Genomic DNA, 72089 nt, shown 5'->3' on the forward strand with positions numbered 1-72089 from the left:
CATCTTATAGAGCGGCCCTCTACCCCGCACGTCTGATCCTCGTGGACGACGTAGGGAAGGGCTGTGCGCAAACGGTCTGCTAAAACCTTTGCAAGAATCTTGTAATCTACGCACAGCATGTTCAATGGCCGCCAGTTGCCAAGGTCAGTTGCTTCCCCCTTCTTATAAAGAAGTGACAGCACACCAACAGCCATTGATCTTCCCCGGGACCCCCGTCTCAAGGATGGCCTTCAAGACTTCGAGAACCACTGGTCCAAGTATACCCCAAAACTTGAGGTAAAACTCAGCCGGCAGCCCATCCATTCCAGGCACCTTCCCTTTTCCCATCCTCCTAAGAGCGCTCTCAACCTCTTCTAGTGAGATCTGGGCCTCCATCACGTCTCTAATGTCCTCTGGCAACCGCCGGGACAAGTGTTCTAAAAACACGTTTCCCTGCTCTACATCTATTTCCCTTTCCTTAAATAAACCTTGGAAATGATCAGTTGTCACCCTGACCATTTCCTCTGGTTTACTTACTATACTACCATTTTCTTCCCTAACTCCCTTCATTACCTTCCTACTCTGTCTGGCCCTAACCGACTTAAAGAACATAGCAGAACAAGTCTCATTATGTTCTAGAAAGCCACTATGCGCACGCTCCAGGAAAGCTCGAGCCTTCTGCTCCTGCAGCTCCCTGAGCTGCGCCTTTAGGGCTGCGAATCTCTCCCAGTCAATCGACCCGCCGAGGTTGCCTGCCTCGTACTCGAGTTCAATTAACCTTTGGATACGATCCACCTCCCTCCTTTCCTCCCTTTTTTTCCTTCTACAATATCCTATTATAAAAGCCCTTATCCTCCCCTTGACTAAATCCCACCACACTAACACCCACTCGCACATGGACCGGAGGCCGTCAAGCCTCCGAAAGAAACAAAAAAATGCGTCAACGAAAGCCTGCTCCTCCAGTATATCCCGATCTAACTTCCAGTACCCCCTACCGAAGAGGCAGACTGGCGACCCCACCTGCAGGAACACCCCGTCGTGATCCGTGAAGAAAACAGGCAACAGCCGCCCAGACAACTGACCCAAAGACCTGGATACAAAAATGTAGTCGAGCCTCCGCGCAACCCCCCTGTAGTTACGCCATGTAGGACCGACCATTGCCGGAGTAGTGTGCAGGCCACCATCAACCAGACCATGGCAAGCCATTAGCCCAGAGATGGCACCTGCACTGCTATCACCGCCTACCCCTAAATCTATATTAAAGTCTCCTCCTGTCACCAAGTGCCTGTTTGTAACACACAGGGGCGCCAGACAGTCCACCATCTCCCTCCTGTCTGCCGCTGCCTGTGGCCCATACACCCCAATTAACCTATATCTAGCTTCTCTAAACTTAACATCTATCCCCAAAACTCTACCCTGCATTATTACAAAAGTGTTATATCTATTTTAACCTCTCTATGCCCACACAAAATCCCTACTCCTGTTGAGTGCACCCCTCCTATGCCCCAAAAAGATTCCCCCTTATCCCACTCCCTCTTAAATCTACACACATCCCCACCATCCCTCAGGTGAGCCTCCTGTAAAAAAACAGAAATCAAACCCCACACCCTCTAAATAACAAAAAACCGCCCTCCTTTTAACATTATCCCTTAACCCCCTAACATTTAGACTAAAAAAAGAAACAGAACTATTCATTTAATTATTTACAACAAATAAAAACCCCAAAACCCAAAGAAAAACCAGGAGACTCACCCGATGCTCCCCTGGTCCATCTCCACCGGCGGGGACGTCCTCTCCTCTCCAGACGCCCCCCCGTTCTCCATCCCAACCCATGATCCAGGCAGTGTGTTTGGTCCTCCCTCCCCACCCACCATCCCCCCCTCCCTGTTTGCCTCGGGGCTGCATATAGGGGACCCCATCTCCCCAAACAGGAGTTGGGATCCCTCTAGCAAACAACCCACCGACCCCTCACTGGAGTCATCCACTAAAATGCAAGGGGCTGAGGCAAACCGGGAGGACAAATTACCCTCCCCTACCCCCCCTGCCACTCTCTTAACCCCCCCCTCCACACCCCCCTCGCTCTCACTTCCTGCCAAGCTCCCCCTCTTTATCCCTTTCTTCTTTGGTGAAGGAGGTAGCGGGGAGACACAACGTCCCATCCCCGCTAACCCCTCCACCAAATCCCTCATTTCGACCTCGAGGAAGCCTGGCAGGCTGTCTCCCCACTCCTTCCCCCCATCTCCCCCCCTCCCCTCCCACCTCCACTCCTCTCTCCTTCTCCGTCACTGTCCCCGTTCCCTCTTCCACTCCTTCTCGTACCACTGTCCCCTTCTCCCTCTTCTCAGCTCCTCCACCTTCTTCCGTCCCCTTTTTCTTCTCTCCTTCTGTTCCATTCTTTTCTTCTCCTCGCCTCTTTCTTCCCACCTCATCCTTCTTCCCATTTTCTTCCTGCGCCGTCTTTTCCCCTGTGCCATCCATGCAATCCGCACGCGTCCTTTCTTTCCTCCCCCCATCCCTCGCTCCCCCCCCAGCTGCAGACGCGTATGACCTGTGACGAGCCGGGCAATCACGCCACAGGTGTACTTTCGAGCCACACCCGTGGCAAGCCTTGGGCTCGTCGCACTCCTTGGCCTCGTGCTCTTCCGACCCACAAAAACGACATTTCTTGGCGCTGCACGAGGCCAGGATATGGCCGTAGGCCATACAACGCCTGCAGAACGGGGGCTGACGTGCATAGTAGAGTGTTCCCCTGTCAGCCCCCAGGGAAAACATCGCCGGAGGATGGAGGTAGCCATCCACACTCTTCGGGGACTCCCTGAGTAACGCCTGGAAACCTCTCCTCCCGTTCCAGAAACCCAGGGAGTCCCTGAGGTACCTCGCTGAGGAGACATTGTCCATGTATCTCCCCAGAAAGGCCCTCACTTCTTCATCCTTCACGTGCGGATTGTACATGTTTACGGTGACCACCCTGAAGTTGTTCTTTGCCAGGCTGGTCACCGCATAATGGCACAGGGGTCCTTTTCTTTCCGCTTCCTTTGCCATCTTCAATACATCATCATGTTTCTCTTGCTTGTGAAACGTCACATCAAAACCTTTTTCATTTGGGTTGCCTTGAAGGCAGAGTACTTCCTTCACCTCTATCCTGAGGCATCCCATCAATATGGTCCTTCCAAAAGTTTCCCTGCCCCAAGGTTCCATCTCCTTTTCAGTCCATGAAAATCTTACGGTATTTGCTATACCAATCCCCGGAACCGACCAGGTTTGCTTGTTTGTATTCATTTTTCTTCAAAAAAAAAAAAAAGCTCTCTTCAGAAAGAAGCTTCAACTTGAAATGAAAACATCTTTAACCAAAAAGGTGGAGCAACTAAAGGTGTTAACTCTCCACATCTATCAAGACAACTGGAACACTGGGCCAGACACTCTTAAATAGAACCTGGACCAGCTCAGGTGAAACACATACTGACTAATGAGGTGGTACCAATCAGTGCACCCTACGTGCTAACTAGCTATACGTGCTAAAGTCCAACCTCAAAACATAAATGGAAAGACTAAAGCCTGTAACACCTTCCCCCTTTAGACAACAAATATATCCTATATTTTTGTTGGACATGGTTGCTCACCCCCAACAGAAAACGTCCATTTCACATAATCAACTACAATGCTTCTACAATATAAACATGGTGTCTACTGGCTGTCAACAATTAAAAACAAGAAAAAATACGTATTTCTAAATAATAATATACAATCGTATTATTATTTTAAAAAAATCATTTTTCTTTCAATAGAATCCTAAAACTCACTCAAAGACAGGAATTTGATCACCTCAAAGACATTCATACCTAAACTGCACATTAATTTGCCAAGGTAGAGTACATGATCAGTGAATATATTAAATGTACAGGCTACAATGTGGGGATCTCATGCATAGTAATAACTACATGTATATACGACTTGCATCCTTGGTACAACATGATCATATATTCTTCTCAATCCATAGGCTTCATTAATGTCATTCAGGCTGTTTTGAAGTTGATACAACTAGCTATGATAGCTGAGGTTCATAGCTAGGTTCTGAACTAATATGTATACCAAACATTTGGGTCCATACACAGATCGGCTAGATAGCTAGCTACACATCCATGGGCATTCAGGGATTTTAATCATCCACTGCATAATAAGCAAGAACAAGAATAACAAGAACATAGCAATCTATGCGATTTCATCTATCTGCATGGCAAATATCAGCAAGTTAAGCTTACAAAATTGCACATTCAATTTGCAGTACATTTTTCAGCTAGCTAGATTCTATACATCCACTGTTTTACAAAATGACAGCCTGGTGTGCTGGCCATCTTTGATCCATTTCTTGTCTGTGTAGGGGTACCCCTCTCTCCTAGTATTTCTGTCTGCCATCTTTGCTGAAGAAAGTCTAACAGTCACTAGTGTAGCAGCAGCCTCCCCCGGTCCTAGTGCCGAACCGGTAGGACTTTTAAAATGCGATGGAACGGTTGACGAAAAAAAGAAATCACAGAAAAAATATATGGACTGATATTGATTTATTTAGTGGGGGCTAATATATATTTTAGTTCTAGCGATGTCCCTGATTCCTACCCTTTAACTTTTTGTCTGATAATAAAATATACATTTTACTCAACTGCGTTACCCACTCCAGTCAGCAGATGGCGGTCTGAGACTTTAAGGTTATGCTGTTGGTGTGACGTATAATCTAGTGGACGGAACGCTTCTTTCAACAGCAGCAGTAAGTTATCCACCTCGGTAGCTTGCTAGACAAAAAAGCCGAACCAGTAAAGCTCTTCAGACGCTTTCGTGTTTATTAGCCACTGTATTTTAAACACACTTCTTTTGTCTAGTTAGTTATCCGATTTAATTTAATATTTACGGCGTTGTTGTTATTAGTCAGCTAGCAGTCTGGTTAAGTTAGCATTAGCATAGCTAACATCCGTGACCATGCGGTCACTAAGCTACTCTCCTTCTGCTAAAGAAGAGGTGGATATCACAGTAAAACAAGAAGTAGAGGCCGTTACTGTGAAAGAAGAAGAAGACGCGTTCAGAGTGAAAAAGGAGGAGGATGTTACAGTAAAACGAGAGGAGGATGCAGTTTATAGAGTGAAAGAGGAGGAGAGAGAGATGACTGTTACATCGAAAAAGGAGGAAGAAGAGGAACCTGGATATCTGGGCCCGGTTTTCCGAATGCATCTTAAGGCATCCAATGGTTCTAATGATGAATTTAGCCAAAATGTGATTTTGAGAAACCGTAACCTGACTAACACTAGTAAGTACTGTCTTAAAAACAGAGGCACAAACTCTGCAGTTGTTGAACTGATGTTTGGTGTTAAAGCAGAAATCTGCAATTGCTACATTCATGTTATGACTTTTAAATAATTTATTTATAGCCATTGATTCTTGAAGAATATAACACATGCTTCATGAGCTTAGTTCAACTGTTGTACCCCATCAGAACCCAGAATAAGCTTTTTTTACTTTAATGTTTAGAAACAATGTAAATAAACACTGTATCGCCTCAAAATGTCAGCTCGGGGATATGAACTTGCAACCGGTTACTAGTCCAACGCTCTAACCACTAGGCTACCCTGCTGCCTCAACATGGTTAAAACTATAATGTTGATATCATTGATGGTCAGGCCTTGCATCCATAGGTCTGTCTGTATTTACATTTCTCCAACCCCATAATCATTTTATTACCAAAACAGTTGTGAAATGACAGATTTGTTATTGTTTGAACTACAGATTGCTGGATTGTGTTTTTTTTTTAAACCACAACAAAATGGCTGCCTAGAGACTTGGTAAACAGCTGAGGGATGGGGGAAGGAGACCCATTGCTAACCACTCTCAAATTCATAGAGAACGATATTGTAGAAACCATAACCCAACACCGAGCGACCTCGTCAAGAAGTTCAGACATCTTGGCGTAACAGTTATAAGGTGTTGACTTGACAGTCGCTGGACCCAGGTTTGAGTTCAGCTCAGTCCCTCCCCCTGAATTCAATACACTATGAATACAAGGACTGGCCATCCATGATGTCATAATGATAATTTAACCAGTTTTCTAGGCTATATAGTATATTCTAGAATTAATCCATGATGTCATAATGATAGTTGCTGACTTTTGCCTTATACCTGCAGCAAATGCCTCTACCCCGTCTTCTGGCTGGGCAGAGGACTTTAGGATTTTAGTTACTGCGGTGTAACAAGGGCCTAGCCGTGCGGCCCTACCAACCTTTCTATTTCTTCGTAATGGCCCTTCGCGTGAGTTGGGTTTGTTCCTTCGTTCACGTTGTCACTCCCTTATTTTCCGGTCTAGTATGAGGCCTTGGATAGATATACTCCCATTTAAATATTCAGAGTGTTATGGATTCTTCCTATAATTCCTTACCTTCAAGTTTCTTTTACCTCTGTATATATCAATACCTAATAACTTCTTCTATTGGTTATTATGCTCGTCAGCTAGTAGTCACTTGGAAACTAGTATTGGTATATATTTTGACACACAATGACAGTTTTTTATTTTACCTTTATTTTACTAGGCAAGTCAGTTAAGAACAAATTCTTATTTTCAATGACGGCCTATGAACAGTGTTCAGGGGCAGAACGACAGATTTGTACCGTGTCAGCTCGGGGATTCGAACTTGCAACCTTTCGGTTATTATTCCAACGCTCTAACCACTCGGCTACCCTGCTGCCCCAAATATTCTTAAATTGGTAATTGGTATTCTCACAGCACTAACGCTAGATTCCAAATTCCAATATCCTAATACACTTCCAACTCTGTGTATGGACTCAATATATTGTAACGGGTACTTGGCTGTTTCCTTGTATTGCTAATCACATCTGTACTTGATGTCTCACTGTTTTACTGCCGCTTTGTCTGTGATCAAGAGGTGTCAAGACCCCTGTGTTTCAAATATGGTTCTCGTCTAACAAAAAGCGTATAGTGCAATAGTAAATTTACCTATGAGGATTCTCCATATGAAGTCTGTCTCATATGTCAGTGAGGATCATGCCTCTCTTATGATCTCTGTTCTCTTTATATACCTTTTTACAGGGGAAGTTCGCAAGTTTCTGGAGCTGTGGCTAAACCACACTTTCACACTGACACTGCCCTGCTGCTTGCACCGGCCGCTTACTCGGGGACTGTAGATTGCTTACACTGAGTGCTTACACTGGGACGGTAGATTGCTTATTACGTCATCTTAGACCTGTGTCTAAATGGAAGCTTCTTATTCTAAATCTAGGTCATGCACTACTAACTCCCATTCTGCTGCTTCCGTGTTACTGTTGGCTGATTCTACTTAATGATACCAGCTGGTTGTTTCTACCACTTGAGGCGGCGTAGGTGGCATGTCAAGCGTCAGCTGGGAGAAGTCTATGATAGGTATCTCCTCTGCTTCCCCCTGTTGTCCAGTTTCTGCAGGTGTGGTCCATGGTTCCATGAGGTCCCGTGAATGCCCTGTGTTGCTGTCCCCATTGCTTGATGGAGTGGGCAGATTCTTTTCATTCATCTTGTCGCACCAGATACACGACATCCATAACTAGTGGTTTCCTCATTAGCATGGAGGAGTTTATGCAATCAAATTGCCCTCGTGCCGCAATTTTCGAAAACACAAAGGGGCCTGTATTGTAGACCAAAAGTCTTCTACCACACTGCTTAGAGTTTCAACAACATGAATAACTTATTTCTAGTCTACAATCTTAGATGTTACTACTAATGTGAAAACAAGACAAAATATGACTTCCTGCTCATTTTAAAACAATAATTTTAACATTCATTACAGACATCAATTGTTGTACAACATCATGGCTATGATGTTGGCATCAACTTTTAGAGTGGATTTCTGCTGTTGTGGGCCTTTAATCATCTGTCTGACTTTGTTGTTCACACAGGAGAGAGACGTGACTATCGTGGATCCTCTGGGGAGCCTCAACAACCTCATGATGCTGAGGAGATAGAGAAGAGTCTCTCCAGATCAGAACACCTCAATAAACACCCGCAGAGACCCACAGGGAAGAGAACTCACTGCTGCTCTGACTGTGGGAAGAGATTCACATCATCAGGCATTAAAATGCATCAGAGAACACACACAGGAGAGAAATCTTATAGCTGTGGTCAATGTTGGAGGAGTTTTACAACATTAATCTCTCTGAAAGTACACCAGAGAACACACACAGGAGAGAAACCTTATAGCTGTGATCAATGTGGGAAGAGATTTACTTTATCTGGCAGTCTGACTCAACACCAGAGAACACACACAGGAGAGAAACCTTATAGCTGTGTTCAATGTGGGAAGAGATTTACTTCATCTGGAGATCTGACAGTGCACAAGAGAATACACACAGGAGAGAAACCTTATAGCTGTGATCAGTGTGGGAAGAGTTTTACGTCATCTGGCAGTCTGACTCTACACCAGAGAACACACATAGGAGAGAAACCTTATAGTTGTGGTCAATGTGGGAGGAGTTTTAGTCGATCTGGAGTTCTGACAGTGCACAAGAGAATACACACAGGAGAGAAACCTTATAGCTGTGGTCAATGTTTGAGGAGTTTTAGTCGATCTGGAGATCTGACAGTGCACAAGAGAATACACACGGGAGAGAAACCTTATAGCTGTGATCAATGTGGGAAGAGTTTTACTAAATCTGGCAGTCTGACTCTACACCAGAGAATACACACAGGAGAGAAACCTTATAGCTGTGATCAATGTGGGAAGAGTTTTGTTCAATCTGGCCATCTGACTCAACACCAGAGAACACAAAGGATTTAAATCTCATAGCTGTGACCAGAGATAATAAAAGATCTGATCGAATATTAGAAAAAACATACATGAAGTAGTTGTTTCATGATTTCAATGAATTAATGTCACAATGTAGAATTTTTTAACATTGTAGTAGGAGTATTGTAATGATTTCACAATGTAGAAGACTAAACGTGTGCCCACTTATGAATTGATATCAACATGTTATGGATATTAGCCTAAAGGGGAAAAATCCAGGCTCTGAAATGGAAGAGTACTATTTATGTTATTTAACAAATATTGACAAACAAAAAAAGAGTTCGGATCAAATCAAATTTATTTATAAAGCCCCTCTTATATCAGCTGATATCTCAAAGTGCTGTACAGAAACCCAGCCTAAAACCCCAAACAGCAAGCAATGCAGGTGTCGAAGCACGGTGGCTCCCTAGAAAGGCCAAAATCAAGGAAGAAACCTAGAGAAGAACCAGGCTATGAGGGGTGGCCAGCCCTTTTCTGGCTGTGCCGGGTGGAGATTGTAACAGAACATGGCCAAGATGTTCATAAATGACCAGCATAGTCAAATAATAATAATCACAGTAGTTGTCGAGGGTGCAACAGATCAACACCTCAGGAGTAAATGTCAGTTGGCTTTTCATAGCCGATCATTAAGAGTATCTCTTCCGTTCCTGCTGTCTCTAGAGAGTCGAAAACAGCAGGTTTGGGACAGGTAGCACATCCGGTGAACAGGTCAGGGTTCCATAGCCGTAGGCAGAACAGTTGAAACTGGAGCAGCAACACGGCCAGGTGGACTGGGGACAGCAAGGAGTCCTCGTGCCAGGTAGTCCTGAGGCCTGGTGCTAGGGCTCAGGTTCTCCGAGAGTGAGAAAGAGAGAATTAGAGAGAGCATACTTAAATTCACACAGGACACCGGATAAGACAGGAGAAGTATCTCAGATATATCAAACTGACCCTAGCCCCCTGACACATAAACTACTGTAGCATAAATACTGGAGGCTGTGACAGGAGGGGTCAGGAGACACTGTGGCCCCATCCAATGATACCCCCGGACAGGGCCAAACAGGAAGGATATAACCCCACCGACTTTGCCAAAGCAGAGCCCCCACACCGCTAGAGGGATATCTTCAACCACCAACTTACCATCCTGAGACAAGGCCGAGTAAAGCCCACAAAGATCTCCGCCATGGCACAACCCAAGGGGGAGCGCCAACCCAGACAGGAAGATCACGTCAGTGACTCAACCCACTCAAGTGACGCACCCCTCCTAGGGACGGCATGAAAGAGCACCAGTTTGCCATTGACTCAGCCCCTGTAATAGGGTTAGAGGCAGAGAATCCCAGTGGAGAGAGGGGAACCGGCCAGGCAGAGACAGCAAGGACGGTTCGTTGCTCCAGAGCCTTTCCGTTTACCTTCGCACTCCTGGGCCAGACTGGGCCAGACTACACTCAATCATATGACCTACTGAAGAGATGAGTCTTCAGTAAAGACTTAAAGGTTGAGACCGAGTCTGCGTCTCTCACATGGATAGGCAGACCATTCCATTCAAATGGAGATCTACAGGTGAAAGCCCTGCCTCCAGCTTAGAAATTCTAGGGACAATTAGGAGTTGTGTTACACTTACCACATTGGTGACCCACTTGAATCAAAATGCAACACTTCAAAATGTGGCGTGCTGTTTTCTACAAATTGTCCTCTAACCAGGGATGTACTCCCAGATTCCGTGTGGTTTTTGAGCTGTTAGTTTTAACAGGACGTGCAACCTCATCTCTCTCCTCTCTCACAATTTTTTGATATCGATGAGTGATGACAAATAAGTGTTGCATTCCCTTGTTTAGCGACCCCTATATTTAATGCATCGCTCCCAAATGTAGCTGACTCTTCTGCAGGTTGTCCTCTAACCAGGGAGGTAAAGTATATCACCCATTTCCATGTGTTTTTTTGTTGTGTCAGTTTCAACAGCACGTACAACCTAATTTCCCCCCTAATCGATATCAGTGATTTATTGCTATTTGTTAAAACAACAGTGTTTCTGGTGCTTGTGCAGTTTATAAGGAGCTTGTTTAAAAAATACAAGTAATATGATTATTGTTGCAGATGTTTGTGTATATAGCACATGTTATGTTTAGGTTTTCAATTTATCCCCAAACTGTTCCTGCATATTGGTTATTGATTTGGACTGTGTTTTGACATAGGGCTATCCCACCAAGCAAAATTATATTGAAAAGACGTTGAAAATATGACTATGCAATCAAATATTTCATATTTACATTTCATGTAACATTTGGTAGTGATATTTATTCATGCAACCAACATGACAATTTTTGGTACAATTATATTGACATTGTTGCCCTGTTTTTAGAATATCAGGGTTATTTCTCACATGTGCCAAACCAAATGTTCTAGAGCCAGATATTGGGGACTGGGCCCAGATCCAACAACATGCCTATCTAGTGAACCCTGAAAAGAGAGAGAAGCTCCGCAGTGAGGTGGAAAGTTATTACGGATATCGCAGGAGTTTCCTCTTGAAATCAGTCCCTGGTAAGGAAAACTTGGTTGCTGATTATCTCTGGGGTGGGCAGTCAAAAATATTTGTGTTTTGCGTTGAGCCAGCATGTTTATTTGGAGTTTTATCTCTTATTCTTTTCCGTATTGAAACTGCACTGTTGGTTAGGGGCTCATGAGGAAGCATTTCACTGTTGTATTCGGTGCATGTGACTAATACAATTTGATCTGAGTTTTGTTTGGGCTCGTTCCAAGAGGACGAGAGTTCTAGAAGCTAGTGAGTTTTAGGAAGATGAGAGTTCTAGAAGCAAGTGAGTTGTAGGATTCTATAGAAAGAAAAAGGAGAAAAAAATAACATGATTGTTTATTATTATTTAGGAATAGGTGTTTTTTCTTGTTTTTAATTGTTGACAGCCAGTAGACACCATGTTTATATTGGTGAAGGTGAAGCATTGTAGTTGATTATAATGTGAAATGGAAGTTGTTTTCTGTTGGTGGTGAGCAAAAGTGTCCAACAAAAAAAGGTGATACAGGCTTTGGTTTTTCCATTTATGTTTTGAGGTTGGACTTTAGCACGTCTATCTAGTTAGCACGTAGGACGCACTGATTGGTGTCACCTCGTTAGTCAGTATGTGTTACACCTGTGCTGGCTTGTCCATCTCGTTAGTGAGAAGGTTTTTCACCTGAGCTGGTCCAGGTTCTATTTAAGAGTGTCTGGCCCAGTGCTCCAGTTGTCTTGATAGATGTGACAAATCAACACCTTTAGTTGCGCTACTGTTTTGGTTTGCTTCCTGTTTTTAAGTTTGTTGTGGGTTTTTATTTTGTTTGCCTCTTCTTGGGCAGATTTAGTGGGTCTCATGGTGGGTGTCTTTTAGGTCCCAGTTGTTGTTGCTAGTCAACTTTCAGTGGACACTGAGAGCAAAACTGCAACATTATGTTATTGTACTTTTATTGTATCAAATGGTTGTTTTATGCAACACAATAGAGGTTTCTTAGAACTATTGTGTCTGTGTTCTACTGAGGATGGGCTTCTGGGAGAAAACACTGACAGGAGATTTACAATGTCTTTTGGGTGATTAAAACCTAAAGAGACAGTATTCCAGATTAAGAGTTAATGTTTCTGTTCTATATGGTACCAGGGAGAGATGACCCCAGGGCCAGACAGCAGAGACTGTCTGCTGAGAATTATAAGTACCTTTCATACAAATCTTAACCTTGTGACCCGTTGTATACATCTGTTGTTGGTCATATAGGTTGGAATGGGTGTATCTTAGCTATAAAAGACCTTTGTACTTTTGTCTCGTGGCTCTCAACTAATCATCTGGGGGTGATTTGTTGACCAGCCAATATTATCGTAGAGCACTCAATTGATTCACTTTATATGTGTGTGTTGTATTGACCTGCTCCCTTATTAAGTGAATAAAGATTTAGTTTAATAAGAATAAATCTGACTTGTGTGATACGTTTGTTTCTCATTTGATATTAAATTAACAACCACATTTTGCAATGTGAATCTTGACTTGGTGACCGCTCCTGACGACCTGGGTAAATCGTCCTCGAGGGATCCGTCAAACTTGGAATCTCATGGAGACCACACTTCGAGAACGGAGCAGATGGACCCACCTTAGACCTGAGAGGCAGCGAGCAGATTCTATACACCTAGTTTTTTTTAAAGTGAGTTTTTAGAAAATCCTCGTAGGCTCTGAGTGTGTATTTCTATGTGAGGGGGCACCTTGGAGGCGTAAACAGGGCAGAGTCAGGATCTGAGTGTGTACTCCTGTGTGGGGGTGTAAACAGGGCCCAGTCAGGAGGCTCGGAGTGTGTATTCCTGTGTGGAGGTGTAAACAGGGCCCAGTCAGGAGGCTCTGAGTATAAATGTATGAGTTGCATTATCCTAGGAACTAACCATAAGCTAGAAATGTGAAAATATTCCTGCAGGTAAAAATATTGTTGAAAAACGAATTGATTAGGTATGTTTGGGAATAGCATTGTGTGACTGATATGAGAGTTGTGTGGATGTGGAAATGAGTCTTAATCTGACGTTTGGATAGTAACATATAGAACAGTTGAGGATCCCATGGTCATTGTCTGGGAAACAAAAGTTTATTTTTTTTATTCTGCTGGGAGTATGTTTGGAGAGTTGCTTCTTAGCTATGGAGAGTCCTTGAAAAAACAAATGGAATGGTTGTCGCAAGTCGCTGAGAATTTCTTACGTTTTATATGGATTCTGTGAATATATGAACATATGGTGAATTGTATGTGTGTTTAATGATTACTAGAGATTTGATAAAGTAAAACTGGGAATATAATTAGATACAATTTAAACAACCCGTATGTAGACAAACGTAGATTTTAAGTTGGTATCTTTAATGGATAATTTGATAAAGACGAGGTTTAAGCATCATTAAACAGTCTACAAAGTCTGGGCAGTTGTCTCAGAAACTGATGGGAGTGTGTCCACGGTGAGTTACCCTAAGGATGAAACTATAAAAACGCTTATAGGATTTTCTCAGTCCGGGTACTACATTTGAAATAAAACTGCCCTTAAGGCCTGTGGGGGTCTTCCCAGTATGAGAGGAGTTGCTAGATTTATTGAATAAACCTTTTTTCCATCAAGTTAGAGTGAACCAAAGTGCCTGACTAACTGTTGATGGCTGTTGATGGCATCACAGTGGCAGAATCACCTGAAAGACACACATCGCCATCTGCTGACTGGAGTTGGTATCGCAGTTGAGAAAATAACTTTCAGACAAAAAGCTAAAAAAGTAATTTGAAGAACCCCTTATCATGGTTCCTCAAGGGACTTTTTGGGGTTCCTTTTTTAACTCCCTGTCCACCCTCCCTCCATTATAAAAACAGATTATAATAATATTGACAATATTGACTTAAATAATTAATTGTTTATTTAGTGGCACCACAAATGTGAATTCATATTTACAAAACAATTTACCAAACAAAACAGATTACAAAATTGCAACATTTCTGCAGACATGTCAGACCATAATAAATAATACATTTACCTCATATAGTGCTTTTCATGACATTTAAAAAATATATACAAATGTGAATTAATATTTACAAAACAATTTAACCAACAATTTTTTTTTAAATGATGATGTACAATAAAAACAACATACATTAAAAATGAATCATAGGTAAACTAACAACATTGTAGACTTGATATTAAATGCAGATTTTTCAGCTTTAGACATTTTTGAGAAATTTAAGGGAACATTTTTTTTTTAAATACAGCCGAAGCAGAGCCCCAAGTCCCATGGTGACGTCCTCGAGGGCGTGGATGTTCTCTCCATCAAAGGCCAGCGGGATTTCACTCTCATGGTGAAATGGATTTCCGCCGATGTCAGGTAAAGGAGTGAAGAGCGGTGAAATCTTTGTCAACAAAAGTAAGAAAAGATTAATACACATACAATTAACAAAGACCATAACAAATGTTCAGCTGTAGTTTTATATAAGCATGCACACCTATGTTTATGAAGAAACAGATGATTGGTGCATAAGCATACCATGTCACGGACATAAAGGCCACTCGGGTCCTCTTTGAAGAGGTAGGGCAAGAGCAGAATCACTGCTGTGGTCTCCAGTCCTAGTAAAGCATTGATCTTACTACACTTGCTAATTTTATTACAAAATACATTAGAGAAAGGGAAGGAATAAGAGCAAATCCCTCTTCTGTATTGTCCTTCAGGGACTGTCAAAATAGCAGGATGATGTCCTCCCCCCTGCCTCGCCTCTCTACCTCTGCTAGTCATTGAATTCTCTTTTTGTCTATATCCATTCCATGGACTTGATTCATTTCTGAGAAGTTCTGAAAAGATAATTAAGATAATTAACGCGGACATGTAACGTTTCCAAAATGGGATAGTATTGTCCATGTAACGTTTCCAAAATGGGATAGTATTGTCCATGTAACGTTTCTAAAATGGGATAGTATTGTCCATGTAACGTTTCCAAAATGGGATAGTATTGTCTATGTAACGTTTCCAAAATGGGATAGTATTGTCCATGTAACGTTTCCAAAATGGGATAGTATTGTACATGTAACGTTTCCAAATGGGATAGTATTGTACATGTAACGTTATGCCCCCTTGTGAGTTAATAGTGTTGCTGGCTGTAGCAGGCTATATAAAGAGAAAGACCTCCATTGACGATTCAGTTCGTTGTACATCTCGTCTGGACAGGTCACCGTCCTTACTTAGTTAGTTAACGTTTGCTAGTTCATTATCACATGTTGGCTTTATGGAAACGATATACAATATATGGGAACAAAAATAGTTGAGGGAAATAATCCAAACCTTGTTGTGCCTAGTTAGGACACAACGTTATCTAGCTAGATAACGGTACTGTACTGTAGCTCATACAACGCCGACGATCAAACCCGGCTTTCTAATATTTACGGTAATTAACTATAGTAACGTTACGGAAGATACTCACAGAAAACCATCATTGTCTTCGTTATTCATTATTAGTATGTTATATTATTATAATTATTATTTCTAGACATATTCAGAGCCAAAAATCAACCCAACTTAACCTTTTTAACTTGTTGTCGCATCCAAACTTGTCACCGTCGTTTTCAGTTGTAATTACGAAGTTCCCGGAAGAAGTCCAGCAACAACGGAGGTTCCTCGATGAACCCACCTTCTAACAAGTTCTTTGAAGAACCTTTTGGGGCTGTTTTTCATTGACCAAGAACCCTACGGTTCTTAGGGGATCTGAGAACAACTCCAGTTGAACCCTTCATTTTTAGAGTTGTAATCGGATCTATTTACTCTCAGATTCAAAACATGATGATTAGCATCAACGAACAAGTCAGCTGCTGCTCCAATACAGTATGAGGTGAGACGGTGAACTGATGTTGAACTGGGCAGTCAGCTGCTGCTGCTCCAATACAGTATGAGGTGAGACGGTGAACTGATGTTGAACTGGGCATTCAGCGGCTGCTGCTCCAATACAGTCTGAGGTGAGACGGTGAACTGATGTTGAACTGGGCAGTCAGCGGCTGCTGCTCCAATACAGTATGAGGTGAGACGGTGTACTGACGTTGAATCATAATAATTAAGTTAATTAAAATTAATTAGTGAAACTGTTAAAAAAATAGTGTATGGCATATTAAATATATTAGGCTATTATCATCATATAGAAACATCATGGAATATTGGACATCATATTAGCATCAACATACATTATTGTTTCATTAGATTTCACATAATAAAGATATTTCATATTTAAAAGTCCAGAAGTCAGAACCCATCACCTGCTATGTAAAAGAGACAGAAGAATGCACAATGGTCAATGCTATCTGGGATCCTTGGGACATCCCTACCCATTTACCCTTGTAAATGTCAACTTCAACGGGCTAGTGACTTCCCAAGGATCTATCTCTACCTGAAAATACATGATCTAAGTGATTAATAGTTGGTATTCAGCAATCATAAAGCCTTATTAACTTTAATGAACTACTAAAATAGTGATTTTGTCAGACAGCAGCTCTACACTTTATTGACTGACTGATCCATTCATCCTTCCATCCCTCCTCAGCCTTCCTCTCCTCTGAAGACCCAGTGAGGGTGGAGCTCAGTCAGAGAGCTGTTGAGGGACTGGTTAGGAAGAACACTTCTACAGCCAGAGAGGTGAGAGGTCACACATGGTTTAGATGGTAAATATTGATGTCCCTTTAGCGGTTCATCACATAAGCAAAAGGGAATATGTTCCATCATCTATGTTCATTTACATTAGTGTAAATTGTCCACTGATATTGGTGTAATTTCTCACCCCTTCTGGCTGTATGAAAGTTAATTTCCCATCAGGCACACATTTGTTCTTTGATATTATGAAGGTCATTTGTGTATAATTTACTTTTCCCCACATCTCTTTACATTGCTTATGCATATTTGGTGGCCTGACTGCGTCGAAGGCCCATCCTGTCAGATCTGAACCTAATGGAGCTTAGTGATCGGATGACAGAAATCACATTTATGTGCCAGGTGTAACTGAGGCCGTAGATGCTCCATAGCCATTAATTTGAGTGTTTTATATAATATGACTAAATATATTATATATTTATTTCTGTGTTGCAGGAGCAGTCAAGAAATGGAACGGCAAAGCTGCAAGGCTGTAGGAGACCACCTCAAGCCCCTGGTAGAGCCGGGGGTGGTGTTTACCACTCCACCACGCCTTCAGCAGTCTGGACAAGTGGGATTGATCCATTTGTTAGTTTCAGTAGTTGAATCCTTTAACATGTGGTTGATTTCAACATTTTTCATCTTCAACAAATGGCCTGGGATTGGTTGAAAAGTGATACAAAACACACATACCATAGTGGAAGATTTACTGAATTTACACTAAGATGGATCTTGCTTTTTCACATATTTGTTCATTGGTTTTGCAAGAGTCTTGATTGGTCAGTCACTGGGTTAATTTGTTTTGCAATATGTTCAAATCAAATCAAGCTTTATTTATACAGCACATTTCAGACACGGATACAAACCAACGGGTTCACAGGAAAAAACAATGAAAATAAACAAATATTTAAAACACAAACATAAGAGGATAAAAAAACAGAATAACTGAAAACTAATGAGCATTCTAAGGAAATGTCATCGATTAAAATATGAACAATTCACTGCAATACGCAACCCAAAATATCCTGTCTTTCTCCATTGTTTGATGTTACGTTCTCCAGCAAGAAAACCAAAAATGTCCCTCAAACAGAAGAGGGAACAAACAACAACCACAACTAAACATGTTTTAGGAGGGGCTCTGATTGATTCTCCCTATATGCTAACAAGCTACACGGGCAAAAGTCCAACCTCAAAACATAAATGGAAAAACAAAAGCCTGTAACACCTTCCCCCTTTAGACAACAAATATATCCTATATTTGTGTTGGACAAGTTTGCTCACCACCAACATAAAACAATTTCCATTTCACAATATAATCAACCACAATGATTCACCTTTACCAATATAAACATGGTGTCAACAATTAAAAATAGGAAAAACAACTTGTTTTCTCACTAGCTTCTAGAAATCTCGTCTTCCTGAAACTCACTAGCTTCTAGAACTCTCGTCTTCCTGAAACTCACTAGATTCTAGAACTCTCGTCTTCCTGAAACTCACTAGATTCTAGAACTCTCGTCTTCCTGAAACTCACTAGATTCTAGAACTCTCGTCTTCCTAAAACTCACTAGCTTCTAGAACTCTCGTCTTCCTAAAACTCACTAGCTTCTAGAACTCTCGTCTTCCTAAAACTCACTAGCTTCTAGAACTCTCATCCCCTTGGAACGAGCCCAAACAGCCCAAGCCCAAACAAAACTCATCCCCAATACAAAGAAAATAAATTGTGATCCATGGTAACGCACTGGCTAAACGCAAAACACAAATATTTTTGACTGCCCACCTTTGAGACAATCAGCATCCAAGTTGTCCTTACAACAGACATGTCTGATTTCAAGAGGAAACTCCTGCAATATCCGTAGTAACTTTCCACCTTCTCTCTCTTTTCAGGGTTCACTAGATAGGCATGTTGTTGGATCGGGGCCCAGTCCCCAATGTCATGCTCTAGTACATTTGAGTTGGCACATCTGAGAATTAACCCTAATATTCTAAAAGTAGGGCAACAATGTCAATATAATTGTACCAAAAATTGTCAGTTGGTTGCATGAATAAATATCACTACCAAATGTTACATGAAATGTAAATATGAAATATTTGATTGCATAGTCTTATTTTCAATGGCTTTTCAATTACATTTTGCTAGGTGTGATAGCCCCAATGTCAAAACACAGTTTTAACGTCTCCAAATCAATAACCAATATGCAGGAACAGTTTGGGATAAATTGAAAGCCTAAACATGTGCTATTTAAACAAACATCTGCCACAATAATCATATTACTTGTAATTTTTTTAAAACAATCACCTTATAAACTGCACAAGCACCAGAAACGCTGTTGTTTTGACAAGTAGAAGAAAAATCACGGATATCAATTAGGGAGGAAATCAGGTTGTATGTGCTGTTGAAACTAACACAACTAAAAACATGGAAATGGGAGATATATTTCACCTCACTGGTTAGAGGACAACCTACAGAAGACAGTCAGCTACATGTTGGAATGATGCATTTAAATGTAGGGTCGCTAAACAAAGGAACACAACACTTATTTGTCATCACTCATCGATATCATGTTGAAATCAATTGTGCCGACAGGAGGGAGATGAGGTTGCACGTCCTGTTAAAACTAACAGCTCAAAAATAACTCCTCCATGTATGTATTTTCTGATGTTTGATCAGAGATCTTTTATCAGAGTACCTCTTGTCACACTGAACACAGCTATAAGGTTTCTCTCCTGTGTGTGTTCTCTGGTGTGATGTCAGCTTGTCAGATCTACCAAAACTCTTCCCACATTGACCACAGCTATAAGGTTTCTCTCCTGTGTGTATTCTCTGGTGCAATGTCAGATGGCCAGATCTAGTAAATCTCTTCCCACATTGACCACAGCTATAAGGTTTCTCTCCTGTGTGTTTTCTCTGGTGTACTGTAAGATTGCTAGATTTAGTAAAACTCCTCCCACATTGAACACAGCTATAAGGTCTCTCTCCTGTGTGTATTCTCTGGTGCAATGTCAGATGGCCAGATGTAGTAAAACTCTTCCCACATTGAATACAGGTAAACGATTTCTCTCCTGTGTGGATTCTCTGATGAATTTTAATGCCTGCTAAGGAGGTGAAACTCTTCCCACAGTCAGAGCAGCAGTGAGTTCTCTTCCCTGTGTGTCTCTGCAGGTGTTTATTGAGGTGTCCTGATCTGGAGAGACTCTTCTCTCCCTCTTCAGCATCATGAGGTTGTTGAGGCTCCCCAGAGGATCCACGATAGTCACGTCTCTCTCCTGTGTGAACAACAAAGTCAGACAGATGATTAAAGGCCCACAACAGCGATAATCCAGGGTAAAGGTTGATGCCAACAGCATAGCCATGATGTTGTACAACAATTGATGTCTGTAATGAATGTTAAAATTGTCTTAAAATGAGCAAGAAGTCATATTTTGTCTTGTTTTCACATTAGTAGTAACATCTAAGATTGTAGACTAGAAATAAGTTATTCATGTTGTTGAAACTCTAAGCAGTGTGGTAGAAGACTTTTGGTCTACAATACAGGCCCCTTTGTGTTTGTGCGGCACGAGGGCAATTTGATTGCATAAACTCCTCCATGCTAATGAGGAAACCACTAGTTATGAATGTCGTATATCTGGTGTGACAAGAGATGAAAAGAATCTGCCCACTCCATCAAGCAATGGGGACAGCAACACAGGGCATTCACGGGACCTCATGGAACCATGGACAACACCTGCAGAAACTGGACAACAAGGGGAAGCAGAGGAGATACCTATCATAGACTTCTCCCAGCTGACGCTTGACATGCCACCTACGCCGCCTCAAGTGGTAGAAACAACCAGCTGGTATCATTAAGTAGAATCAGCCAACAGTAACACGAAAGCAGCAGAATGGGAGTTAGTAGTGCATGACCTAGATTTAGAATAAGAAGCTTCCATTTAGACACAGGTCTAAGATGACATAATAAGCAATCTACCATCCCAGTGTAAGCACTCAGTGTAAGCAATCTATAGTCCCCGAGTAAGCACTCAGTGTAAGCAATCTACAGTCCCCGAGTAAGCACTCAGTGTAAGCAATCTACAGTCCCCGAGTAAGCACTCAGTGTAAGCAATCTACAGTCCCCGAGTAAGCGGCCGGTGCAAGCAGCAGGGCAGTGTCAGTGTGAAAGTGTGGTTTAGCCACAGCTCCAGAAACTTGCGAACTTACCCTGTAAAAAGGTATATAAAGAGAACAGAGATCATAAGAGAGGCATGATCCTCACTGACATATGAGACAGACTTCATATGGAGAATCCTCATAGGTAAATTTACTATTGCACTATACGCTTTTTGTTAGACGAGAACCATATTTGAAACACAGGGGTCTTGACACCTCTTGATCACAGACAAAGCGGCAGTAAAACAGTGAGACATCAAGTACAGATGTGATTAGCAATACAAGGAAACAGCCAAGTACCAGTTACAATATATTGAGTCCATACACAGAGTTGGAAGTGTATTAGGATATTGGAATTCGGAATCTAGCGTTAGTGCTGTGAGAATACCAATTACCAATTAAAGAATATTTGGGGCAGCAGGGTAGCCGAGTGGTTGGAGCGTTGGACTAGTAACCGAAAGGTTGCAAGTTCGAATCCCCGAGCTGACAAGGTACAAATCTGTCGTTCTGCCCCTGAACAGGCAGTTAACCCACTGTTCCTAGGCCGTCATTGAAAATAAGAATTTGTTCTTAACTGACTTGCCTAGTAAAATAAAGGTAAAATAAAAAACTGTCATTGTGTGTCAAAATATATACCAATACTAGTTTCCAAGTGACTACTAGCTGACGAGCATAATAACCAATAGAAGAAGTTATTAGGTATTGATATATATATAGAGGTAAAAGAAACTTGAAGGTAAGGAAATACAGGAGGAATCCATAACACTCAGAATATTTAAATAGGAGTATATCTATCCAAGGCCTCATACTAGACCGGAAAATAAGGGAGTGACAACGTGAACGAAGGAACAAACCCAACTCACGCGAAGGGCCATTACGAAGAAATAGAAGGGTTGGTAGGGCCGCACGGCTAGGCCCTTGTTACACCGCAGTAACTAAAATCCTAAAGTCCTCTGCCCAGCCAGAAGACGGGGTAGAGGCATTTGCTGCAGGTATAAGGCAAAAGTCAGCAACTGTGACAGACAAAATGAGAGAATGTACTATATAGCCTAGAAACCTGGTTAAACTATCATTATGACATCATGGATTAATTCTAGAATATACTATATAGCCTAGAAAACTGGTTAAATTATCATTATGACACCAGTCCTTGTATTGAATTCAGGGGGAGGGACTGAGCTGAACTCAAACCTGGGTCCAGCGACTGTCAAGTCAACACCTTATAACTGTTACGCCAAGATGTCTGAACTTCTTGACGAGGTCGCTAGGTGTTGGGTTATGGTTTCTACAATATCGTTCTCTATGAATTTGAGAGTGGTTACACTTCTCCTTCCCCCATCCCTCAGCTGTTAACCAAGTCTCTGGGCAGCCATTTTGTTGCTGTTTAAAAACCCCACACAGCCCAGCAATCTGCAGTTCAAACAATAACAAATCTGTCATTCCACCACTATTTTGGTAATAAAATTATTATGGTTTGGATAAATGTAACTACAGACAGACCTATGGATGCAAGGCCTGACCATCAATGATATCAACATTATAGTTTTAACCATGTTGAGGCAGCAGGGTAGCCTAGTGGTTAGAGCGTTGGACTAGTAACCGGTTGCAAGTTCATATCCCCGAGCTGACATTTTGAGGCGATACAGTGTTTATTTACATTGTTTCTAAACATTAAAGTAAAAAAAGCTTATTCTGGGTTCTGATGGGGTACAACAGTTGAACTAAGCTCATGAAGCATGTGTTATATTCTTCAAGAATCAATGGCTATAAATTAATTATTTAAAAGTCATAACATGAATGTAGCAATTGCAGATTTCTGCTTTAACACCAAACATCTGTTCAACAACTGCAGAGTTTGTGCCTCTGTTGTTAAGACAGTACTTACTAGTGTTAGTCAGGTTACGGTTTCTCAAAATCACATTTTGGCTAAATTCATCATTAGAACCATTGGATGCCTTAAGATGCATTCGGAAAACCGGGCCCAGATATCCAGGTTCCTCTTCTTCCTCCTTTTTCGATGTAACAGTCATCTCTCTCTCCTCCTCTTTCACTCTATAAACTGCATCCTCCTCTCGTTTTACTGTAACATCCTCCTCCTTTTTCACTCTGAACGCGTCTTCCTCTTCTTTCACAGTAACGGCCTCTACTTCTTGTTTTACTGTGATATCTACTTCTTGTTTTACTGTGATATCCACCTCTTCTTTAGCAGAAGGAGAGTAGCTTAGTGACCGCATGGTCGCGGATGTTAGCTATGCTAATGCTAACTTAACCAGACTGCTAGCTGACTAATAACAACAACGCCGTAAATATTAAATTAAATCGGATAACTAACTAGACAAAAGAAGTGTGTTTAAAATACAGTGGCTAATAAACACGAAAGCGTCTGAAGAGCTTTACTGGTTCAGCTTTTTTGTCTAGCAAGCTACCGAGGTGGATAACTTACTGTTGCTGTTGAAAGAAGCGTTCCGTCCACTAGATTATACGTCACACCAACAGCATAACCTTAAAGTCTCAGACCGCCATCTGCTGACTGGAGTGGGTAACGCAGTTGAGTAAAATGTATATTTTATTATCAGACAAAAAGTTAAAGGGTAGGAATCAGGGACATCGCTAGAACTAAAATATATATTAGCCCCCACTAAATAAATCAATATCAGTCCATATATTTTTTCTGTGATTTCTTTTTTTCGTCAACCGTTCCATCGCATTTTAAAAGTCCTACCGGTTCGGCACTAGGACCGGGGGAGGCTGCTGCTACACTAGTGACTGTTAGACTTTCTTCAGCAAAGATGGCAGACAGAAATACTAGGAGAGAGGGGTACCCCTACACAGACAAGAAATGGATCAAAGATGGCCAGCACACCAGGCTGTCATTTTGTAAAACAGTGGATGTATAGAATCTAGCTAGCTGAAAAATGTACTGCAAATTGAATGTGCAATTTTGTAAGCTTAACTTGCTGATATTTGCCATGCAGATAGATGAAATCGCATAGATTGCTATGTTCTTGTTATTCTTGTTCTTGCTTATTATGCAGTGGATTATTAAAATCCCTGAATGCCCATGGATGTGTAGCTAGCTATCTAGCCGATCTGTGTATGGACCCAAATGTTTGGTATACATATTAGTTCAGAACCTAGCTATGAACCTCAGCTATCATAGCTAGTTGTATCAACTTCAAAACAGCCTGAATGACATTAATGAAGCCTATGGATTGAGAAGAATATATGATCATGTTGTACCAAGGATGCAAGTCGTATATACATGTAGTTATTACTATGCATGAGATCCCCACATTGTAGCCTGTACATTTAATATATTCACTGATCATGTACTCTACCTTGGCAAATTAATGTGCAGTTTAGGTATGAATGTCTTTGAGGTGATCAAATTCCTGTCTTTGAGTGAGTTTTAGGATTCTATTGAAAGAAAACATTTTTTTTTAAAATAATAATACGATTGTATATTATTATTTAGAAATACGTATTTTTTCTTGTTTTTAATTGTTGACAGCCAGTAGACACCATGTTTATATTGTAGAAGCATTGTAGTTGATTATGTGAAATGGACGTTTTCTGTTGGGGGTGAGCAACCATGTCCAACAAAAATATAGGATATATTTGTTGTCTAAAGGGGGAAGGTGTTACAGGCTTTGGTCTTTCCATTTATGTTTTGAGGTTGGACTTTAGCACGTATAGCTCGTTAGCACGTAGGGTGCACTGATTGGTACCACCTCATTAGTCAGTATGTGTTTCACCTGAGCTGGTCCAGGTTCTATTTAAGAGTGTCTGGCCCAGTGTTCCAGTTGTCTTGATAGATGTGGAGAGTCAACACCTTTAGTTGCTCCACCTTTTTGGTTAAAGATGTTTTCATTTCAGGTTGAAGCTTCTTTCTGAAGAGAGCTTTTTTTTGAAGAAGAAAAATGAATACAAACAAGCAAACCTGGTCGGTTCCGGGGATTGGTATAGCAAATACCGTAAGATTTTCATGGACTGAAAAGGAGATGGAACCTTGGGGCAGGGAAACTTTTGGAAGGACCATATTGATGGGATGCCTCAGGATAGAGGTGAAGGAAGTACTCTGCCTTCAAGGCAACCCAAATGAAAAGGGTTTTGATGTGACGTTTCACAAGCAAGAGAAACATGATGATGTATTGAAGATGGCAAAGGAAGCGGAAAGAAAAGGACAACTGTGCCATTATGCGGTGACCAGCCTGGCAAAGAACAACTTCAGGGTGGTCACCGTAAACATGTACAATCCGCACGTGAAGGATGAAGAAGTGAGGGCCTTTCTGGGGAGATACATGGACAATGTCTCCTCAGCGAGGTACCTCAGGGACTCCCTGGGTTTCTGGAACGGGAGGAGAGGGTTCCAGGCGTTACTCAGGGAGTCCCCGAAGAGTGTGGATGGCTACCTCCATCCTCCGGCGATGTTCTCCCTGGGGGCTGACTGGGGAACACTCTACTATGCACGTCAGCCCCCGTTCTGCAGGCGTTGTATGGCCTACGGCCATATCCTGGCCTCGTGCAGCGCCAAGAAATGTCGTTTTTGTGGGTCGGAAGAGCACGAGGCCAAGGAGTGTGACGAGCCCAAGGCTTGCCACGGGTGTGGCTCGAAAGTACACCTGTGGCGTGATTGCCCGGCTCGTCACAGGTCATACGCGTCTGCAGCTGGGGGGGGGGAGCGGGGGATGGGGGGAGGAAAGAAAGGACGCGTGCGGATTGCATGGATGGCACAGGGGAAAAGACGGCGCAGGAAGAAGATGGGAAGAAGGATGAGGTGGGAAGAAAGAGGCGAGGAGAAGAAAATAATGGAACAGAAGGAGAGAAGAAAAAGGGGACGGAAGAAGGTGGAGGAGCTGAGAAGAGGGAGAAGGGGACAGTCGTACGAGAAGGAGTGGAAGAGGGAACGGGGACAGTGACGGAGAAGGAGGGAGGAGGGGAGGTGGGAGGGGAGGGGGTGGTAGGGGGGGAAGGAGTGGGGGGACAGCCTGCCAGGCTTCCTCGAGGTCGAAATGAGGGATTTGGTGGAGGGGTTAGTGGGGATGGGACGTTGTGTCTCCCCGCTACCTCCTTCACCAAAGAAGAAAGGGATAAAGAGGGGGAGCTTGGCAGGAAGTGAGAGGGAGGGGGAGGGGGGGGTTAAGAGAGTGGCGGGGGGGGGAGGGGAGGGTAATTTGTCCTCCCGGTTTGCCTCAGCCCCTTGCATTTTAGTGGATGACTCCAGTGAGGGGTCGGTGGGTTGTTTGCTAGAGGGATCCCAACTCCTGTTTGGGGAGATGGGGTCCCCTATATGCAGCCCCGAGGCAAACAGGGAGGGGGGGATGGTGGGTGGGGAGGGAGGACCCAACACACTGCCTGGATCATGGGTTGGGATGGAGGACGGGGGGGCGTCAGGAGAGGAGAGGACGTCCCCGCCGGTGGAGATGGACCAGGGGAGCATCGGGTGAGTCTCCTGGTTTTTCTTTGGGTTTTGGGTTTTTTATTTGTTGTAAATATTTAAATGAATAGTTCTGTTTCTTTTTTTAGTCTAAATGTTAGGGGGTTAAGGGATAATGTTAAAAGGAGGGCGGTTTTTTTGTTATTAAGAGGGTGTGGGGTTTGATTTCTGTTTTTTACAGGAGGCTCACCTGAGGGATGGCGGGGATGTGTGTAGATTTAAGAGGGAGTGGGATAAGGGGGAATCTTTTTGGGGCATAGGAGGGGTGCACTCAACAGGAGTAGGGATTTTGTGTGGGCATAGAGAGGTTAAAATAGAGAACACTTTTGTAATAATGCAGGGTAGAGTTTTGGGGATAGATGTTAAGTTTAGAGAAGCTAGATATAGGTTAATTGGGGTGTATGGGCCACAGGTGGCGGCAGACAGGAGGGAGATGGTGGACTGTCTGGCGCCCCTGTGTGTTACAAACAGGCACTTGGTGATAGGAGGAGACTTTAATATAGATTTAGGGTTAGGCGGTGATAGCAGTGCAGGTGCCATCTCTGGGCTAATGGCTTGCCATGGTCTGGTTGATGGTGGCCTGCACACTACTCCGGCAATGGTCGGTCCTACATGGCGCAACTCCAGGGGGGTTGCGCGGAGGCTCGACTACATTTTTGTATCCAGGTCTTTGGGTCAGTTGTCTGGGCGGCTGTTGCCTGTTTTCTTCACGGATCACGACGGGGTGTTCCTGCAGGTGGGGTCTGCCTCTTCGGTAGGGGGTACTGGAAGTTAGATTGGGATATACTGGAGGAGCAGGCTTTCGTTGATGCATTTTTTTGTTTCTTTCGGAGGCTTGACGGCCTCCGGTCCATGTGCGAGGGGGTGTTAGAGTGGTGGGATTTAGTCAAGGGGAGGATAAGGGCTTTTATAATAGGATATTGTAGAAGGAAAAAAAGGGAGGAAAGGAGGGAGGTGGATCGTATCCAAAGGTTAATTGAACTCGAGTACGAGGCAGGCAACCTCGGCGGGTCGATTGACTGGGAGAGATTCGCAGCCCTAAAGGCGCAGCTCAGGGAGCTGCAGGAGCAGAAGGCTCGAGCTTTCCTGGAGCGTGCGCATAGTGGCTTTCTAGAACATAATGAGACTTGTTCCGCTATGTTCTTTAAGTCGGTTAGGGCCAGACAGAGTAGGAAGGTAATGAAGGGAGTTAGGGAAGAAAATGGTAGTATAGTAAGTAAACCAGAGGAAATTGTCAGAGTGACAACTGATCATTTCCAAGGTTTATTTAAGGAAAGGGAAATAGATGTAGAGCAGGGAAACGTGTTTTTAGAACACTTGTCCCGGCGGTTGCCAGAGGACATTAGAGACGTGATGGAGGCCCAGATCTCACTAGAAGAGGTTGAGAGCGCTCTTAGGAGGATGGGAAAAGGGAAGGTGCCTGGGATGGATGGGCTGCCGGCTGAGTTTTACCTCAAGTTTTGGGGTATACTTGGACCAGTGGTTCTCGAAGTCTTGAAGGCCATCCTTGAGACGGGGGTCCCGGGGGGATCAATGGCTGTTGGTGTGCTGTCACTTCTTTATAAGAAGGGGGAAGCAACTGACCTTGGCAACTGGCGGCCATTGACCATGCTGTGCGTAGATTACAAGATTCTTGCAAAGGTTTTAGCAGACCGGTTGCGCACAGCCCTTCCCTACGTTGTCCACGAGGATCAGACGTGCGGGGTAGAGGGCCGCTCTATAAGATGGAACCTACAGTTGATCAGGGATTCCATCGCTTGGGTTGAAGATAGAGGGCTGCCTTTAATGGTAGCAGCGCTAGATCAGGCGAAAGCTTTTGATCGCGTGAATAGATCTTTTCTATTCAGGGTGTTAGGTAGATTAGGATTTGGGGAGAAGTTTATAGGATGGATCCGTACTTTATATGTCGGAGCGGGGTGTCGAGTTAGTGTAAATAGTCACTTAGGTGACGTTTTTGACCTCTCGTCTGGGGTCAGGCAGGGATGCCCACTCTCGGCTCTCCTCTTCGTTCTGTACATGGAGCCTCTGGGGGCTGCCATTAGGGCAGACACAGGGGTGGAAGGCTTGTTGATCCCTGGAAGCGGTGGGCTGCGTGTTAAGATGACGCAGTACGCCGACGACACTTCCTTGCTGTTGTGAAAGGACTCGTGCCTGACAAGGTCCCTTGGACACCCGATAACCCACAACTACACACTCATGTATCAATCTGATTGTTGGATTGTGTTGTAGAGTAAGCAGGTTCAGGTGTATAACTGTGGCTCCTTCCACCTTCAAAGAATAGGCAAGAGGGCCAACCATGGAGAATAGTAAGACACTTCATTATTTCTATAACTACGCTGTATTGTTTGTCCTTGTGGGTCCGTTCATGTTTTTCAGCATAAAGTACTCTGCAGCCACTTAGTGTGGTGTGGACACCAGGTGAGGCCTCACACAGATTCCTGTTGAACATATGGGAGAATGATGTACATATATGGAGGAACATAATACTGTAACACAAGAGAGAGATGTGTGGACAAATACAGGAGCCGGGGCTCTGGGAATGTGTGTGTTCCGCGGACCACTCCGGCTTGCTTTACGTTGTATAAAAAGGGTCTTATCAATATAATCTGACGGAAAGCAGATATGGGCGTTATTGGGCTGAACAAGCAGGATGCACGAATTGGGATGTAACTTAATTTGCATGTGGGATGGACTCATGTTATATGTGTATAAATCAGAGTGAGTGCTCTGAAAAAGGGTGTGTGTTCCGCGGACCACTCCGGCTTGCAATACGTTGTATTAAAAGTCTATTATTGAATTCACCAGTTCTTGTAAGCGTTATATTTGAACCGATTTTCCACGACAAACACAGGGTCAGTTTTAACTACATTATTTTCTCAATAAGTCTCTCTCCTTCACTTATTCCCTCTCTCCTCTTCTCCTTAAACCCTATAGGTTATATCAGCTGTTTAGGTGTACCCCTCCTGCATCTGAACTGGCTACATAGAGGACACAGCATGATCAGAGGTGAGAGGTCACTTGGTCGGGTCAACAGGAATTATTATTAAAGAGATGCTTTGCATTGAAATACAGATAGAGATGCAGTAGTCCCAGAGTTAATGATCCCAAGTCAGTTTATATTATACAGGAAGTATTATTAAAGAGATGCTTTACATTGAAATACAGATAGATGCAGTCGTCCCAGAGTTAATGATCCCAGGTCAGTTTATATTATACAGGAAGTATTATTAAAGATATGCTTTACATTGAAATACAGATAGAGATGCAGTAGTCCCAGAGTTAATGATCCCAAGTCAGTTTATATTATACAGGAAGTATTATTAAAGAGATGCTTTACATTGAAATACAGATGCAGTCGTCCCAGAGTTAATGATCCAAGGTCAGTTTTGCATTTCACCTCCTGATTGATGATTAACAATGTTAGATTAAAAACTAAATACACAAGGCTTAAACATGCTCACTCTCTCCATCTGTCTCTGGTCTGCAGGTATGTTTTGATGTGAGAGGATGCCAACCCCCAGTCCCATCATCGCCACCTCACCTGCTTTTAAGATAACAGTGTCTCTAGTCGGCCCAATGGTTATGTAATTGTGATGAACTGAGAGAACATTTATGTAGCACTGTGATTCATTAATCATGTGCTGCCTTCCCTGCTCCTACCTCTTTCCCTTTCTGTCTTTAACACCTCTCTCTCCACCTCCTCTTTCTTCCTCTGTTTTTATAATTCACAACAGATGTGCATTGATGGACAGATTGAACTTGTATTTATAACACTTGGATAATGAGCTTTTCAATAAAGCGTTTCACATACTCTACTGGTTGAAATGAAGTGTAATGTGATGAAATACTCCACCTATCCTGTGTTTATCAGATCAATGCAGATGAAGGGCATTAGATGTTGAGATGAACTGGTGTTAAGAGTATTTACATGATGCATAGGAAGTGTAGTGTAGTGTTTTAAAAAATTATATTTCTGTATATATGAATTAACTAGTTAAATCCTGTTTCTAGTCTATTAGTTACAATGTGTAACCATTGATGTCCCAGGACCAAGATTGGTAAACACTGTTGAAGTGTATAATGTAATACATACATGCAGACACGGCGTCATTCAAAGACAGGGATTTGATCACCTCAAAGACATTCATAACTAAACTGCACATTAATTTGCCAAGGTAGAGTACATGATCAGTGAATATATTAAATGTACAGGCTACAATGTGGGGATCTCATGCATGGTAATAACTACATGTATATTTGACATGAATCCTTGACAAAACATGATATTATATTCTACTCAATCCATAGGCTTCATTAATGTCATTCAGGCTGTTTTGAAGTTGATACAACTGGCTATGATAGCTGAGGTTCATAGCTAGGTTCTGAACTAATATGTATACCAAACATTTGGGTCCATACACAGATCGGCTAGATAGCTAGCTACACATCCATGGGCATACAGGGATTTTAATCATCCACTGCACAGTCATCCACTGCACAATAGCATACGTTATTTCATCTATCTGCATGGCAAATACAAATTTATACATTCAATTTGCAGTAAATTCTTCAGCCAACTAGATTCTATACATCCACTTTTTCACAAAACGACCGCCTGGTTTGTGGGTTGTTTAAGGTGTCCCTAAAACAACCAGAATGACAATTTCATACTCATGTCACAACACCTATAAAACTAGCCCAGCTAGCGGGCTAAATCACGATTTACGTAAATGAACTATGATTTAAAACAAGCATAATCGTTTGTCTCTCCATTAACTAACATTCCTGTCAACTGTACATGTTTTTTGCATGATTCACTATGACGTTATAATCCCTTACACTTGCTTCCATCCTAGTATTTCTGTCCGCCACCTTTGATCCATTTCAGGTCTGTGTAGAGGTACCCCTCTCTCCTAGTATTTCTCTCCGCCATCTTTGATCCATTTCAGGTCTGTGTAGAGGTACCCCTATCTCCTAGTATTTCTGTCCGCCATCTTTGATCCATTTCAGGTCTGTGTAGGGGTACCCCTCTCTCCTAGTATTTCTGTCCGCCATCTTTGATCCATTTCAGGTCTGTGTAGAGGTACCCCTCTCTCCTAGTATTTCTGTCCGCCATCTTTGCTGAAGAAAGTCCAACAGTCACTTGTGCAGCAGCAGCCTCCACCGGTCCTAGTGGCGAACCGATAGGACGTTTAAGATGCGATGGAACGGTTGACGAAAAAAAATAAATCACAGAAAAAAATATATTGACTGATATTGATTTATTTAGGGGGGGTAATTCATATTTTAGCACTAGCGTCGTCTCTGATTCCAACCCTTTAACTTTTTGTCTGAAAATTAAATAAACATTTTACTCAACTGCGTTACCCACTCCAGTCAGCAGATGGCGGTCTGGGAATTTATGGTTATGCTGTTGGTGTGACGTATAATCTAGTGGACGGAACGCTTCTTTCATCAGCAGCAACAGCTCGTCAGACACCTCGGTAGCTTGCTAGACAAATTAGCCGAACCAATATAGCTCTTTAGACGCTTTCGTGTATATTAGCCACTGTGTATTAAACCCATTTCTGTCGTCTACTTAGTTATCCGATTTCATTTCATATTTACGGTGTTGTTATTAGTCAGCAAGCGGGCTGGTTAAGTTAGCATTAGCATAGCTAACATCCCCGACCATGCGGTCACCAGGCTACTCTCCTTCTAATGAAGAGAAGGATATCACAGTAAAACAAGAAGTAGAGAGTGGGGCCTTTACTGTGAAAGAAGAGGAGGACGCGTTCAGAGTGAAAGACGAGGAAGATATCACAGTAAAACAAGAAGTAGAGAGTGGGGCCTTTAGTGTGAAAGAAGAGGAGGACGCGTTCAGAGTGAAAGAGGAGGATGGTGTTACAGTGAAAGGAGAGCATGTAGTTTATGGCGTGAAAGAGGAGGGGGAGGAGATGACTGTTACATCGAAAAAGGAGGAAGAGGAGGAACGTGGATATCTGGTTCCGGTTTCCCAAACGCATCTTAAGGCGTCCAATGGTTCTAACGATGAACTCAACCGTAAGATGGTTTTGAGAAACCGTTCCCTGATTAACACTGGTAAGTACTGTCTTAACAACAGAGGCACAAACTCTGCAGTTGAACTGATGTTTGGTGTTACGGTGGAAATCTGCAATTGCTACATCCATATTGTGACTTTTAAATTATTTATTTACAGCCATTGATTCTTAAAGAATATAACACATGCCTCATGAGCGGAGTTCAACTGTTGTACCCCATCAGAACCCCAAATAATATTTTTTTTACTATAATGTTTAGAAACAATGTAAATCAACATTGTATAGCAGTTAAGAACAAATTCTTATTTTCATTAACGGACTAGGAACAGTGGGTTAATTGCCTGTTCAGGGGCAGAACGACAGATTTGTACCATGTCAGCTCGGGGATGTGAACTTGCAACCGGTTACTAGTCCAACGCTCTAACCACTAGGCTACCCTGCTGCCTCAACATGATTAAAACTATAATGTTGATATCATGGATGGTCAGTCCTTGCATCCATAGGTCTGTCTGTAGTTACATTTATCCAAACCCATAATTTTATTACCAAAATAGTGGTGGAATGACAGATTTGTTATTGTTTGAACTGCAGATTGCTGGGTTGTGTGGGGTTTTTAAACAGCAACAAAATGGCTGCCCAGAGACTTGGTTAACAGCTGAGGGATGGGGGAAGGAGAAGTGTAACCACTCTCAAATTCATAGAGAACGATATTGTAGAAACCTTAACCCAACACCTAGCGACCTCGTCAAGAAGTTCAGACATCTTGGCGTAACAGTTATAAGGTGTTGATTTGACAGTCGCTGGACCCAGGTTTGAGTTCAGCTCAGGGCCTCTCCCTGAATTCACTACACTATGAATACAAGGACTGGCCATCCATGAGGTCATCATGATAATTTAACCAGTTTTCTAGGCTATATAGTATATTCTAGAATTCATCCATGATGTCCTAATGATAGTTTAACCTGGTTTCTAGGCTATATAGTATATTCTAGAATTCATCCATGATGTCCTAATGATAGTTTAACCAGGTTTCTAGGCTATATAGTATATTCTCTCATTTTGTCTGTCACAGTTGAAGTGTACCTATGATGAAAATTACAGGCCTCTCATCTTTTTAAGTGGGAGAACTTGCGCAATTGGTGGCTGACTAAATACTTTTTTTGACCCACAGTATGTCATGCAACAACAACCAAAGTGCTTCTTCGTTCATTACAGGTATATTTGTTGTTCGGTGAAGTTGTGGGCCAATATGGATAACAGTGTACAAACCCTCATTGTCAGGTTGATGGAAAAGCCAAAAATCATTTTACTGGTTGAAGTGTTTTTTGATTTGCGATGATGACACAAACATTATATTAAGCAGGACATTCAATCGATCCTTACAATTAACATCCAAAGTAGTGTGAAATGCTCTCATAAGCAACCTGGAAATGGAGGTTCCTTCCCTGAGTTTTCCCCCATTCACATTCAGAATACATTGTGAAAAACAAATCTTTGCTCACCATTTTTGCTCCTGGCAGATATACTACGTCCATAACTAGTGGTTTCCTCATTACCAGATATACTACATCCATAACTAGTGGTTTCCTCATTAGCAGATATACTACATCCATAACTAGTGGTTTCCTCATTACCAGATATACTACATCCATAACTAGTGGTTTCCTCATTACCAGATATACTACATCCATAACTAGTGGTTTCCTCATTACCAGATATACTACATCCATAACTAGTGGTTTCCTCATTACCAGATATACTACATCCATAACTAGTGGTTTCCTCATTACCAGATATACCACATCCATAACTAGTGGTTTCCTCATTACCAGATATACTACATCCATAACTAGTGGTTTCCTCATTACCAGATATACTACATCCATAACTAGTGGTTTCCTCATTACCAGATATACTACATCCATAACTAGTGGTTTCCTCATTACCAGATATACTACATCCATAACTAGTGGTTTCCTCATTACCAGATATACTACATCCATAACTAGTGGTTTCCTCATTACCATTGTCGTGGCAGAATCAGAATTCTTTAGGTAACATTTATAAATAAGATGTTTTATTAATTTTCATAAGCATGCTTATGTGGATAAAGTTACTTGGGCCCAGAGAGGCGGAGAGGTCGGGTTAGTCTTATCTGTGAATGTGTCTGTAAACTATTCCTAAACCATGTGAGGGGATGGTGTGATTAATGGGGAACCAGTTAGGTGGCTCCACAATGTCTGTGCGCCAGTCACGTCTCTCTGTAAGCTTGTCCAGGAAGGGGTGTATTTGATATACGCCATTGGATGAGGTAATGTTTTGGGTTCTAAGTGGTACCAAGAACGAGATAAGAGCTTTGGTTTAGGAGACCAAACTGAACGATAATTTATAGCTAATGCTTTAAATTATGGGATACTCCTTTTTCTGGTAAAGGGTTATTTGTATAATGTCCCTAAGATCTGTTATTCATCATGTGAGTTTTGATGGGTGTGTCTTGGCTATAAATGATACCAAGGACTGTTTTGTAAGCACTCTCAGAGAATTCATTCATGACACTGAATTGATCTGAGAGTCAGAGGGCTATGGTGAAGCTCATATATTATTAAAAGATGGACTTTATGATAACTCTGACTTGTGTGTGGTTTGCTCCCTCATGATGTGGTAATACAGGAAATTTCCACGACACCAGATATACTACATCCATAACTAGCGGTTTCCTCATTAGCAGGGAGGTGTTTCTCTCGTGCCGCAATTTTAGCAACACAGGAAAGGGCCTGTATTGTAGACCAAAAGTCTTCTACCACACTACTTAGAGTTTCAACAACATGAATAACTTATTTCTAGTCTACAATCTTAATGTTACTACTAATGTGAAAATTTTAGACAAAATATGACTTGTTGCTCATTTTAAGACAATTGTCAAATAATTTTAACATTCATTACAGACATCAATTGTTGTACAACATCTTGGCTATGCTGTTGGCATCACCTTTTACAGTGGATTTCCGCTGTTGTGGGCCTTTAATCAACTGTCTGACTTTGTTGTTCACACAGGAGAGAGACGGGACTATCGTGGATCCTCTGGGGAGCCTCAACAACCTCATGATACTGAAGAGGCAGAGAAGAGTCTCTCCAGATCAGAACACCTCAAGAAACACCAGCAGAGACCCACAGGGAAGAGAACTCACTGCTGCTCTGACTGTGGGAAGAGATTCACCTCATCAGGCATTAAAATTCATCAGAGAACACACACAGGAGAGAGACCTTATAACTGTGTTCATTGTGGGAAGAGTTTTACTCAGTCAACCAGCCTGATATCACACCAGAGAATACACACAGGAGATAAACCTTATAGCTGTGGTCAATGTGTGAAAAGTTTTACATCATCTGGCTCTCTGACTCAACACCAGAGAACACACACAGGAGAGAGACCTTATAACTGTGTTCAATGTGGGAAGAGTTTTACTCAGTCAACCAGCCTGATATCACACCAGAGAATACACACAGGAGATAAACCTTATAGCTGTGGTCAATGTGGGAAGAGATGTACTTCATCTGGCCATCTGACTCTACACCAGAGAATACACACAGGAGAGAAACCTTACAGCTGTGGTCAATGTGGGAAGAGTTTTGGTCGATCTGGCCAGCTGACAATACACCAGAGAACACACACAGGAGAAAATCCTTACCACTGTGCACAATGTGGGAAGAGATGTACTTCATCTGGCAATCTGACTCTACACCAGAGAATACACACAGGAGAGAAACCTTATAGCTGTGGTCAATGTGGGAAGAGTTTTGGTCAATCTTGCTCTCTGACTCTTCACCAGAGAATACACACAGGAGAGAAACCTTATAGCTGTGGTCAATGTGGGAAGAGTTTTGGTCAATCTGGCCATCTGACATCACACCAGAGAACACACACAGGAGAGAAACCTTATAGCTGTGATCAATGTTACAAGAGATACTCAGATAAAAGATCTCTGATCAAACATCAGAAAATACATACATGAAGGAGTTTTTTTGTGATATCAGTGAATTTATGTCACAATGTAGAATGTTTTAACATTGTAGTATGAGTATTTTAAGGAATTTCACAATGTAGAACCCTAAACGTTTGCCCCATTCAATTGATTTCAGAGTGATATGGATATTAGCCTTCAAATTGTAGCTAGCTGTTTTCTACAAATTGTCCTCTAACCAGGGATGTACACACTACTCCCAGATTCCGTGTGGTTTTTGAGCTGTTAGTTTTAACAGGATGTGCAACCTCATCTCCCTCCTTTCGCACAATTGATTTCAACATGATATCGATGAGTGATGACAAATAAGTGTTGCTTTCCCTTGTTTAGCGACCCCTAAATTTAAATGCATCACTCCAAAATGTAGCTGACTGTCTTCTGCAGGTTGCCTCTAACCAGTGAGGTAAAAGATATCTCCCATTTCCTGGTGTTTTGTTTAGTTGTGTTCGTTTCAACATCATGTACATCCTGATTTCCCCCCTAATCGATATCAGTGATTTATACATATGACTTTATGTTCTATATTATACATATATATTAACAAAGGGGTGTACATTTGGGTTTGAGATTTCATATTTACAATTCATGTAACATTTAGTAATCATAATTATTTATGCAATACACTGACAATTTTCGGGTATAATTATATAGAGGTTGCTGCCCTTCTTTTAGAATAGCAGGGTTCATTCGCTTTTAGAATATCAGGGTTTAGTACATTTGGGTGCCAACCTAAATGTACTAGAGCATGACTTTGGGGACTGGGCCCCGAAGGAGTGGGGGGACAGCCTGCCAGGCTTCCTCGAGGTCGAAATGAGGGATTTGGTGGAGGGGTTAGTGGGGATGGGACGTTGTGTCTCCCCGCTACCTCCTTCACCAAAGAAGAAAGGGATAAAGAGGGGGAGCTTGGCAGGAAGTGAGAGGGAGGGGGGTGTGGAGGGGGAGGGGGGGGGGTTAAGAGAGTGGCGGGGGGGGGAGGGGAGGGTAATTTGTCCTCCCGGTTTGCCTCAGCCCCTTGCATTTTAGTGGATGACTCCAGTGAGGGGTCGGTGGGTTGTTTGCTAGAGGGATCCCAACTCCTGTTTGGGGAGATGGGGTCCCCTATATGCAGCCCCGAGGCAAACAGGGAGGGGGGGATGGTGGGTGGGGAGGGGGGACCCAACACACTGCCTGGATCATGGGTTGGGATGGAGGACGGGGGGGCGTCAGGAGAGGAGAGGACGTCCCCGCCGGTGGAGATGGACCAGGGGAGCATCGGGTGAGTCTCCTGGTTTTTCTTTGGGTTTTGGGGTTTTTATTTGTTGTAAATAATTAAATGAATAGTTCTGTTTCTTTTTTTAGTCTAAATGTTAGGGGGTTAAGGGATAATGTTAAAAGGAGGGCGGTTTTTTGTTATTTAGAGGGTGTGGGGTTTGATTTCTGTTTTTTACAGGAGGCTCACCTGAGGGATGGTGGGGATGTGTGTAGATTTAAGAGGGAGTGGGATAAGGGGGAATCTTTTTGGGGCATAGGAGGGGTGCACTCAACAGGAGTAGGGATTTTGTGTGGGCATAGAGAGGTTAAAATAGAGAACACTTTTGTAATAATGCAGGGTAGAGTTTTGGGGATAGATGTTAAGTTTAGAGAAGCTAGATATAGGTTAATTGGGGTGTATGGGCCACAGGTGGCGGCAGACAGGAGGGAGATGGTGGACTGTCTGGCGCCCCTGTGTGTTACAAACAGGCACTTGGTGATAGGAGGAGACTTTAATATAGATTTAGGGTTAGGCGGTGATAGCAGTGCAGGTGCCATCTCTGGGCTAATGGCTTGCCATGGTCTGGTTGATGGTGGCCTGCACACTACTCCGGCAATGGTCGGTCCTACATGGCGCAACTCCAGGGGGGTTGCGCGGAGGCTCGACTACATTTTTGTATCCAGGTCTTTGGGTCAGTTGTCTGGGCGGCTGTTGCCTGTTTTCTTCACGGATCACGACGGGGTGTTCCTGCAGGTGGGGTCGCCAGTCTGCCTCTTCGGCAGGGGGTACTGGAAGTTAGATCGGGATATACTGGAGGAGCAGGCTTTCGTTGATGCATTTTTTTGTTTCTTTTGGAGGCTTGACGGCCTCCGGTCCATGTGCGAGGGGGTGTTAGAGTGGTGGGATTTAGTCAAGGGGAGGATAAGGGCTTTTATAATAGGATATTGTAGAAGGAAAAAAAGGGAGGAAAGGAGGGAGGTGGAACGTATCCAAAGGTTAATTGAACTTGAGTACGAGGCAGGCAACCTCGGCGGGTCGATTGACTGGGAGAGATTCGCAGCCCTAAAGGCGCAGCTCAGGGAGCTGCAGGAGCAGAAGGCTCGAGCTTTCCTGGAGTGTGCGCATAGTGGCTTTCTAGAACATAATGAGACTTGTTCCGCTATGTTCTTTAAGTCGGTTAGGGCCAGACAGAGTAGGAAGGTAATGCAGGGAGTTAGGGAAGAAAATGGTAGTATAGTAATTTAACCAGAGGAAATGGTCAGGGTGACAACTGATCATTTCCAAGGTTTATTTAAGGAAAGGGAAATAGATGTAGAGCAGGGAAACGTGTTTTTAGAACACTTGTCCCGGCGGTTGCCAGAGGACATTAGACACGTGATGGAGGCCCAGATCTCACTAGAAGAGGTTGAGAGCGCTCTTAGGAGGATGGGAAAAGGGAAGGTGCCTGGGATGGATGGGCTGCCGGCTGAGTTTTACCTCAAGTTTTGGGGTATACTTGGACCAGTGGTTCTCGAAGTCTTGAAGGCCATCCTTGAGACGGGGGTCCCGGGGGGATCAATGGCTGTTGGTGTGCTGTCACTTCTTTATAAGAAGGGGGAAGCAACTGACCTTGGCAACTGGCGGCCATTGACCATGCTGTGCGTAGATTACAAGATTCTTGCAAAGGTTTTAGCAGACCGGTTGCGCACAGCCCTTCCCTACGTCGTCCACGAGGATCAGACGTGCGGGGTAGAGGGCCGCTCTATAAGATGGAACCTACAGTTGATCAGGGATTCCATCGCTTGGGTTGAAGATAGAGGGCTGCCTTTAATGGTAGCAGCGCTAGATCAGGCGAAAGCTTTTGATCGCGTGAATAGATCTTTTCTATTCAGGGTGTTAGGTAGATTAGGATTTGGGGAGAAGTTTATAGGATGGATCCGTACTTTATATGTCGGAGCGGGGTGTCGAGTTAGTGTAAATAGTCACTTAGGTGACGTTTTTGACCTCTCGTCTGGGGTCAGGCAGGGATGCCCACTCTCGGCTCTCCTCTTCGTTCTGTACATGGAGCCTCTGGGGGCTGCCATTAGGGCAGACACAGGGGTGGAAGGCTTGTTGATCCCTGGAAGCGGTGGGCTGCGTGTTAAGATGACGCAGTACGCCGACGACACTTCCTTGCTGTTGTGCAAGGACTCGTGCCTGACAAGGTCCCTTGCCATCTTTGGGGATTTCACCCGAGCGTCGGGAGCAGTTCTGAACCATGCAAAGTCTTCCGTCAAGTTTTTCGGAAGATGGCGCTGTAGAACGGATGTGCCTGGTGGGTTATCTCTCTGTGAAGGGGCCCTGAGGATTCTCGGGGTTCATTTTGAGACCTCCGGCTCAGCGACGCTAAACTGGAACATGCGTATTGCAGTGGTACAGAGGAAGCTAGCAATGTGGAAGGCTAGGTATTTGTCTTTTATGGGCAAAGTCCTGGTCCTAAAGGTGGATGTGTTGCCGTCTCTTTTGTATGTGGCATACATCTATCCATTGCCGGCTTGTCTGAGGAGGCCTCTAGTGAGGCTTGTGTTTCAGTTTATGTGGAGTGGCAGGTGCGAGTGGGTCGCCAGGGCACGCATGATCTGTCCCATCGGGGAGGGAGGTGGGGGGGTACCACATTTCCCCCTCAAGCTGGACGACATTTTTGTTTCTTTCTTGTTGACGGAGCTTGCTTGTCCGGTTATACACCCGTCCGGTTACCTCCTGCGGGTGTTCTTCTCGTATAAGGCGAGAAGCGTAATGGTGTGGTCTAACGCGGGTCCTCGGGCGGAACAGCTGCCGTGGCATTTTGGCCATGCGGCCAAGTGGCTGCGTGCGCACCCCGAGGTTGAAGTTGCCCGAGTAGGTTTAGACCACAGGCACCTGTACGAGGAGGTCAGGCAGGCAGGGAGTCCTGCGCCTGTAGCGGGCATCTCGTCAGTGGTCTGGGAGGGAGTGCAGGCGCGGGGCCTGGACAATAGGCTCAAGGACCTGAATTGGTTGGGCCTCCATAAGTGCTTGCCGGTACGTGCCATCTTGTACCGGTATAGTTTGGTGCAATCTCCCACCTGTCCAAGATCCTCTTGTGGCAGGGAGGAGACTGTGCGCCATGCCTTTTGGGACTGTGCCTTTGCCAGGGCACGGGTAATGCTAGGTGTGGTTAGGAGTGATTTTGTTTTGACATGGGCTAGGCTAGAGAGAGGCGTAGGGAGAGCAAAGGGAACGGATAGGGACAGGTTTCTGCTCTGGCTTCTCATGAGTCTCTTTAAAAAGGGACTGTGGGAAGCCAGGCAGAATTTAGTCAAGACAGGGAGAGATTGGGGGGTGGAAGGGATAGTGAGAAGGGTGGAATGTGATTTGAGGGGGAAGATGAAGAGGGAGGAGAGGAAGTGGGGGAAGCATGCGGCACGGGAGAGGTGGAAAGGGGGTTTAGGGCTGGGAGTGTTAGAGTGAGTTTGGTAAGGGGATAGATTAGGCAAGGGGAGATAGGGAAAGGGTTAGGTATTGGTTAGGTATGACGGGGAGGGACGATGCTCCCCTGAGGTTTGTTTTTGTTTGATGTTTTTGTAAATACAATTAATTAAGAATGAATGAGAATTATGATTTTGTAATAGTATGAATGGTATTGATTGTAATAAATTATTTTAACCACCTTTTTGGTTTACTTCCTGTCTGTAAGTTTGGTGTGGGTTTTTCTTTTGTTTCCCTCTTCTTGGGCAGATTTAGTGGGTCTCATGGTGGGTGTCTTATGTCTCAGTTGTTGTTACTAGTCAACTTTCAGTGGACACCATCATAGTGTCATTCAGAATCCCTCCTAAAACCTGTTTAGTTTTTGTTGTCAGTGACTTTGTTAGTTCCCTCTTCTTTTTAAGTGACGTTTATGGTTTTCTTGCTGGGGAATGTAACAAACAATGTAGTAAAACAAGCTTATATTTTGGGTTGTAGCATCCAGTTCTTGTTAGTCATTAGTCTTTCAGTTCTGTTTGCTGTGTATGTTTTATTTATTCTTCCTGTGAAATGCATTGCGTTGCATCCATGTCTGAAATGTGCTGTATTATTCAAGCTTGGTTTGAACATATTGCAAAATAAATGAAACCAATGACCAACCAATCGACTCATGCTCCATCTTAGTATGAAAAAGTTTACATTTAGTGCATTTGTTGAAGATGAAAAATTTTGAAATCAACAATACGAGATGTTACAACGAACTGAATCGTCAATGGAGGTCTTTCTCTTTATATAGCCTGCTACAGCCAGCAATACTATTAACTCACAAGGGGGCATAACGTTACATGTACAATACTATCCCATTTTGGAAACGTTACATGGACAATACTATCCCATTTTGGAAACCTTACATGGAAAATACTATCCCATTTTGGAAACGTTACATGGACAATACTATCCCATTTTGGAAACGTTACATGGACAATACTGTCCCATTTTGGAAACGTTACATGTCCGCGTTAATTATCTTAATTATCTTTTCAGAACTTCTCAGAAATGAATCAAGTCCATGGAATGGATATAGACAAAAAAGAGAATTCAATGACTAGCAGAGGTAGAGAGGCGAGGCAGGGGGGAGGACATCATCCTGCTATTTTGACAGTCCCTGAAGGAAAATACAGAAGAGGGATTTGCTCTTATTCCTTCCCTTCCTCTAATGTATTTTGTAATAAAATTAGCAAGTGTAGTAAGATCAATGCTTTACTAGGACTGGAGACCACAGCAGCGATTCTGCTCTTGCCCTACCTCTTCAGGACCCGAGTGGCCTTTATGTCCGTGACATGGTATGCTTATGCACCAATCATCTGTTTCTTCATAAACATAGGTGTGCATGCTTATATAAAACTACAGCTGAACATTTGTTATGGTCTTTGTTAATTGTATGTGTATTAATCTTTTCTTACTTTTGTTGACACAGATTTCACCACTCTTCACTCCTTTACTGCACATCGGCGGAAATCCATTTCACCATGAGAGTGAAATCCCGCTGGCCTTTGATGGGGAGAACATCCACGCCCTCGAGGACGTCCCCATGGGACTTGGGGCTCTGCTTCGGCTGTATTTTTTAAAATTTCCCTTAAATTTCCCAAAAATGTCAGAAAAACACTTATGTTATTAAGTTACTGTGTTCTGGGGATAGGAGAAGTTGGGTGAAGCCACCAGGGCCGGTCATAAAGATGGCAAACTTCCTAACATAACTAGGTGAATATGATATACACACTAAAGCTGAAAAATCTGCATTTATTACCAAGTCTACAATGTTGTTAGTTTACCTATGATTCATTTTTAATGTAGGTTGTTTTTATTGTACATCATCATTTAAAAAAAATGTTGTTGGGTAAATTGTTTTGTAAATATTAATTCACATTTGTCGTGCCACTAAATAAACAATTAATTATTTAAGTCAATATTGTCAATATTATTATAATATGTTTTTATAATGGAGGGAAGGTGGACAGGGAGTTAAAAAATGAACCCCAAAGGTTCTTTGAGGAACCATGATAAGGGGTTCTTCAAATAACATATAGGGGTTCCCACAAAAGGTTCTTCAAATAACTTTTTTAGCTTTTTGTCTGAAAGTTATTTTCTCAACTGCGATACCAACTCCAGTCAGCAGATGGCGATGTGTGTCTTTCAGGTGATTCTGCCACTGTGATGTAGTGGACGGGACGCTCCTTCAACATCAACAGTTAGTCAGGCACTTTGGTTCACTCTAACTTGATGGAAAAAAGGTTTATTCAATAAATCTAGCAACTCCTCTCATACTGGGAAGACCCCCACAGGCCTTAAGGGCAGTTTTATTTCAAATGTAGTACCCGGACTGAGAAAATCCTATAAGTGTTTTATAGTGGACACACTCCCATCAGTTTCTGAGACAACTGCACAGACTTTGCAGACTGTTTAATAATGCTTAAACCTCATCTTTATCAAATTATCCATTAAAGATACCAACTTAAAACCTACGTTTGTCTACATGCGGGTTGCTTAAATTATATCTAATTATATTCCGAGTTTTACTTTATCAAATCTCTAGTAATCATTAAACACACATACAATTCATCATATGTTCATATATTCACAGAATCCATATAAAAATAAATTCTTAGCTACTCACGAAAACCATTCAATTGGCTTTTTCAAGGACTCTCCATAGCTAAGAAGCAACTCTCCAAACATACTCCCAGCAGAATAAAAAAATTAACTTTTGTTTCCCAGACAAAGACCACGGGATCCTCAACTGTTCTCTAAACCTCCCAGGAACTATAGACCTTCCGCTGCTTTCTAAAATATCATCCCGTTTATTATCTAATTTTCAATAATCTGAGTAAGCATATTTCTATATGTTACTATCCAAACGTCAGATTAAGACTCATTTCCACATCCACACAACTCTCATATCAGTCACACAATGCTATTCCCAAACATACCTAATCAATTAGTTTTTCAACAATGTTTTTACCTGCAGGAATATTTTCACATTTCTATCTCATGGTTAGTTCCTAGGATAATGCAACTCATACATTTATACACAGAGCCTCCTGACTGGGCCCTGTTTACACCTCCACACAGGAATACACACTCCGAGGCTCCTGAATGGGCCCTGTTTACGCCTCCAAAGTGCCCGCTCACATAGGAATACACACTCAGAGCCTACGAGGATTTTCTAAAAACTCACTTTAAAAAAAACTAGGTGTATAGAATCTGCTCGCTGCCTCTCAGGTCTAAGGTGGGTCCATCTGCTCCGTTCCCGAAGTGTGGTCTCCATGAGATTCCAAGTTTGAGGGATCCCTCGAGGACGATTTACCCAGGTCGTCAGGAGCGGTCACCAAGTCAAGATTCACATTGGCAAATGTGATTGTTAATTTCTTTAATATCAAATGAGAAACAAACTTATCACACAAGTCAGATTTATTCTTAAACTAAATCTTTATTCACTTATTAATAAGGGAGCAGGTCAATACACACATATAAAGTGAATCAATCGAGTGCTCTACAATAATATTGGCTGGTCAACAAATCACCCCCAGATGATTCGTTGAGAGCCACGAGACAAAAGTACAAAGGTCTTTTATAGCTACGATACACCCCTTTCAACCTACATGACCAACAACAGATGTATAGAACGGGTCACAAGGTTAAGGTTTGTATGAAAGATACGTATAATTCACAGCAGACAGTATCTGCTGTAAAAACAGTACTCTGTGTAGAAACCAGGGTCTGGCCCTGGGGTCATCTCTCCCTGGTAACATATAGAACAGAAACATTAACTCATAATCTGGAATACTGTCTCTTTAGGTTTTAATCACCCAAAAGACATTGTAAATCTCCTGTCAGTGTTTTCTCCCAGAGGCCCATCCTCAGTAGAACACAGACACAATAGTTCTAAGAACCCTCTATTCTGTTGCATAACACAACCATTTGATACAATAAAAGTACAATAACATAATGTTGCAGTTTTGCTCTCAGTGTCCACTGAAAGTTGACTAGTAACAACAACTGGGATATGAAAGACACCCACCATGAGACCCACTAAATCTGCCCAAGAAGAGGCAAACAAGAGAAAAACCCACAACAAACTTAAAAACAGGAAGCAAACCAAAACGGTAGTGCAACTAAAGGTTTTGATTTGTCACATCTATCAAGACAACTGGAGCACTGGGCCAGACACTCTTAAATAGAACCTGGACCAGCTCAGGTGAAAAACCTTCTCACTAACGAGATGGACAAGCCAGCACAGGTGTAACACATACTGACTAACGAGGTGACACCAATCAGTGCGTCCTACGTGCTAACGAGATAGACGTGCTAAAGTCCAACCTCAAAACATAAATGGAAAAACCAAAGCCTGTATCACCTTCCCCCTTAGACAACAAACATATCCTATATTTTTGTTGGACACGTTTGCTCACCACCAACAGAAAACAACTTCCATTTCACATTATAATCAACTACAATGCTTCACCTTCACCAATATAAACATGGTGTCTACTGGCTGTCAACAATTAAAAACAAGAAAAAACACCTATTCCTAAATAATAATAAACAATCATGGTATTTTTTTCTCCTTTTTCTTTCTATAGAATCCTACAACTCACTAGCTTCTAGAACTCTCGTCTTCCTACAACTCAATAGCTTCTAGAACTCTCGTCTTCCTAAAACTCACTTGCTTCTAGAACTCTCGTCTTCCTACAACTCAATAGCTTCTAGAACTCTCGTCTTCCTACAACTCACTAGCTTCTAGAACTCTCGTCTTCCTAAAACTCACTTGCTTCTAGAACTCTCGTCCTCTTGGAACGAGCCCAAACAAAACTCAGATCAAATTGTATTAGTCACATGCACCGAATACAACAGTGAAATGCTTCCTTATGAGCCCCTAACCAACAGTGCAGTTTCAATACGGAAAAGAATAAGAGATAAAACTCCAAATAAACACACTGGCTCAACGCAAAACACACATCTTTTTGACTGCCCACCCCAGAGATAATCAGTAACCAAGTTTTCCTTACCACGGACATGTCTGATTTCAAGAGGAAACTCCTGCGATATCCGTAATAACTTTCCACCTCACTGCGGAGCTTCTCTCTCTTTTCAGGGTTCACTAGATAGGCATGTTGTTGGATCTGGGCCCAGTCCCCAATGTCATGCTCTAGAACATTTGGTTTGGCACATGTGAGAATTAACCCTGATATTCTAAAAACAGGGCAACAATGTCAATATAATTGTACCAAAAAATTGTCATGTTGGTTGCATGAATAAACATCACTACCAAATGTTACATGAAATGTAAATATGAAATATTTGATTGCATAGTCATATTTTCAATGTCTTTTCAATATAATTTTGCTTGGTGGGATAGCCCAATGTCAAAACACAGTTTTAACATGTCCAAATCAATAACCAATATGCAGGAACAGTTTGGGGATAAATTGAAAACCTAAACATAACATGTGCTATTTACACAAACATCTGCCACAATAATCACATTACTTGTATTTTTTAAACAAGCTCCTTATAAACTGCACAAGCACCAGAAACACTGTTGTTTTGACAAATAGCAATAAATCACTGATATCGATTAGGTGGGAAATTAGGTTGTACGTGCTGTTGAAACTGACACAACAAAACGCATGGAAATGGGAGATATATTTTACCTCCCTGGTTAGAGGACAACCTGCAGAAGAGTCAGCTACATTTGGGAGTGATGCATTAAATTTAGGGGTCGCTAAACAAGGGAATGCAACACTTATTTGTCATCACTCATCGATATCATGCTAAAAAAAATTGTGAGAGAGGAGAGAGATGAGGTTGCACGTCCTGTTAAAACTAACAGCTCAAAAACCACACGGAATCTGGGAGTACATCCCTGGGAGTACATCCCTGGTTAGAGGACAATTTGTAGAAAACAGCACGCCACATTTTTAAGTGTTGCATTTTGATTCAAGTGGGTCACCAACGTGGTAAGTGTAACACAACTCCTAATTGTCCCTAGAATTTCTAAGCAAACAGCTGGAGGCAGGGCTTTCTCCTGTAGATCTCCATTTGAATGGAATGGTCTGCCTATCCATGTGAGAGACGCAGACTCGGTCTCAACCTTTAAGTCTTTGTCTCTGCCTGGCCGGTTCCCCTCTCTCCACTGGGATTCTCTGCCTCTAACCCTATTACAGGGGCTGAGTCACTGGCAAACTGGTGCTCTTTCATGCCGTCCCTAGGAGGGGTGCATCACTTGAGTGGGTTGAGTCACTGACGTGATCTTCCTGTCTGGGTTGGCGCTCCCCCTTGGGTTGTGCCGTGGCGGAGATCTTTGTGGGCTTTACTCGGCCTTGTCTCAGGATGGTAAGTTGGTGGTTGAAGATATCCCTCTAGCGGTGTGGGGGCTGTGCTTTGGCAAAGTGGGTGGGGTTATATCCTTCCTGTTTGGCCCTGTCTGGGGGTATCATCGGATGGGGCCACAGTGTCTCCTGACCCCTCCTGTCTCAGCCTACAGTATTTATGCTGCAGTAGTTTATGTGTCAGGGGACTAGGGTCAGTTTGATATATCTGGAGTACTTCTCCTGTCTTATCCAGTGTCCTGTGTGAATTTAAGTATGCTCTCTCTAATTCTTTCTTTCTCACTCTCGGAGGACCTGAGCCCTAGGACCAGGCCTCAGGACTACCTGGCACGATGACTCCTTGCTGTCCCCAGTCCACCTGGCCGTGTTGCTGCTCCAGTTTCAACTGTTCTGCCTGCGGCTATGGAACCCTGACCTGTTCACCGGATGTGCTACCTGTCCCAAACCTGCTGTTTTCAACTCTCTAGAGACAGCAGGAACGGAAGAGATACTCTTAATGATCGTCTATGAAAAGCCAACTGACATTTACTCCTGAGGTGTTGATCTGTTGCACCCTCGACAACTACTGTGATTATTATTATTTGACCATGCTGGTCATTTATGAACATCTTGGCCATGTTCTGTTATAATCTCCACCCGGCACAGCCAGAAAAGGGCTGGCCACCCCTCATAGCCTGGTTCTTCTCTAGGTTTCTTCCTAGGTTTTGGCCTTTCTAGGGAGTTTTTCCTAGCCACTGTGCTTCTACACCTGCATTGCTTGCTGTTTGGGGTTTTAGGCTGGGTTTCTGTACAGCACTTTGAGATATCAGCTGACATAAGAAGGGCTTTATAAATAAATTTGATCCAAACTCTTATTGTTTGTCAATATTTGTTAAATCACATAAATAGTACTCTTCCATTTCAGAGCCTGGATTTTTCCCCATTAGGTTAATATCCATAACATGTTGATATCAATTCATAAGTGGGCACACGTTTAGGCTTCTACATTGTGAAATCATTACAATACTCCTACTACAATGTTAAAACATTCTACATTGTGACATTAATTCATTGAAATCATGAAACAACTACTTCATGTATGTATTTTCTAATATTTGATCAGAGATCTTTTATCAGATTATCTCTGGTCACAGCTATGAGATTTCAATCCTGTGTGTTCTCTGGTGTTGAGTCAGATAGACCAAAACTTTTCCCACATTGACCACAGCTATAAGATTTCTCTCCTGTGTGTGTTCTCTTGTGCACTGTCAGATCTCCAGATCGACTAAAACTCCTCCCGCATTGACCACAGCTATAAGGTTTCTCTCCTGTGTGTGTTCTCTGGTGTTGAGTCAGATGGCAAGTTTGAACAAAACTCTTCCCACATTGATCACAGCTATAAGGTTTCTCTCCTGTGTGTATTCTCTTGTGCATGGTCAGAACTCCAGATCGACTAAAACTACTCCCACATTGACCACAGCAATAAGGTTTCTCTCCTGTGTGTGTTCTCTGGTGTAGAGTCAGACTGCCAGATGAAGTAAAACTCTTCCCACATTGATCACAGCTATAAGGTTTCTCTCCTGCGTGTGTTCTCTTGTGCACTGTCAGAACTCCAGATCGACTAAAACTCCTCCCACATTGACCACAGCTGTAAGGTTTCTCTACCGTGTGTGTTCTCTGGTGTCGAGTCAGACTGCCAGATGTAGTAAAACTCTTCCCACATTGATCACAGCTATAAGGTTTCTCTCCTGCGTGTGTTCTCTTGTGCACTGTCAGAACTTCAGATCGACTAAAACTCCTCCCACATTGACCACAGCTGTAAGGTTTCTCTCCTGTGTGTGTTCTCTGGTGTAGAGTCAGGTTGCCAGATGTAGCAAATCTCTTCCCACATTGATCACAGCTATAAGGCTTCTCTCCTGTGTGTATTCTCTTGTGCACTGTCAGATCTCCAGATGAAGTAAATCTCTTCCCACATTGATCACAGCTATAAGGTTTCTCTCCTGTGTGTGTTCTCTGGTGTTGAGTCAGATTGCCAGATGAAGCAAATCTCTTCCCACATTGATCACAGCTATAAGGTTTCTCTCCTGTGTGTGTTCTCTGGTGTTGAGTCAGATGGCAAGCATAAACAAAACTCTGCCCACAATGATCACAGCTATAACGTTTCTCTCTTGTGTGTGTTCTCTGGTGTACTTTCAGAGAGATTAATGTTGTAAAACTCCTCCAACATTGACCACAGCTATAAGATTTCTCTCCTGTGTGTATTCTCTGATGAATTGTAATGCCCGATGAGGTGAATCTCTTCCCACAGTCAGAGCAGCAGTGAGTTCTCTTCACTGTGGGTCTCTGCAGGTGTTTATTGAGGTGTTCTGATCTGGAGAGACCCTTCTCTCCCTCTTCAGCATCATGAGGTTGTTGAGGCTCCCCAGAGGATCCACGATAGTCCCGTATCTCTCCTGTGTGAACAACAAAGTCAGACAGATGATTAAAGGCCCACAACAGCAGAAGTCCACTGTAAAAGGTGATGCCAACAGCGTAGCTATGATGTTGTACAGCAATTGACGTCTGTAATGAATGTTAACATTATTTGACAATTGTCTTAAAATTAGCAAGAAAAGTCATATTTTTTCTTGTTTTCACATTAGTAGTAACATCGATGATTGTACTGCGGAGAAGGTACGGTGGGATTCGAAATGGTCAGTGATCTGTTTGTTAACTTGGCTTTCGAAGACTTTAGAAAAGGCAGGACAGGATGGATGTAACAGTTTGGGTCAAGAGTATCACCCCCTTTGAAGAGGGGGATGACTGTGGAAGAGAGGTTGAACAGACTAGTAATAGGGGTTGCAACAATGGCGGCAGATAATTTTAGAAAGAGGGTCCAGATTGTCTTGCCCAGCTGATTTGTACGGGAACAGGATTTGCAGCTCTTTCAGAACATCAGCTATCTGGATTTGGGTGAAGGAGAAGCTGGGGAGGCTTGGGCAAGTAGCTGCGGGGGGTGCGGAGCTGTTGGTTGGGGTAGCCAGGAGGAAAGCATGGCCAGCCGTAGAGAAATGCTTATTGAAATTCTCGATTATCGTGGATTTATCGGTGGTGACAGTGTTTCTTAGCCTCATTGCAGTGGGCAGCTGGGAGGAGGTGCTCTTATTCTCAATGGACTTTACAGTGTCACAAAACTTTTTGGAGTTAGAGCTACAGGATGCAAATTTCTGTTTAAAAAAGCTAGCCTTTGCTTTCCTAACTGACTGTGTGTATTGGTTCCTGACTTCTCTAATAAAGTTGCATATCGCGGGGACTATTCGACGCTAGTGCAGTAGGCCACAGGACGTATTTGTGCTGGTCAAGAGCAGTCTGGTCTGGAGTGAACCAAGGGCTATATCTGTTCCTAGTTGAAAACAGGTGTTGAACCTCGATTCCCTCCTTCAGGGAAGTGTAATTATAATCAAAGTTACACTCCCTTTCAGTCGGTCAACTTCGGTACAACATACTATGGGGAAATACAATCATTCCCCAGCCGACCCAAACGGATACTAAATGAAACGTCCCCTGGCAGACCACCCAGACCTGACCCTACAAGATGTGTCAGTTTTGTCAATTTATTCATTGTCTTTCATTTGAAACACTCCTGTCAATGTTGAGTAAGGACGCACACCTGATTACCCATTTAGAAGTAGGATTAATCTATCTGGCCTGCACACAAATGTAGGCCTATAAATGTGCCCATTTGGGGATGTCCGATAGTATTTCTGATTGTCTTAACGCACCAACACTAATGAGTTGTGGAGCTTCTCAAAGTAATGCTTAATTCACCTCAAACAGCAAGTAAACAAAGTCTAACCAGAATCAATTGCAAATGACAATAGTTCCTCAAAGAATTTTTGTAAAATATTTCTAGCTCTCGCCCTTTCGATAACCACTCGGCATAAAAGGGAAAAATGTAATGCTCTGATCCAGTGGAAATGTCATAAAAAACCTGATTACTTCTTATCCTTTTCACAAATAGCCTACACCTACTGTGTCTGTCCAGAACTCATTGGAGCAGGAAACTGAGGGCCTAGAATATTGTATACAATGGTGCAAGCTTGCTATACGAGTTTCCTGACCCAGTTGATAGTTGATACAATGTTTCAAGTTTGTTGTAGACAGGCCATTTATCGGGATATTTTCTACCTGCAGAAAGCAATGTTTTTATTTGTTGGCTTTATGTAGGCTTTTTTTTTTTACATAGTTGGCAATGGCAATAAAAGTTACTCTTAGATATCTATAATTTTCATTTAGATTTAGATATTAATCACAGACAATAATTTTGAGATACTATTAAATGAAACTGTGCCACGAAAATGTGCATATGAAAATCATAACTGGCACACAGATTGGTAGAAATGGTCAGATACATTTGCACTCCAACTGGAAAAGGTTGCATACTGCTGGTGTAGTCTATTACTAGTCTATCTGTAGTCTATTAGTCTATTACTGCAAACTTCAGGAGCAGAATGGCAGAATTGACAAAGTCCAGCAGCGGAGGGGGGGCTCCCTCCGGTCAGGTTATGTTGACGAGCGGCCCCCTCCGGTCAGGTTATGTTGACGAGCGGCTCCCTCCGGTCAGGTTGTGTTGACGAGCGGCTCCCTCCGGTCAGGTTGTGTTGACGAGCGGCTCCCTCCGGTCAGGTTGTGTTGACGAGCGGCTCTCTCCGGTCAGGTTGTGTTGACGAGCGGCTCCCTCCGGTCAGGTTGTGTTGACGAGCGGCTCCCTCCGGTCAGGTTGTGTTGACGAGCGGCTCCCTCCGGTCAGGTTATGTTGACGAGCGGCTCCCTCCGGTCAGGTTGTGTTGACGAGCGGATCCCTCCGGTCAGGTTATGTTGACGAGCGGCTCCCTCCGGTCAGGTTATGTTGACGAGCGGCTCCCTCTAGTTATGACGTCGAGTAATTTGTGTGTCTTAATTATTTAATTAAACAGAATGCTTCACTTCACTAGGGTAGGGGACAGCATTCAGAATTTTGGATCAAAAGCGTGCCTAAATTAAACTACCTGCTACTCAGGCCGAGAAGCTAGGATATGCATATAATTAGTAGATTTGGATAGAAAATATAAAGTTTCCAAAACTGTTAAAATAATGTCTGTGAGTATAACAGAACTGATATGACAGTCGAAAACCTGAGGAAAATCCATCCAGGAAGTACTATTATTTTGAAAGGCTGTTTTTCCATTGAAAGCCTATCCACCATACAAAGACGTAGGACCCAGGTCACGATCTCTATGGCTTCTTCTACATGTGGTCATTCTTTAGGCATTGTTTCAGGCTTTTACTCTGAAAAATGAGGGAGATACATATCCACCATAATTTGCAAATAAATTCATAAAAAATCCTACAGTGTGATTTTCTGGATTTTTTTTCTCATTTTGTCTGTCATAGTTGAAGTGTACCTATGATGACAATTACAGGCCTCTCATCTTTTTAAGTGGGAGAACTTGCACATTTGGTGGCTGACTTTTTTGCCCCACTGTACATCCTAGAAACCTGGTTAAACTATCATTATGACATCATGGATGAATTCTAGAATATACTATATATCCTAGAAAGCTGGTTAAACTATCATTATGACATCATGGATGAATTCTAGAATATACTATATAGCCTAGAAACCTGGTTAAACTATCATTATGACATCAGGGATGAATTCTAGAATATACTATATATCCTAGAAACCTGGTTAAACTATCATTATGACATCATGGATGAATTCTAGAATATACTATATATCCTAGAAACCTGGTTAAACTATCATTATGACATCATGGATGAATTCTAGAATATACTATATAGCCTAGAAACCTGGTTAAACTATCATTATGACATCAGGGATGAATTCTAGAATATACTATATATCCTAGAAACCTGGTTAAACTATCATTATGACATCATGGATGAATTCTAGAATATACTATATATCCTAGAAACCTGGTTAAACTATCATTATGACATCATGGATCAATTCTAGAATATACTATATAGCCTAGAAACCTGGTTAAACTATCATTATGACATCATGGATTAATTCTAGAATATACTATATATCCTAGAAACCTGGTTAAACTATCATTATGACATCATGGATGAATTCTAGAATATACTATATATCCTAGAAACCTGGTTAAACTATCATTATGACATCATGGATGGCCAGTCCTTGTATTCATAGTGTATTGAATTCAGGGGGTAGCCCTGAGCTGAACTCAAACCTGGGTCCAGCGACTGTCAAATCAACACCTTATAACTGTTACGCCAAGATGTCTGAACTTCTTGACGAGGTCGCTAGGTGTTGGGTTAAGGTTTCTTCAATATCGTTCTCTATGAATTTGAGAGTGGTTACACTTCTCCTTCCCCCATCCCTCAGCTGTTAACCAAGTCTCTGGGCAGCCATTTTGTTGCTGCTTAAAAAAACAACACAAAACCCAGCAATTTGCAGTACAAACAATAACAAATCTGTCATTCCACCACTATTTTGGTAATAAAAGATTATGGGGTTGGAGAAATGTAACTACAGACAGACCTATGGATGCAAGGACTGACCATCCATGATATCAACATTATAGTTTTAACCATGTTGAGGCGGCAGGCTAGCCTAGTGGTTAGAGCGTTGGACTAGTAGGTTGCAAGTTCATATCCCCGAGCTGACATGGTACAAATCTGTCAATTAACCCACTGTTCCTAGTCCGTTATTGAAAATAAGAATTTGTTCTTAACTGCTATACAGTGTTGATTTACATTGTTTCTAAACATTATAGTAAAAAAAAGCTTATTTGGGGTTCTGATGGGGTACAACAGTTGAACTCAGCTCATGAGGCATGTGTTATATTCTTCAAGAATCAATGGCTGTAAATAAATAATTTAAAAGTCACAATATGGATGTAGCAATTGCAGATTTCCACCTTAACAACAAACATCAGTTCAACTGCAGAGTTTGTGCCTCTGTTGTTAAGACAGTACTTACTAGTGTTAATCAGGGAACGGTTTCTCAAAACCATCTTACGGTTGAGTTCATCGTTAGAACCATTGGACGCCTTAAGATGCGTTTGGGAAACCGGAACCAGATATCCAGGTTCCTCCTCTTCTTCCTCCTCCTTTTTCGATGTAAAAGTAATCCCCTCCCCCTCCTCTTTCAGGCCATAAACTGCATCTTCCTCTCCTTTTACTGTGACATCATCCTCCTCTTTCACTCTGAACGCGTCCTCCTCTTCTTTCACAGTAACGGCCCCACTCTCTACTTCTTGTTTTACTGTGATATCTTCCTCGTCTTTCACTCTGAACGCGTCCTCCTCTTCTTTCACAGTAAAGGCCCCACTCTCTACTTCTTGATTTACTGTGATATCCTTCTCTTCATTAGAAGGAGAGTAGCTTTGTGACCGCATGGTCGGGGAAGTTAGCTAGCTAGGCTAATGCTAACTTAACCAGCCCGCTAGCTGACTAATAACAACAACACCATAAATATGAAATTCAATCGGATAACTAACTAGACGACAGAAGTAGGTTTAAAACACAGTGGCTAATATACACTAAAGCGTCTAAAGAGCTTTATTGGTTCGGCTATTTGTCTAGCAAGCTACCGAGGTGGCTGACGAACTGTTGTTGATGTTGAAAGAAGCGTTCCGTCCACTACATTAAACGTCACACCAGCAGCATAACTTTAAATTCCCAGACCGCCATCTGCTGACTGGAGTGGGTAACGCAGTTGAGTAAAATGTATATTTTATCTTCAGACAACAAGTTAAAGTGTAGGAAGCATGAGTTTTAACTCACCAGTGTAACAATACAGTGTGCTTAAAGACTTAGTAAGCTAGTTGTAATCACGATATGGTTACCTATAAGAACATACAGTTATGTTTTTGCGTTATTACATATTTATTAACTTATTTTGTGACTCTTCCAAACTACACACAGTGCAGTATTTCTTAACGTCATATGGATGATCTTCTCTGTGCTACTGAGTTTGTTTGCCAGTGTAACGGTGTAACGAAGTTACATGTGTAAAATATTTGTATCCTCTATTTAACTAGGCAATTCATTTAAGAACAGTGCCTTAGACCGCTGCCCCGCTCGTGTGATAAAGGTATAGGATTCTGGGTAATCCACAGCAGATTTATGGAGAATTTGAAAATTGAGTGGTCCTGGGATAGAAATGTATAAAATTGACATTACATCATTAAATTCACGTTTTAAATCACACATTAGCAATTTATGTTTTAGTAACTACTGTTGTTGGTTTGGTGTCAAGTCAGCCTCTCTTTATATGTTATTTGCCAAATCTCTGTTTTCCATGTGGGTTTTATGCTAAAGATCCCTCTTTCAAGTTGGTATCTAACTGGAAAATGCATCTTCTTTTAGGAGTGCTATTTTTACCCTGTCGACTACTGATCATTCATCTACACTGCGTGTCTCATCAATGCAGGTCATTTATGACAAATGTATAAAGTATATGTTTTATAAACTCATGAACACCAGCCAGTTTATCAGCCCGGTTTTGTTAGTTTAGGTGTATTATACTTCTTCGCCACCAGAGGGGGACTTTGAGTAATATTTCAGGTTAATTTGATAATTTTTTGATACTAAAATGGATGACAGTGTATTCTGATGTAGTGAATATGAGACACATGGAAATAATGTATTTATTTTTATTATAGTAAATGAGGAATTAGTAGGAATTGTTAAATCCACTATACGATCAATAACTTTGATAGACATTTCAACTGTTTTTTTTGTTAGTATATTATAGGGCAGATTAATGTAGAATTGCTGTGGGAGTGGTATTTATATCCCGTCACTACTGATCATTCATCCATACTGTGTGTGTCCCATCATTGCAGCTTTGGAAATAAATGAACTATCCATCCATTGCACCTTCCTGTGTTGACTCACTGACTTGAGAGACGCTACCAGGAAGGTCACACTAGGTCGATATCAAGCTCAAGCTTGCAAACGTTAAACACACCTCCATCTCCATTAACTTCATCACACCTGCCCAGAACCACGAGAACACACCTCCATCTCCATGAACCACATCACACCTGCCCAGACCCACTAGAACACACCTCCATCTCCACCTGCCCAGACCCACAAGAACACACCTCCATCTCCATTAACTCCATCAAACCTGCCCAGACCCACTAGAACACACCCCCATCTCCATTAACTATATCAAACCTGCCCAGACCCACTAGAACACACCTCCATCTCCATTATCTACATCAAACCTGTCCAGACCCACTAGAACACACCTCCATCTCCATTAACTACATCACACCTGTCCAGACCCATTAGAACACAACTCCTTCTCCATTAACTCCATCAAACCTGCCCAGACCCACTAGAACACACCTCCATCTCCATTAACTACATCACACCTGCCCAGACCCACTAGAACACACCTCCATCTCCATTAAATACATCACACCTGCCCAGACCCACTAGAACACACCCCCATCTCCATTAACTACATCAAACCTGCCCAGACCCACTAGAACACACCTCCATCTCCATTAACTACATCACACCTGCCCAGACCCACTAGAACACACCTCCATCTCCATTAACTACATCACACCTGCCCAGACCCACTAGAACGCACCTCCATCTCCATTAACTACATCACACCTGCCCAGACCCACTAGAACACACCTCCATCTCCATTAACTACATCACAACTGCCCAGACCCACTAGAACACACACCCGTCTCCATTAACTACATCACACCTGCCCAGACCCACTAGAACACACCTCTACCTCCATTAACTACATCACACCTGTCCAGACCCACTAGAACACACCTCCATCTCCATTAACTACATCACACCTGCCCAGACCCACTAGAACACACCTCCATCTCCATTAACTACATCAAACCTGCCCAGACCCACTAGAACACACCTCCATCTCCATTAACTACATCACACCTGCCCAGACCCACTAGAACACACCTCCATCTCCATTAACTACATCACACCTGCCCAGACCCACTAGAACACACCACCATCTCCATTAACTACATCACACCTGCCCAGACCCACTAGAACACACACCCGTCTCCATTAACTACATCACACCTGCCCAGACCCACTAGAACACACCTCCATCTCCATTAACTACATCACACCTGCCCAGACCCACAAGAACACACCTCCATCTCCATTAACTACATCACACCTGCCCAGACCCACTAGAACACACCTCCATCTCCATTAACTACATCACACCTGCCCAGACCCACTAGAACACACCTCCATCTCCATTAACTACATCACACCTGCCCAGACCCACAAGAACACACCTCCATCTCCATTAACTACATCACACCTGCCCAGACCCACTAGAACACACCTCCATCTCCATTAACTACATCACACCTGCCCAGACCCACTAGAACACACCTCCATCTCCATTAACTACATCACACCTGCCCAGACCCACAAGAACACACCTCCATCTCCATTAACTACATCACACCTGCCCAGACCCACAAGAACACACCTCCATCTCCATTAACTACATCACACCTGCCCAGACCCACTAGAACACACCTCCATCTCCATTAACTACATCACACCTGCCCAGACCCACTAGAACACACCTCCATCTCCATTAACTACATCACACCTGCCCAGACCCACAAGAACACACCTCCATCTCCATTAACTACATCACACCTGCCCAGACCCACTAGAACACACCTCCATCTCCATTAACTACATCACACCTGCCCAGACCCACTAGAACACACCTCCATCTCCATTAACTACATCACACCTGCCCAGACCCACTAGAACACACCCCCGTCTCTAGCGCCGCATCAGCACCATTTTATTTCTCTCCGTCGCCCACTCACTTTCAACTTTTTATTTTCTTTCTTGCAGACAGACTGATCAAAAGTCATTTTACATTGTATAACTGTACTTCTGACAGCCAACTTTCTAACTCCTCCCATAACTTTATGACGTCATAACATTCCCAGAAGGATTATTGAGTCATTGTTAGTTTTACACGTAAGACATGACTCTGCCGTTGTGCTGTAGAATTTGTGAATGTTGTCCAAATCCATTAAATGAGACAAGTTACCAGACAGGACATATTGCTGATGCTCTTCCCATTGATAACCTGAATGACAATTAACTTGTGGGCGGTGGTGGTGATGACGGCCTATTGGATGATGTCGTCCATCGGGATTCCCCCCAAGAAAGAAGACGCTCTGGATTGATCACTGGGGTCAGATGTGAAGGAGGAGGTTGATCAACAGGAGTCAGATGTGAAGGAGGAGGTTGGTCATCAGGAGTCAGATGTGATGGAGGAGGTTGATCATCAGGAGTCAGATGTGAAGGAGGAGGTTGATCATCAGGAGTCAGATGTGAAGGAGGAGGTTGATGACCAGGAGTCAGATGTGAAGGAGGAGGTTGATCATCAGGAGTCAGATGTGAAGGAAGAGGTTGATAATTAGGAGTCAGATGTGAAGGAGGAGGTTGATCATCAGTGAACCTCTAGGATTGTGGCTGGGCTGGCGTTTCCACTTTCAGCGTGGTCATATATTTTTGATACATTGAATGTTGATATTTTGAACCTATGTTATATATTTGTACCTCCTGTTTCAGGAAGTGATGTCACTGAGTACTGCCCCTATATATACCGTGCATTCGGAAAGTATTCAGACCCTTTAACTTTTTCCACATTTTGTTACTTTACAGCCTTATTCTGACATGGATTAAATAATTTTTCCCCTCATCAATGTACACACAATACCCAATAATGACATCACAATACCCCATAATGACATCACAATACCCCCATAATGACATCACAATACCCCAAAATGACATCACAATACCCCATAATGAAAAAGCAAAAACAGGTTTTTATAAATGATACATGAAAAAATATGATTTTCTTTCAAAAACAAGAACATTTCTAAGTGACCTCAAACTTTTGAACGGTAGCATACCTCTCTACATGATGTTAAACCATGTAGGAGCAGTATAGACCTAGTCTGTTCATTATATACATCTACATGATGTATTGTTACACCATGTAGGAGCAGAATAGACCTAGTCTGTTCATTATATACATCTACATGATGTATTGTTACACCATGTAGGAGCAGTATAGACCTAGTCTGTTCATTATATACATCAACATGATGTATTGTTACACCATGTAGGAGCAGTATAGACCTAGTCTGTTCATTATATACATCTACATGATGTATTGTTACACCAACAATAAAAGGAAAATAATATTATTTTATACTGATACAATTGAAAAAGATAATGACATTAAAATGTTTTATAAGATTAGAGAACACATTGGGTGGGATCTTAGACCATTCCTCCATACAGAATCTCTCCAGGTCTTTGATTTATTTAGTCTGCGCTTATGGACTGCCCTGTTCAATTCAAACCACAGGTGTTCAAGGGAGTTCAAGTCCGAAGACTGAGATGGCCGTTGAAAATGTTGATTTTGTGCCCAAGTAACCATTTCTTCGTGGGTGTTGATGTGTCTTGCTGAAAGATCCACTTATGGCCAAGTGTCAGCCTCCTAGCAGAGAGGTATCCAGGTTTTGGGCTAAAATATCCTGGTAGTGGGTAAAGTTTATTTATTTATTTCATACAGTAATTTTTGCTCATCTTTATCAAGGGTATCAATAACTAGGTGCTTTTTTTGAAATCTAGTTATTTGACTGAATCAGAAATATAGATGTGGAGTTGATGTAGAGTTTGTTTTAGAATCTCATAAAAAACCTGAACTAATCAAACAACACTTGTTGCTCTTTGTACGTGTTGACATAATATTCTTATTTAATGGAGAGGAAAAAAACGTTTATCTAAACTGCTTTATAATATAATTCAATGAAGAAGAAAAAAAGTTTTCCCTCCTCAACTGCGTTTCCTCCCTCCAGACAGCAGATGGCGATATGGTTCTTTCAGGCGATGTTTCTACTGTGACGTATAATCTAGTGGACGGAAAGCTTCTTCAACAACTGCAGTCACCTCGGTAGCTCGCTGGACAACAAAGTCGGAACATTCAAGCTCTTTAGACAATTTACTAGTTTATTTAACACTATGATTTAAACATACTTATGTGTAAACAACTAGCTACCTCATTTAATTTAATATTTACGTTGTAAGTCAATTAGTTGTCTGGTCAAGTTAGCACTAGTCTAGTCGCTATTGCTAACTAGCTGTTATCCCCGACCATGAGTTCACTAAGCTACTCTCCTCCTGATAAAGAAGAGAAGATCTGCTGGACGGAGAAAGAAGCTCTCGTCAAAGAGGAGGCTGTTACAATACAAGAACAAGTAGAGGGTGAGGCTGTTACTGTGAAAGAGGTGGAGGAAGACGTTTCAGTGAAAGACGAGGAAGACGCGTTCAGAGTGAAAGAGGAGGTGGATGTTACAGTAAAAGAAGAGGAGGAAGAGAAAGAGCAGGATGCAGGTTTTGGAGAGAAGGAGGTTACTGTGACAGTGAAAGAAGATGAAGACGTTTTTTTAATGAAGGATGAAGAGGGGGAGATTACTGTCACATTAGAGGAGGACGAAGAAGAGAAGACTGGAGAACTGATTAACACCAGTAAGTACAGTGAGTACTATCTTATAAAACAGGGACATTGATCTGATTAACACCAGTGAGTACTGTCTTATAAAACAGGGACATTGATCTGATTAACACCAGTAAATACAGTGAGTACTATCTTATAAAACAGGGACACAAACTCTGCAGTTGTTGAACTAATGTGTGAATTTTAAAAGGGCGTTCTACTCTTGAATATGTTTTTGTATTGTATGAATTGTTCATGACGTCCTCCAGTGATTTTTAACTTTTCCTATTGAAAAGTGATATACAAATACACTAAGGTATAAACACACTAAAGGGAAACAAAATAAATGTTTTGAGCAAAATAGTGTTTTTTTAGACAACTGGAAACTAGAAGGAGTGAGTGATGTCATAGTAAGGTATTTAAGGAGTTGGCTTGATGGGAAGTCGTGATGTCATCCAATAGGCGACTGACCTTCATGTGAAATTCATTATTCTTTTTAAAATCCTTCCTGTTCTGTCAAGTCGGTTTTTGATCTAGAAAGCCATTTTCAAGTCTTACCAGAGACTTTCAATACGATTTAAGTCCAAACTGTAACTAGGCCACCCAGGAACATTCAATGTCATCTTGGTAAGCTCCTCCAGTGTAGATTTGGCCTTGTGGTTTAGGTTATTGTCCTGTTAGGACAGTTTTTTGGGAGTCAGATCTCTGAAATGCACTCTACCTACGTAACATTTAGTGTCTCCTTATATTACGCTGGGAAAACAGTTTTCATGGGCACAGAAATTATAAATAATTTGAGTTTGCAAAATCCAGTGGTTCTAACCAAGAGTCACCTTAACTTTATTGACCCAAATAACTTTATTAACACCCAAATCAATACTGTCACTTACGCGGTTCTTCAATAATTACACATCATTCTTAATACTGTAGCTGTTTAGTTACAGTCACATGTTCAACTATCATCAGCTGATCCAGGAAATAATTTTCTGAATTCCAGTCAAATGACAAACATCACGACATGCAACAACAACCAAAGTGCTTCTTCATTCATTACTCTGGTAAAGACAGTTATGCCGTGCTCCATGTTGGATCCAACATCCCTAACAAATTGGTGTTTATAATGTGTTATTGTCTGCTTGATTTACAGTAGGGTCTCGTTAGTCTGTTTGGACACAGAGATACTTAGCTCATAATGTGTAGAGAACTGTTCCTTGATGGATAGGCTATTGTACAACACACAGAGCTATTTTCCTTTATTCAGGACATTTAGAATGACAACACATTACAGAGTAGCTTAGTGGGATTATTGACAAAATTATCTGGTGATCAGGTTATGAAATGTCATGACAAAGACATTTTAGTTTCCATGTTTCACCTGAAATATGAAATGATTTATAGTCCTCGGCCTGTTGTATGGGTCCTACAGTAGGTCTATGTTGTTCTTAGGTGAAGTTATGGGTCCTACAGTAGGTCTATGTTGTTGTTACGTGAAGTTATGGGTCCTACAGTAGGTCTATGTTGTTGTTACGTGAAGTTATGGGTCCTACAGTAGGTCTATGTTATTGTTACGTGAAGTTATGGGCCCTACAGTAGGTCTATGTTGTTGTTAGGTGAAGTTATGGGGCCTACAGTAGGTCTATGTTATTGTTAGTGAAGTTATGGGTCCTACAGTAGGTCTCAGAGTGTTTTGTGCGTAAAAGACAAATGCGGCCATTGTTTCTCTCTTTCCTACTAAGAAGCCACCAGTCCCGGTTGATATATTATCGAATAGATATTTTGAAAAACAACTTGAGGATTGATTATAAACAACGTTTGCCATGTTCCTGTTGCTATTATGGAGCTAATTTGGAATATTTTTCGGCGAAGTCATCACCGCAATTTCTGGTCGAATTCTCAGCCAAACGTGAAGAACTAACAGAGTTATTTCGGCTTCAAAAATAATCATTTTGGAAAAAAAGAACATTTGCTATCTAACTGGGAGTTTCGTGAGTGAAAACATCCAAAGCTCATCAAAGGTAAACAATTTAATTTGATTGCTTTTCTGATTTTCGTGACCAGATTGCCTGCTGCTAACTAGGCATAATGCTATGCTAGGCTATCGATAAACTTACACAAATGCTTGTCTTGCTGGCTGTAAAGCATATTTTCAAAATCTGAGATGACAGGGTGATTAACAAAAGGCTAAGCTGTGTTTGAATATATTTCACTTGTGATTTCATGAATATGAATATTTTCTAGTAAGATTTTTTGTCCGTTGCGTTATGCTATTGTCAGTTGATGACAATTCTCCCGGATCCGGGAGGGGTAGATCCAAGAGTTAACAAACCTCCAAACAAGCTTCAATACCATATAACACTCCTTCTGTGGCCTCCAACTGCTCTTAAACACAAGTAAAACTAAATGCATGCTCTTTAACCGATCGCTGCCCGCACCCGCCCGCCTGACTAGCATCACTACTCTGGACGGTTCTGACTTACAATGGCTGGCCCTCGCTACATATTCGTCACCAAACCCACTGGCTCCAGGTCATCTATAAGTCTTTGCTAGGGAAAGCTCCCCCTTAACTCTGCTCACTGGTCACCATAGCAACACCCACCCATAGTACGTGCTCCAGGAGGTATATCTCACTGGTCATCCCCAAAGCCAACACCTCTTTGGCCGCCTTTCCTTCCAGTTCTCTGCTGCCAAAGACTGGAACGAATTGCAAAAATCGCTGAAGTTGGAGACTTACATCTCCCTCACTAACTTTAAGCATCAGCTATCTGAGCAGCTTACCAATCGCTGCAGCTGTACATAGCCCATCTGTAAATAGCCCATCCAACTGCCTACCACGTCCCCATGTTTTTATTTACTTTTTTGCACACCAGTATTTCTACTTGCACATCATCATCTGCACATGTATCACTCCAGTGATAATTTGCTAAATTGTAATTACTTCTCTACTGTGGCCTATTTATTGCCTTACCTCCGTACTCCATTTGCACACACTGTATATAGATTTTTCTATTGTGTTATTGACTGCATGTTTGTTTATTCCATGTGTAACTCTGTTGTTTTTTTGTCACACTGCTTTACTTTATCTTGGCCAGGTCGCAGTTGTAAATGAGAACTTGTTCTCAACTGACCTACCTGTTTAAATAATGGTGAAATAAAAAATAGAATCTTTACTTTCTTGACACCCAAATGGATACTGTCATTAACGCGGTTCTTCAATAATTACACATAGTTCATAATACTGTAGCAAACATTATATTAAACAGGACATTCAATCGATCCTTACAATTAACATCCAAAGCAGTGTGAAAATTACTCATTAGCAACCTGGAAATGGAGGTTACTTCCCTGAGTTTTCCCCCATTCATATTCAGAATACATTGTGAAAAACTAAAATCTTTGCTCACCATTTTTGCTCCAGGCAGATATAGTACATCCATAACTATCGGTTTCCTCATTAGCAGGGAGGAGTTTCTGCAGTCACATTGCCCTCGTGCTGCAATTTTAGCCTACAATCATGGATGTTACTACTAATGTGAAAACAAGACAAAATATGACTATTCTTGCTCGTTTAAGACAATTGTCAAATAGTTTTAACATTCATTACAGACATCAATTGTTGTACAACATCATGGCTATGCTGTTGGCATCACCTTTTACAGTGGATTACCGCTGTTGTGGGCCTTTAATCATCAGTCTGACTTTGTTGTTCACACAGGAGATATACTTGACTATCGTGGATCCTCTGGGGAGCCTCAACAACCTTGTGATGCTGAAGAGGCAGAGAATAGTCTCTCCAGATCAGAACACCTCAAGAAACACTTGCAGAGATCCACAGGGAGGAGAACTCACTGCTGCTCTGACTGTGGGAAGAGATTCACCTCATCAGGCATTCAAATTCATCAGAGAACACACACAGGAGAGAAACCTTATAGCTGTGGTCAATGTGAGAAGAGTTTTTCTGCCTCTAGCACTCTGACTGTACACCAGAGAACACACACAGGAGAGAAACCTTTTAGCTGTGGTCAATGTGGGAAGAGTTTTACTACATCCAGCACTCTGACTGAACACCAGAGAATACACACAGGAGAGAAACCTTATAGCTGTGGTCAATGTGGGAAGTGTTTTACTTCATCTGGTTCTCTGACTCAACACCAGAGAACACACACAGGAAATAAACCTTATAGCTGTGGTGAATGTGGGAAGAGTTTTGGTGGATCTGGAGTGCTCACAGTGCACCAGAGAACACACACAGGAGAGAAACCTTATAGTTGTGGTCAATGTGGGAAGAGTTTTACTACATCTGGCCATCTGATTCGACACCAGAGAATACACACAGGAGAGAAACCTTATATATGTGGTGAATGTGGGAAGAGTTTCACTACATCTAGCACTCTGACTGTACACCATAGAACACACACAGGAGAGAAACCTTTTAGCTGTGGTCAATGTAGGAAGAGTTTTTCTTCATCTAGCTCTCTGACTGAACACCAGAGAATACACACAGGAGAGAAACCTTATAGCTGTGGTCAATGTGGGAAGTGTTTTACTACATGTGGCTCTCTGACTCAACACCAGAGAATACACACAGGAGAGAAATCTTATAGCTGTAATCAATGTGGGAAGGGTTTTATTCGATCTGTCCACCTGACTCAACACCAGAGAACACACACAGGAGAGAAACCGTATAGCTGTGATCAATGTGGGAAGGGTTTTGGTCAATCTGGAGAGCTGACAGTGCACCAGAGAAAACACACAGGAGACAAACCTTATAGCTGTGGTCAATGTGGGAAGAGATTTGCTTCATCTGGCTCTCTGACTCTTCACCAGAGAACACACACAGGAGAGAAAGCTCATAGCTGTGACCAGAGATAATCTGATAAATGATCTCTGATCAAATATTAGAAAATACATACATGAAGTAGTTGTTTCATGATTTCAACAAATTAATGTCACAATGTAGAATGTTTTAACATTGTTTTAGGATTATTTTAATAGTGTCAAAATGTAGAAGCCTCAACGTTTGCCCCCTTATCAATTGATTTCAACATAATTTGGATATTAGCCCCAGGGGAAAAATCCAGGCTCTGAAATGGAAGAGATTGATTGGTGTCACCTCGTTAGTCAGTATGTGTTACACCTGTGCTGGCTTGTCCATCTCATTAGTGGGAAGGTGTTTCACCTGAGCTGGTCCAGGTTCTATTTAAGTGTCTGGCCCAGTGCTCCAGTTGTCTTGATAGATGTGGAGAGTCAACACCTTTTTGGTTTGCTTCCTGTTTTTAAGTTTGGTGCAGGTTTTTCTTTTGTTCGCCTCTTCTTGGGCAGATTTAGTGGGTCTCATGGTGGGTGTCTTTTAGGTCCCAGTTGTTGTTACTAGTCAACTTTCTGTGGACACTGAGAGCAAAACTTCAACATTATGTTATAATACTTTTATTGCATCAAATGGTTGTTTTATGCAACAGAATAGAGGGTTCTTAGAACTATACTGTCTGTGTTCTACTGAGGATGGGCCTCTGGGAGAAAACACTGACAGGAGATTTCCAATGTCTTTTGTGTGATAAAACCTAAAGAGACCGCATTCCAGAGCACGAGTTAATGTTTCTGTTCTCTATGGTGCCAGGGAGAGATGACCCCAGGGCCAGACCCTGGTTTCTACACAGGGTACTGTTTTTACAGCAGACACTGTCTGCTGAGAATTATAAGTATCTTTCATACAAATCTTAACCTTGTGACCCGTTCTATACATCTGTTGTTGGTCATATAGGTTGAAAGGGGTGTGTCTTAGCTGTAAAAGACCTTTGTACTTTTGTCTCGGGGCTCTCAACGACCATCTGGGGCTGATTCATCGACCAGGCATCATTATCGTAGAGCACTCAATTGATTCTCTTTATGTATGCGTTGTATTGACCTGCTCCCTTATTATTAAGTGAATAAAGATTTAGTTTAAGAATAACACTTAATTGTGTGATAAGTTTGTTTCCTCATTTGATATTAAAGAACTTAACCACATTTGGGGATGTTAATCTTCACTTGGTGACCGCTCCTGACGACCTGGGTAAATGGTACACCAGGGATCCCTCTAACTTGGGATCTCAGGGAGACCACACTTTGGGAACAGAGCAGATGGAGCACCTGGAGCACCTTTAGTTTTTATCTGAGAGGCAGCGAGGCGAGTGGATACCACATCTCAAACCTAGTTTAAATAAAAAGAGGTGATCGAAACACGCTAAGTGTAGTTTTTATAAAAGCCTCGTAAACAGGGCCCAGTCAGTAGGCTCTGAGTGTGTTTTCCTGTGTGAGGGGGAACCTTGGAGGTGTAAACAGGGCCCAGTCAGTAGGCTCTGAGTGTGTTTTCCTGTGTGAGGGGGGAACCTTGGAGGTGTAAACAGGGCCCAGTCAGTAGGCTCTGAGTGTGTTTTCCTGTGTGAGGGGGAACCTTGGAGGTGTAAACAGGGCCCAGTCAGTAGGCTCTGAGTGTGTTTTCCTGTGTGAGGGGGGCACCTTGGAGGTGTAAACAGGGCCGAGGCAGTGGAAGATGATCTGAGAGTAAGTCGACTCGGACACCTATCATTGGTCGGTTGCAGGCGACCTAGAGCCGTCCTAACACTGAATTCATCACAGTGGGGATTGGTGCGGTCTGTAGGGGGGAGGGGCCAGGGTGACCTGGTGAAACTATTGGAAGAAGGACCTCATTCTGAAAAGTGTCTGTGTGACCCTCAGTGGTGAATTCCTATTATTTTAAATGTGCTGGCCAGCTATGCCCTGGATTCGGTCATTTAGTGTTAAATATCTAGAGTCTTTGTGAACTAGATGACAACTCATATCAACTCAAATTTGATAAATATGAGGTTTAAGCATTATTAAACAGTCTACAAAGTCTGGGCAGTTGTCTCAGAAACTGGTGGGAGTGTGTCCACTCTAGGGTAAGTTACACTAATGATGAAACTATAAAACGCTTACTGGATTTTCTTCATCTGGGTACGACATTTGAAATAAAACTGCCCTTAAAGCCTGAAAATTTCACTTTTGGTTCTTCCCAGTATGAGAGAAGTTGCTATATTTATTGAATAAACCTTTTTCCATAAAGTTAGAGTGATCCAAGGTGACTGTCTAGCTGTTGATGTTGAAGAAACGTCCCGTTCACTATATTACACGTCACAGTGGCAGAATCACCTGAAAGACGCACATCGCCATCTGCTGACTGGAGTTGGTATCGCAGTTGAGAAAATACTTTCAGACAAAAAGCTAAAAAAGCGACTGCCCCTAAAAACCAACAATTCCCTTTGAAAATGAGTGATGTGGCATCAGAAACATTTATTATAATGAAAAAATGTACTACAAAGTGTAGCTAAATAGAATAACTTTGGTCATACCCCCTCAGCACGTGACTCGAATTATGGGCGATATCAGGTCTGTCTGTTGTGGCCGCTATTTCACCCCAAAATAGTCATCCCAAATGGGGCTGTGTATAACTACGTAAATGTCTCTCGGACAAGGTGACTTTCATCAATATACACTCTAAAAGGTAAAGGTTCCGGGAGAATCCTTTAAACCGTGTGGGAACCCCTAAAAGTTCTTTGAAGAACCCCTTATCATGATTCCTCAAAGAACCTTTTGGGGTTTATTTTTTAACTCCCTGTCCACCCTCCCTCCATTATAAAAACAGATTATAATAATATTGACAATATTAACTTAAATAATTGTTTATTTAGTGGCACAACAAATGTGAATTAATATTTACAAAACAATTTACCAAACAAAACACATTACAAAATTGCAACATTTCTGCAGACATGTCAGACTATAATAAATAATAAAAGTACTTTGTAAAGTGCTTTTCATGACATTTAAAAAACATTAAAAAATAATGATGTACAATAAAAACAACATACATTAAAAATGAATCATAGGTAAACTAACAACATTGTAGACTTGATGCTAAATACAGATTTTTCAGCTTTAGTGTGTATATCATATTCACTTAGTTATGTTAGGAAGTTTGCCATCTTTATGACCGGCCCTGGTAACTTCACCCAACTTCTCCTATCCCCAGAACACAGTAACTTAATAACATAAGTGTTTTTCTGACATTTTTGGGAAATTTAAGGGAAATTTTAAAAAAAATACAGCCGAAGCAGAGCCCCAAGTCCCATGGGGACGTCCTCGAGGGCGTGGATGTTCTCCCCATCAAAGGCCAGCGGGATTTCACTCTCATGGTGAAATGGATTTCCGCCGATGTGCAGTAAAGGAGTGAAGAGCGGGGAAATCTGTGTCAACAAAAGTAAGAAAAGATTAATACACATACAATTAACAAAAACCATAACAAATGTTCAGCTGTAGTTTTATATAAGCGTGCACACCTATGTTTATGAAGAAACAGATGAATGGTGCATAAGCATACCATGTCACGGACATAAAGGCCACTCGGGTCCTGAAGAGGTAGGGCAAGAGCAGAATCGCTGCTGTGGTCTCCAGTCCTAGTAAAGCATTGATCTTACTACACTTGCTAATTTTATTACAAAATACATTAGAGAAAGGGAAGGAATAAGAGCAAATCCCTCTTCTGTATTGTCCTTCAGGGACTGTCAAAATAGCAGGATGATGTCCTCACCCCTGCCTCGCCTCTCTACCTCTGCTAGTCATTGAATTCTCTTTTTGTCTATATCCATTCCATGGCCTTGATTCATTTCTGAGAAGTTCTGAAAAGATAATTAAGATAATTAACGCGGACATGTAACGTTTCCAAAATGGGACAGTATTGTCCATGTAACGTTTCCAAAATGGGATAGTATTGTCCATGTAACGTTTCCAAAATGGGATAGTATTGTCCATGTAACGTTTCCAAAATGGGATAGTATTGTCCATGTAACGTTTCCAAAATGGGATAGTATTGTACATGTAACGTTTCCAAAATGGGATAGTATTGTACATGTAACGTTATGCCCCCTTGTGAGTTAATAGTATTGCATGCTGTAGCAGGCTATATAAAGAGAAAGACCTCCATTGACGGTTCAGTTCGTTGTAACATCTCGTATTGTTGATTTCAAAATTTTTCATCTTCAACAAATGCACTAAATGTAAACTTTTTCATACTAAGATGGAGCATGAGTCGATTGGTTGGTCATTGGTTTCATTTATTTTTGCAATATGTTCAAACCAAGCTTGAATAATACAGCACATTTCAGACATGGATGCAACGCAATGCATTTCACAGGAAGAATAAATAAAACATTCACAGCAAACAGAACTGAAAGACTAATGACTAACAAGAACTGGATGCTACAACCCAAAATATAAGCTTGTTTTACTACATTGTTTGTTACATTCCCCAGCAAGAAAACCATAAACGTCACTTAAAAAGAAGAGGGAACTAACAAAGTCATTGACAACAAAAACTAAACAGGTTTTAGGAGGGATTCTGAATGACACTATGATGGTGTCCACTGAAAGTTGACTAGTAACAACAACTGAGACATAAGACACCCACCATGAGACCCACTAAATCTGCCCAAGAAGAGGGAAACAAAAGAAAAACCCTCACCAAACTTACAGACAGGAAGCAAACCAAAAAGGTGGTTAAAATAATTTATTACAATCAATACCATTCATACTATTACAAAATCATAATTCTCATTCATTCTTAATTAATTGTATTTACAAAACCATCAAACAAAAACAAACCTCTGGGGAGCATCGTCCCTCCCCGTCATACCTAACCAATACCTAACCCTTTCCCTATCTCCCCTTCCCTAATCTATCCCCTTACCAAACTCACTCTAACACTCCCAGCCCTAAACCCCCTTTCCACCTCTCCCGTGCCGCATGCTTCCCCCACTTCCTCTCCTCCCTCTTCATCTTCCCCCTCAAATCACCTTCCACCCTTCTCACTATCCCTTCCACCCCCCAATCTCTCCCTGTCTTGACTAAATTCTGCCTGGCTTCCCACAGTCCCTTTTTAAAGAGACTCATGCCAGAGCAGAAACCTGTCCCTATCCGTTCCCTTTGCTCTCCCTACGCCTCTCTCTAGCCTAGCCCATGTCAAAACAAAATCACTCCTAACCACACCTAGCATTACCCGTGCCCTAGCCCAGACTAGTCCGGCAAAGGCACAGTCCCAAAAGGCATGGCGCACAGTCTCCTCCCTGCCACAAGAGGATCTTGGACAGGCGGGGGATTGCACCAAACTATACCGGTACAAGATGGCACGTACCGGCAAGCACTTATGGAGGCCCAACCAATTCAGGTCCTTGAGCCTATTGTCCAGGCCCCGCGCCTGCACTCCCTCCCAGACCAATGACGAGATGCCCGCTACAGGCGCAGGACTCCCTGCCTGCCTGACCTCCTCGTACAGGTGCCTGTGGTCTAAACCTACTCGGGCAACTTCAACCTCGGGGTGCGCACGCAGCCACTTGGCCGCATGGCCAAAATGCCACGGCAGCTGTTCCGCCCGAGGACCCGCGTTAGACCACACCATTACGCTTCTCGCCTTATACGAGAAGAACACCCGCAGGAGGTAACCGGACGGGTGTATAACCGGACGAGCAAGCTCCGTCAACAAGAAAGAAACAAAAATGGCGTCCAGCTTGAGGGGGAAATGTGGTACCCCCCTACCTCCCTCCCCGATGGGACAGATCATGCATGCCCTGGCGACCCACTCGCACCTGCCACTCCACATAAACTGAAACACAAGCCTCACTAGAGGCCTCCTCAGACAAGCCGGCAATGGGTGTATGCCACATACAAAAGAGACGGCAACACATCCACCTTTAGGACCAGAACTTTGCCCATAAAAGACAAATACCTAGCCTTCCACATTGCTAGCTTCCTCTGTACCACTGCGATACGCATGTTCCAGTTTAGCGTCGCTGAGCCGGAGGTCTCAAAATGAACCCTGAGAATCCTCAGGGCCCCTTCACAGAGAGATAA

At 42.3% G+C, this 72089-nt stretch overlaps 5 protein-coding genes across 5 annotated transcripts; 3 read left to right on the forward strand and 2 right to left on the reverse strand.

The window, feature by feature from the left end:
• Positions 1–5083: 5083 nt before the first annotated feature.
• Positions 5084–8945, forward strand: LOC139394408 (zinc finger protein 180-like). Its single transcript, XM_071142465.1, has 2 exons — positions 5084–5272; positions 7903–8945. Exons 1-2 carry the CDS (start codon positions 5128–5130, stop codon positions 8778–8780), a joined length of 1023 nt encoding a protein of 340 aa, XP_070998566.1. The 5' UTR covers positions 5084–5127; the 3' UTR covers positions 8781–8945.
• An 8763-nt stretch (positions 8946–17708) lies between these two features.
• LOC139394409 (zinc finger protein 239-like) lies at positions 17709–23527 on the reverse strand. The gene is made up of 2 exons (XM_071142466.1): positions 22942–23527; positions 17709–20176 (listed from the first exon to the last, which is right to left on the reverse strand). Exons 1-2 carry the CDS (start codon positions 23288–23290, stop codon positions 19536–19538), a joined length of 990 nt encoding a protein of 329 aa, XP_070998567.1. The 5' UTR covers positions 23291–23527; the 3' UTR covers positions 17709–19535.
• An 8638-nt stretch (positions 23528–32165) lies between these two features.
• Positions 32166–37028, forward strand: LOC139394404 (zinc finger protein 180-like). The gene is made up of 2 exons (XM_071142460.1): positions 32166–32535; positions 35466–37028. Exons 1-2 carry the CDS (start codon positions 32166–32168, stop codon positions 36545–36547), a joined length of 1452 nt encoding a protein of 483 aa, XP_070998561.1. The 3' UTR covers positions 36548–37028.
• A 7481-nt stretch (positions 37029–44509) lies between these two features.
• On the reverse strand, positions 44510–55176 carry LOC139394405 (zinc finger protein ZFP2-like). Its single transcript, XM_071142462.1, has 6 exons — positions 54588–55176; positions 49960–50049; positions 49291–49875; positions 48883–49206; positions 46295–46434; positions 44510–44653 (listed from the first exon to the last, which is right to left on the reverse strand). Exons 1-6 carry the CDS (start codon positions 55003–55005, stop codon positions 44510–44512), a joined length of 1701 nt encoding a protein of 566 aa, XP_070998563.1. The 5' UTR covers positions 55006–55176.
• A 5432-nt stretch (positions 55177–60608) lies between these two features.
• Positions 60609–67120, forward strand: LOC139394406 (zinc finger protein ZFP2-like). Its single transcript, XM_071142463.1, has 2 exons — positions 60609–61210; positions 64882–67120. Exons 1-2 carry the CDS (start codon positions 60829–60831, stop codon positions 66036–66038), a joined length of 1539 nt encoding a protein of 512 aa, XP_070998564.1. The 5' UTR covers positions 60609–60828; the 3' UTR covers positions 66039–67120.
• The last annotated feature ends 4969 nt before the right edge of the window (positions 67121–72089 follow it).

Source organism: Oncorhynchus clarkii, unplaced genomic scaffold (genome assembly GCF_045791955.1).
Source record: "Oncorhynchus clarkii lewisi isolate Uvic-CL-2024 unplaced genomic scaffold, UVic_Ocla_1.0 unplaced_contig_390_pilon_pilon, whole genome shotgun sequence".
Lineage (NCBI taxonomy): Eukaryota > Metazoa > Chordata > Actinopteri > Salmoniformes > Salmonidae > Oncorhynchus > Oncorhynchus clarkii.

Bases quoted from the DNA above. Each gene is read 5' to 3' on its own strand.
- LOC139394408 (XM_071142465.1), top strand. From the start codon at position 5,128: ATGACTGTTACATCGAAAAAGGAGGAAGAAGAGGAACCTGGATATCTG. The intron at 5,273-7,902 runs GTAAGTACTGTC...TTGTTCACACAG, and splicing joins CCGTAACCTGACTAACACTA to GAGAGAGACGTGACTATCGT.
- LOC139394409 (XM_071142466.1), bottom strand. From the start codon at position 23,290: ATGCGGTCACTAAGCTACTCTCCTTCTGCTAAAGAAGAGGTGGATATC. The intron at 20,177-22,941 runs GTAAGTACTGTC...TTGTTCACACAG, and splicing joins CCGTAACCTGACTAACACTA to GAGAGAGACGTGACTATCGT.
- LOC139394404 (XM_071142460.1), top strand. From the start codon at position 32,166: ATGCGGTCACCAGGCTACTCTCCTTCTAATGAAGAGAAGGATATCACA. The intron at 32,536-35,465 runs GTAAGATGGTTT...TCAAATAATTTT, and splicing joins TTCTAACGATGAACTCAACC to AACATTCATTACAGACATCA.
- LOC139394405 (XM_071142462.1), bottom strand. From the start codon at position 55,005: ATGCGGTCACAAAGCTACTCTCCTTCTAATGAAGAGAAGGATATCACA. The intron at 49,876-49,959 runs ACCTCAATAAAC...CCTCATCGGGCA, and splicing joins GGGTCTCTCCAGATCAGAAC to TTACAATTCATCAGAGAATA. The intron at 46,435-48,882 runs GTCGATCTGGAG...CAAATGTTCTAG, and splicing joins TCAATGCGGGAGGAGTTTTA to AGCATGACATTGGGGACTGG.
- LOC139394406 (XM_071142463.1), top strand. From the start codon at position 60,829: ATGAGTTCACTAAGCTACTCTCCTCCTGATAAAGAAGAGAAGATCTGC. The intron at 61,211-64,881 runs GTGAGTACTATC...TTGTTCACACAG, and splicing joins GATTAACACCAGTAAGTACA to GAGATATACTTGACTATCGT.